Below are 72,089 nucleotides of genomic sequence, written 5' to 3' on the forward strand. Positions count from 1 at the left end.
TCACAGACAATAAATCGTTCCCAAACATCAGCCCCTGATCAGACACAACAAGCTGGTGGAATTTCTCATTCATAGATATTAAATAAGGGGATGGCAAAAGCGAATAGGAAGAGGTTAGGAAGAAGTCACAAAAACAATTAGGGAAGCAAACAGGAACCACGAAATCAAATTATCAAGGAATATAAAAAGTAAAAGTAAATTATTCCACAGAAACAAAAAATAACAAAAGGAAAATCAGAATATCTTGAGGGCCACTAAGGGATTCACAAGATAAACTCACAGGTAACGTCAGCGAAATGCCACAAATATTGAATTATTACTTTCCCTCAGTATTTACCCGGGAGATTAACAGGGTGAATATATTAGAGGAAGAGGTCAATAAAGATATCAAGGCATTTAAGTTAGAAAGGGTGGTAGAACTCCTGGTCCAGATGGATTGCATCCGCACATATTAAATGAAACAAGGGAAGAGATAGCAGAGGCACTGTTACATATATAGGAAAAATCATTACAGAAAGGAATGGTGCCAGAGGACTGGATGACAGTTAATGTGATTCTTTTATTTTGAAACAGGAGATAGAACAAGTCCAGGGAACTAAAGACCAGTTAACTGAAGGTCAGTGGTAGGAATGATCATGGAATCTTTTACTCAATGATGCAATAGAAAAACATCTAGAAACCAAAAATATAAGAAAGAATAGTCAGCACGGATTTCAGAAAGGGAAGGTTTAATAGTTTGGCAGAAGGTTTGACAGTTTAAATTTCAGTTCAACATAACTTATCTGCTTTTCAATTCTATTCCTCTAGAATGTGCTGTGTTTGCTTTTTATGGTCTTATCAACCTGTGTTGCTACTTTTAATGATTTGTCAATCTGTACCCCAAAATGCCTTTGCTCTTCCACCCCATTTAGACTTTTATTTTCCAAGCAGGATGTGGCCTCCTTATTCCTGGATGTTATCACGAAGCACTTTCCGGTGCCGCTTGGCTCCGCCTTTGCCCAGTCCTTTGCCTCCTTTACCTCTGCCAGACATGATGATTCTTCACTCAGATCGCTGCTGAATTAACAGCGAACTTATGCTGGTTCCCTTTTTATGCAGCCTGTCCCGAACTGACTGAAACATTCACAGGATGATAGAGGGAGGGGAGGAGACAGAGTGAGATATTAAACAGAGAGGGGAGGAGAGAGTCAGAGTGACGGACAGAGCAGAGAGCTGCCTCTGATCTTCCAGCTCCACCTCCAGCTTTCTCCACCCGCCAATTTCAAACCGTTTATCGATAACTGAACCGAAACACAGCGCTCCGCACAAACCCTTATAGACTCGGGCTTCATATTCAAGGATTTCCAGAAACTCGGAGCTTTTAAATAAGCCCCATTACAATTAAGAGTCAGTAATATTCCTGCCCAAATACAGTCCCTTCTATAACATGTCTACCCGTCTCCTTCCATTTCAGTGGCAGACCCGATTCTATCTCCCCACACATCCCCCCCCCAGACGGGTTCAGCAGTTTACAAACACTGATTCCAGCTGATTTGGAGAATCTCATGTGTTGGGGTTTGAATTGTGATAGCGGCGGATCTCCGCCAGTTTTACCCTGTCACGGACTCTCGCCCTGAATCTGTGAGAAAAATGAACTGGGACTGGAGCCGAACACACGCCAGTTCGAGTGAGGCCCGGCCCGGACATATCGGAAACTGCTTCCCCAGCCCGAGATCTTTCCTCTCCCCGTTCCCAGGTCTGTGAGGCGGTGGGTGGCTCTTGGAAGAGCCTTTGTTTTGTGTTCTCTCTATTTTATTTCAATTGTAAACAATTTTACAACACCAAGTTATAGTCCAGCAATTTTATTTTAAATTCACAAGCTTTCGGAGGCTACCTCCTTCCTCAGGTGAACGATGTGGAAATGAAGTCCTCGAAATGAAGTCGCATTTATAATTCACAGAACAATGCTGGTGATAACAGACAGTTTTTTCAACTGCCCGTTGCCAAGGCAATCAGTGTGCAGACAGACAGGTGTTACCTGCCAGGTCTCAGAATATACAAATCACCAAAAAAAACAACAAACAAAAAAAAACAGAGATAGAGAGGTAGAAACATAGAAAAGACAGCAACTGACCCGTTATATTAAAAACAGATAACATTTGTTCGCTGGTGGGGTAACGTGTAGCGTGACATGAACCCAAGATCCCGGTTGAAGCCGTCCTCATGGGTGCGGAACTTGGCTATCAATTTCTGCTCGACGATTTTGCGTTGTCGTGTGTCTCGAAGGCCGCCTTGGAGTACGCTTACCCGAAGGTCGGTGGCTGAATGTCCTTTCAGACAAAATTTCAGACAGAAATTTTATTTCAGACAGTGGGGTTGGGGCGTGGGTAGTGAGTCACCAGGACCCTGGGTTTATTTTCAATGATTTCCATCTGAAATCTGAGCCCGGCCCCGGGACAGGAATCATCTGATTCCGGGGTCAACTCTTTTCTGAGAGACGTGTGTGGCTCTGAGAAGAGCCGTTGGGTTCAGATGTTCACAAGTTGCACTTGATTTTTTACTTCTTTTTGCCCGCTGCTTTCTTTGGCTTTGCTGACTTCGGCTTGGGCTTGGCCCTCGCTTTTTCTACCTTCTTCGCCTTCACCGGCTTGGGGGTCTTGGGCTTCTTAGCCGCCGCTTTCTTCTTAATTGGTGATTTCGCCGCCTTTTTCGTGGTCGATTTCTTGGCAACAGGTTTCTTGACCGCTGATTTCTTGGCGGCCGGTTTCTTGGCCGTTAATTTCTTGACCGCTGTTTTTTTGGTCGCTGGTTTCTTTCCGGGAGATTTCTTGGTCACTTGTTTCTTCACCTTCTTTCCCACTTTTGCCTGGGTTTCCGTCTTAGCGACTCTGAAGGAGCCCGAGGCGCCCGTGCCCTTGATCTGCACCAGGGAGCCTTTTTCCACATTTCTCTTGATACTTAATTTAATCTGGGAACGCTGCTTCTCCACATCCAGGCCTTTGGCAGCCAGAACCTTCTTTATCGCGGCCAGGGATATCCCCTTGCGATCCTTGCAATCCGCCACAATCTTGAGGATCTGTTCGCCCAACGGGGGACCGGTGGGTCGGGGAACCGCCTTCTTCTTATTCGGAGCATTGGTTCGAGCGGCGGCGGCGGGAGGAGGAGCCGTTTCGGCGGTTGCAGTGTCTGTCATGTCCGGGACTCTTGAGAAAATCTCTCTGACAGTCAGAGCTGGGTCAGAAATGAAACGAGAGGCGGCGGCACAGAGCAACTTAAAGGCACAGAGCGGACGGGGCGGAGACATCCTGCTGTCAGCTCCCGGCCCCTCCAGCCTCTCTGTGTTTCTCTCTCCTCTGAAACTCCCCGATTCCAATTCAAATCGGGCACTCCAGAGTCCCAGACTAGCCCCTTCCTATATCTAACACCGGAATGTTTGCTGTCGAAAAACTTTCACTGGAATTGAAAGCACCAGTTTCGATTTAAACCCGTTTCATTGCTGCACTGATCGCGCTCTCTCACCCGATCGCTGACACGATCTCCGTTTTTCGTCTGAAATCTTGAATTGAACTCAAACCTTACCTTAATTTTTCACTTCGGAGCTCGGCAGGGGAGGAGGGCGATCCTTTGAAAGGGAATTTTTTTTATTTTACTGAAAAGCGACCCGGAAATCCGGCGATGTGACCGGCCACACAAACACAGTGACATTAATCTAACCCGCCCACCCCTTTAACACACTCTCTCTGACACAATGTTCACATCTTCACATTCACAGGACAAACTGGTCGCCAGATTGACAATTCCTGGGACAGGCTTTCCTCCCCGCTCGGCCTGTGCTGCAGATTCTCGGGGGTTAGTTGTAGTTTCCCAGCTCAGTAACTGTTAAACACTCTGAGGCCGGCGCTCCTCACAGTGTCTGGTCCCCAGATTCAGGGGCAGGAGCCAATCACAGTTGTTGGTGTCATAATTCACATCTGGTTTTAAAATATTATACTGTTCGTACACAGAAATATGTTTGGTTAAGACGATAATACAAATTATCCGCTCTGGGCTCTTCCAGTCGCTCTTTGTTTCTCTCTCCTCCTAAACTGACTGACAGACAATAGTAACTGGTGTCCTATCCGTCCCATTCTCAACACCCAGAGACGGCTAGTTACAGAATAAATTCAACACTAACAGGCAGTCCAGTGTCAGGCCGTTACAGACCTTTCCTTATTGGACTGGAGACTGATAAATGCACCGTCAATCCGGCTCATACATAATAGAAGGGACAGTGACTATCTCACCAACAGCACCGGAGGTCTGTTCACAAACACTGAATCAGTCTTTACCTTCCATCAGGGTGTCGATATTAAGCTCAGTAACAGTATTTCGCTTTCATTTACAGCGCTGGAGAGAGAGAAAGACAGACCGACAGATAAACAGACAGACAGAGACACACACACAGACAATGTATCAGTCTCACACTTCCTATCAGTATGTCCGTTTCACTCTCAGTAACAGTATCCCACATTCATATGCTGTGCAAAAGAGAGAGAGAGAAACTGACCTGTAATGTCCAGTTTTCACCCAGTAACAAATTAGAAAAATATTCCATTCCAATTGCTATTCCAAGGTGGAGTGACAGAAGATGCAGTCTCATCTCTCACTAAAATTATTTCAGAGACAGACACATTATTAATCCCATTCTCAGGGACAGTGTCACACATTTAACCCTCTCTTGCATGTTTCACCCTTTGTAATCTTGCAGCTCAGGCCCATTCAGTATTTCTCTCAGTGACCGAGAGTTTCATTCCGATTGAAATAATCTGGGACTGTTGCTGTCAGATGTTAATCCCACACGGTCGCAGCAAATATACGGACTCCCACTTTCCTCCGCTGTTTCTCCAGGATTGGTTTGAGAAATCCTCCCTCCAGTTTCGGAGTCACGCGTTGCTTTATCAGTCAGGGAGCCAAGAATGAACAGAACCCATTGGCTCATTTCACAGCCGCCCATTTTATCCATGAAAGGCCTTTTACCATCAAATGATACCGAGAGAAACAGCAGGGATGGAAACATCGAGTTTAATAGTGAGAGATTGTAAAGTCAGTCTGGATTCCAGCGTTAGGCACTGGTGGAATCCAATCTGTTTCCATTCTGGTGCCTGTTCCTGCACTGCCTGTGGACCCCATTCCCTCTGACCTTTCTGAGAGTGATAATATACATACTGTGTGTGAGAAGGAGTTGGCTGCACTGTTCCTTTGTCTCGGGGGGAGGAAACTTCACATTCATTCTGGACCCTTCTCGGATTTGCTCAGACTCTGAAAAATTCCAATTGTGGAAAGTTTCCATCGATTTTTGTGTTGGTAATTAAACCAGATATCTGCGCATGCGTGACCCAGCCCCGCCCCCAGCGCTGATTGTTGGTGAGCAGAAGAGCGCATGCGCGCTCCCCTCCCCCAGCTCGGCCTGTGGGCGCCATTCCCTCAGTGAGCGGAAGAAGATGGTTTAAAACAGCCGGGAATGGAGAGATCACGGCCCCCGGGGGAAGGGAGCAAAGAGCAGCCTCGTTACAGCAGCTCATCGCTTCGGGACCGTGTCCGCAGATGGGCTCAGAGATCGGCATTGAGTCCAGGGTAAGGGCAGGGGAGTCCGGGGTCTGTTTGTAAGAGGCGGAGTGGATCAGGATCTGGTCCCGGAACATGGAGTGAGCGGGGGAAGGGAGAGTTCATTCTCGGGCTGTGTGTGTACAGGGTGTGTCCAGGGGAAGGGAGAGAGAATGGGAAGAACGTGCTATTTAAAACCATTGCTGTTTTCTCTCCCCAAACCAGTAGTGAATGGTCCTGGTTTAGTTCCTATCTCACCCTGTTTATTGTTATTGGACAGTGAAGAGTGGAAACAGAGCCGGACAGTAAGGATGTGGGGAGTTATGCAAAGAGCATCTATTGAAAGCACCAGGTGAGAAGTGTGAAGGACACATTTCAAACAGCGGCTCTTTGCTTTCTTTTGAACGGTTAGTCCCATGGGAGAGGGGATTAGAAACCCGACCTGTACAAAGGGCCCTGCCCCATAGGGTAGTCCCATTCATGGATCAGTGCAGGGGTTGCATTTTGTCTGGATGTCACTAAATTGTTCTAAAACAGCCTAACACACCTGGTATGCTGAAGCTGAGTGCTGCAGTACTGCAGTCGAGTCAGACACTGACACTGTATCACTGGTTTTCATTTGTCGAAGCACAAAATAATTATTAACAGAGCTATTAAACTGATCACTTTTGTATTTTCTACCTCACCTGTTATTGAGTAACAAGAGATAATTTTCTTTCTACAGGCAAATCCGAGAATGATCCAGAATGAATGTGAAGTTTCCTCCCCCCGAGACAAAGGAACAGTGCAGCCAACTCCTTCTCTCACACAGTAGGTATATTATCACTCTCAGAGCACAGAGACACAGACAGGTCATCAGTTCCACAGTCTCAGACAGCAGAAGTAGTCAGTTCCACACTGATCTCAAGTTCCAGAGACACATTTTCAATCCAACAGTCAAACAGAGCAGGTGAGGCAGACGCTGTTCCATTGCACCCGAACTCAGTCCCGCTGACAGGAAGATACAAAAATCCCAGTCCAAGATCACACTATCAGATTGTCAATTTCCAAGAAGTGCAGCATTCGCCATGAATTAAAAACCAGATACCCCGAGATTCCAATTGAATACTAGCCCAGAACCCTCACACCCACACGGGAGTTTAATACATGCAGTATCCATTCGAATAGTGTACCATTCGAATACAAATTGCAAGTCCAAAAATCATGTACAATATCAGATTGAGAAATGCTGTGACAGTGTAACCTGAGAAACAAATTAGATACCAGTTTATAATATACTCATAGCATGAGATTTAAAGATACAGTATCAATTCCTTTACTGCAGGCTGATCGACACATTATATACCAATTCAAAAATGTCACCATATCAGTTTGAAAGAAATATTATCATTCACAATAGTACTCACAGAGATACTGATATGATACTCGTCCAAAAAACACAAATCTTCTGATTAAAACCTCCAGCATCAAATCCTAAAGTGTATCCATGTTTACCAATTAAATACTGGGAAAAAACTGTTTAAACATTAAGATCGTAAAGCTACAGTATTGAACACCATAATGTAATCTGAGAGAATAATTATATACAGATACAGAATGAATCTCACACTCAGATACAGTACAGAGACACACAAACACAGAATGAATCCCACACTCACATACAGTACTAGAGTTTGCCAGACACAGATTGAATCCAACACTCAAGTATGGTGCTAGAGATGTCAGATACAGAATGTATCACACACTGACATACAGTACCAAGGACTGAAAGATAGCAAAACCATCCCACACTCTCATAAAGCACTAGAGACTGAGAGATACAAAATAAATCCCAAACTCAAACACAGTACCTGAGATTGGCAGATACAGAATGAAGACCACACTCACGTACAGTACCACAGTCTGACAGAGTACAGAATGAATCTCACACTCACACACAGTACTCGAGACTGACAGATACAGACTGAATCCCACACTCACACACAGTACCTGAGATTGGCAGATACAGAATGAATCTCACACACAGTACCTGAGTTTGGCAGAGACAGAATGAATCTCACACTCATACACAATACCAGAGACTGACAGATACAGAATGAATCCCACACTCACACACAGTACCTGAGATTGGCAGATGCAGAATGAATCTCACACACAGCACCAGAGACTGACAGATACAGAATGAATCCCACACTCACACACAGTGCCAGAGACTGAGAGATACAGAATGAATGCCACACTCACACGCAGTACCTGAGATTGGCAGATACAGAATTAATCTCACACTCACACACAGTACCAGAGACTGACAGATACAGTATGAATCTCACACCAACATACATTATGAGAAACTGGATATATGGAAATAATTCAACACCCACACACAGTACTAGAGAATGGAAATGCAGAATGAATCCCACAGTCAAATAGAGTACCAGAGAGTGACAGTTACAGCATGAATCCCACACTCACAGTCAGTACCAGAGACTGAGAGATACAAAATGAATCTCAGAGTCACCTACATTAGTGCAGGCTGAGTTACACATTACGTACCAGAGCAAAAATCTCACAGTCGCAGATCGAAAGATACCTCATCAATTCCATCAATGCTGTCTTAGTTACACATTACATACCAGTCCAAAAATCTCATAGTGTCAGATTTAAAGGTGCAGTATCAATTCTATTAGCGCAGACTGAGCTACATATTAGATATATTGGTAAATACTCATGGAGTATTATACTGAAATAAACAGTATCAATACCATTGGTACAGACTGAACTACACATTACATACGAGTCCAAAAACCTCATAAATGATCAGACTGGAAAATAGAGTTTCAATTCTATTAGCACTGCCTGAGCTGTACATTACATACCAGACTGGAAATCCCATAAAATATTAGACTAAAAGATGTAGTATCGATTTCATGAGTGCAGACTAAGCCACACATTATATAGCAGTCCAAGAATCTCATACCTTATCAGACTCAAAGATACAATATCAATTCCATTAGCACAGACTGAGCTACATGTTACACACCAGTCCAAAAATCTCATACAGTTTAGACTGAGATACAGAATTAATCCCATTATTGCAGAATAAACTAAACATTACATAAGGGTCCAATAATTTCACCGGGAACAGATTGAAAGGTACATTATCATTCACAATAAAGTTCATGGATTAAGATGTAATACTACTCCAAAACTCACACACATTGTTTGATTAAAGAAAATTGAAAAGTGCTTCCATATTAACAAATTAAATACTCGATGAATAACTGTATATAATTTAAAGTATTAAATCTACAGTTTCAAAAAAGATACTGTAAACTGAAATAAGAACACCGAATGAATCCAGACTTGCACATTGTCTCAGAGACTGAATTACAGAATGAATCCCACACTGAGATAAAGTAGCAGAGAATGGCAGATACAGAATGAATCCCACACACACAGATAGCACCAGAGACTGACAGATACAGAATGAATCCATCACTTATATGTAATACCCCTGAGACTGAGAGATGCAGAATATACCCCATGCTCACACTCAGTACCAGAGACTGACAGATATAGAATGAATCCTACACTCACATACAGTATCCGGAACAGAATGAATCTCACTCGCGCACAGTACCAGGGACTGACAGATACAGAATGAATCTCTCACTCAAAAAGTACCAGAGACTGACGGATACAGAATGAATGTCACAGTCACATTACTGCAGACTGAGTTACACTTTACAGACCAGTCCAAAGATCTCATAGTATCAGCTTGAAAGATAAAGTATAAATTCCATTAGTGCAGACTGAGCTACATATTAGATATATTGGTAAATACTCAGTATTATACAGATATAAATATTATAAATACCATTGGTGCAGACTGAGCTACACATTACATACGAGTCCAAAAATCACATAAATGATCAGACTGAAAGATATAGTTTAAATTCTTTTAGCACCGCCTGAGCTAAACATTATATAACAGTCCAACAATCTCATACAATGTTAGACTGAAAGGTACAGTATCGATTTCATTAGTGCAGACTGAGCCACACATTATATAGCAATCCAAGAATCTCATACCTTATCAGACTCAAAGACATAATATCAATTCCTTTAGCACAGACTGAACTACATGTTACTCACCAGTCCAAAAACTTCATACAGTATAAGACTGATAGATACAGTATCAATTCCTTTAGTGCAGGATGAGCTACATATTACATATCGTGTCCAAAAATCACATGTCGTGTTAGACTCAGATACAGAATTAATCCCATTATTGCAGACTGAGCTACTCATTACATACCAGTCCAATAATTTCACCGGGAACAGATTGAAACGTACATTATCATTCACAATACAGTTCAGAGATTAAGATATAATACTGCTCCAAAACTCTCACACATTGTTTGAATAAAGAAAATCGAAAAATGTATCCATATTAACAACGTAAATAATCGACGAAGAACTATATATAATTTAAAGCATTAAAGATACAGTTTCAAATACGATACTGTAAACTGAAATAAGAATACAGAATGAATCCAGACTTGCACATTGTCTCAGAGACTGAATTACAGAATGAATCCCACACTGAGATAAAGTAGCAGAGAATGGCAGATACAGAATGAATCCCACACACACAGACAGCACCAGAGACTGACAGATACAGAATGAATCCATCACTTATATGTAATACCCCTGAGACTGAGAGATGCAGAATATACCCCATGCTCACACTCAGTACCAGAGACTGATAGATATAGAATGAATCCTACACTCACATACAGTATCCGGAACAGAATGAATCTCACTCGCGCACAGTACCAGGGACTGACAGATACAGAATGAATCTCTCACTCAAAAAGTACCAGAGACTGACGGATACAGAATGAATGTCACAGTCACATTACTGCAGACTGAGTTACACTTTACAGACCAGTCCAAAGATCTCATAGTATCAGATTGAAAGATAAAGTATAAATTCCATTAGTGCAGACTGAGCTACATATTAGATATATTGGTAAATACTCAGTATTATACAGATATAAATATTATCAATACCATTGGTGCAGACTGAGCTACACATTACATACGAGTCCAAAAATCACATAAATGATCAGACTGAAAGATATAGTTTAAATTCTTTTAGCACCGCCTGAGCTAAACATTATATAACAGTCCAACAATCTCATACAATGTTAGACTGAAAGGTACAGTATCGATTTCATTAGTGCAGACTGAGCCACACATTATATAGCAATCCAAGAATCTCATACCTTATCAGACTCAAAGACATAATATCAATTCCTTTAGCACAGACTGAACTACATGTTACTCACCAGTCCAAAAACTTCATACAGTATAAGACTGATAGATACAGTATCAATTCCTTTAGTGCAGGATGAGCTACATATTACATATCGTGTCCAAAAATCACATGTCGTGTTAGACTCAGATACAGAATTAATCCCATTATTGCAGACTGAGCTACTCATTACATACCAGTCCAATAATTTCACCGGGAACAGATTGAAACGTACATTATCATTCACAATACAGTTCAGAGATTAAGATATAATACTGCTCCAAAACTCTCACACATTGTTTGAATAAAGAAAATCGAAAAATGTATCCATATTAACAACGTAAATAATCGACGAAGAACTATATATAATTTAAAGCATTAAAGATACAGTTTCAAATACGATACTGTAAACTGAAATAAGAATACAGAATGAATCCAGACTTGCACATTGTCTCAGAGACTGAATTACAGAATGAATCCCACACTGAGATAAAGTAGCAGAGAATGGCAGATACAGAATGAATCCCACACACACAGATAGCACCAGAGACTGACAGATACAGAATTAATCCATCACTTATTTGTAATACCCCTGAGACTGAGAGATGCAGAATATACCCCATGCTCACACTCAGTACCAGAGACTGACAGATATAGAATGAATCCTACACTCACATACAGTATCCGGAACAGAATGAATCTCACTCGCGCACAGTACCAGGGACTGACAGATACAGAATGAATCTCTCACTCAAAAAGTACCAGAGACTGACGGATACAGAATGAATGTCACAGTCACATTACTGCAGACTGAGTTACACTTTACAGACCAGTCCAAAGATCTCATAGTATCAGATTGAAAGATAAAGTATAAATTCCATTAGTGCAGACTGAGCTACATATTAGATATATTGGTAAATACTCAGTATTATACAGATATAAATATTATAAATACCATTGGTGCAGACTGAGCTACACATTACATACGAGTCCAAAAATCACATAAATGATCAGACTGAAAGATATAGTTTAAATTCTTTTAGCACCGCCTGAGCTAAACATTATATAACAGTCCAACAATCTCATACAATGTTAGACTGAAAGGTACAGTATCGATTTCATTAGTGCAGACTGAGCCACACATTATATAGCAATCCAAGAATCTCATACCTTATCAGACTCAAAGACATAATTTCAATTCCATTAGCACAGACTGAACTACATGTTACTCACCAGTCCAAAAACTTCATACAGTATAAGACTGATAGATACAGTATCAATTCCTTTAGTGCAGGATGAGCTACATATTACATATCGTGTCCAAAAATCACATGTCGTGTTAGACTCAGATACAGAATTAATCCCATTATTGCAGACTGAGTACTCATTACATACCAGTCCAATAATTTCACCGGGAACAGATTGAAACGTACATTATCATTCACAATACAGTTCAGAGATTAAGATATAATACTGCTCCAAAACTCTCACACATTGTTTGAATAAAGAAAATCGAAAAATGTATCCATATTAACAACGTAAATAATCGACGAAGAACTATATATAATTTAAAGCATTAAAGATACAGTTTCAAATACGATACTGTAAACTGAAATAAGAATACAGAATGAATCCAGACTTGCACATTGTCTCAGAGACTGAATGACAGAATGAATCCCACACTGAGATAAAGTAGCAGAGAATGGCAGATACAGAATGAATCCCACACTCACATACAGCACCAGAAAATGACAGATACAGAAATAATCCCACACTCACATAAAGTACCAGAGACTGACAGATACAGAATGAATCCATCACTTATATATAGTACCTGAGACTGAAAGATGCAGAACATACCCCATGCTCACACTCAGTACCAGAGATTGACAGATACTGAATGAATCCCAAACTCACGCACAGTACCAGAGACTGACAATGACAGAATCAACCCCACTCTCATGTACAGTGCTAGAGATGACATCTACTGGCCGTAAGCGAGTACTGTAATGAGGGAACAAATTCACATTATCTGTCGTGGTCACAGAAACAGGATAATGTGCAATGTGATGGAAGTTTCGGTCTGCAACTTTTACTCTCGTATTTTTGCACTTTTTGACGGTGAAAAATGAAGACAATTGATTCATAATAAAGTTTTTGTTTCACTCATTCGATAGTTGTGAATTTACCCCATTGTATTTCGCTTTACATTGCGAAGTATTTCTCGCTGATATCTCAGGATGATTTACATTGCTCCTCTACCCCATTTAGACTCTTATTTTCCATGCAGTATGTGGCCTCCTTATTCCCCCGAGCGAAATGCACCACCTCACACTTTTCTATATTGAAATTCAATGGCCATTTGCACGGCCGTTCTGCAAGTTTATTTTGTCCCAGTCTTCCTCAATATTGACTATACGCCCTAAATCGATTACAAGAATTTAACACAGCATTACAAGTAGTTTTTGGTCCAAAAAAAATGTACTTGCAGCTCGTCTCCATTTTTTCTAAATCCCACTCGTGCAATATAATGTGAAGAATGAGTTTATCTTCTGTCCCTCTCTCATCTGCAAACTTCAATGTACCGGGGTTTGGGGACATCTACTGGCCGAAAGCAGAACTGCAACAGTTCGGAACAAATTGCTGAAACCGGACAATGTGCAGTGTGAGCGTGTTTGTGATTGGTGGCAGGTACTAAATCTGATTTTTTAAACCTGCCCATTAACCTTTAGTGTTTGTTATTGAACAGTAAACAGAGCCGGACAGTAAGGATATGGGGAGTTATACAAAGAGCATCTATTGCAGGCATCAGGTGAGAAGTGTGAAGGTCACATTTTAAACAGCGGCTGTTTTGTTTCGGTTGAACAGTTAGTCCCATGAGAAAGGGGAGTAGAAATCTGAAATGTACAAAGGCTCCTGCCCAATCGGGTAGACCCATTCATGGATCAGTGCAGGGGTTGGGTTGTGTCTGGATGTCACTAAATTGTAAAATTGCCCAACACACCTGGTGTGCAGAAGCTGAGTGCTGCAGTACTGCAGTGGAATCAGACACTGACACTGTTTGTATCGCTGTTTTTCCTTTGTGGATATTACAATGATTATTAACAGAGAGATTCAATTGATCACTTTTGGTTTTTTCTACCTCACCTGTTCTTGAGTTACAAGAGACAGTTTTTTTTCCATCAGTCAATTCGTTGAAGGACCCAGAATCAGTGTGATGTTTACTCCACCCGAGGCACAAGGAGCAGTCAGTGCAGCCAGCTCCTTCTCACACACAGTATGTACATTAACACTCAGAGCATAGAGACACAGACAGGTCATCAGTTCCACATTCTCAGATAGCAGAAATGGTCAATACCACACTGATCCCAATCCAACAGTCAAACAGAGCAGGAGAGACAGACGGAATTTCTATTTCACAATGACTCAGTACCGCTGACTGGCAAATAAATAATTCCCAGTCCAAAATCACACCCAGTTTCAGATTGAAAGGCACTGTTTCAATTCTCACATTATTTCAGCCTTAGCTACAAATTAAATACCAGATAGAACTGACACATGGTACTGATTGATAGATACAGAGTGAATAACAATAGTGTACTCCAAGATTAAAATTAAATACCAGCCCTCAATTCACACACATTTTGAGTTTAAAGGTGCAGTATTCATGCCAATAGTGCACCCTGAGATACAAATTAGATACCAATTCAGATGTTACCCATATTTGACTCACATATATGTTCAAAAACCTCATGGTGTCAGAATGAAATGTACAGTTTTAATTCCTTTACTGCAGATTGAGGTACACGTTAGATACCAGTCCAAAATTCTCATACAGTATAAAACTGAAAGATATAGTATTGATTTGATTAGTACAGACTGACGTACACATTACATACCAGTACAAAAATCTCTCACAGTATGAGACTGAAAGATGCAGCATCATCCCATTAGTGCAGATTGAGCTACACATTATATACCCGTCCAAAAATCACATTCAGGGTCAAACTGAAAGGCACAGTATGAATTCCATTACAGCAGACTGAGCTACACATTATATACCAGTTCAAAAAACAGATTCAGGGTCATGCCGAATGATGCAGTATCAATCCCATTAGTGCAGAATGAGTTACACATTACACACCAGTCTAAATATATTCCGCAGCATCAGACTGAAAGATACAGTATCAATTCCATTATTGCAGACTGAGCTACACATTATATACAGTCCAAAATTCGCATGCAGTGTCGTACTGAAATATACAGTATGAATCCTATTAGTGTGGACTAAGCCACACATTACAAACCAGTCCAAAAATCTCTCTCAGTGTCTGACTGAAAGCTAGAGTGTCAATTCCATTCGTACAGACTGAACTACACATTACATATCAGTCCAAAAATCACTTCAAGCTCATGCTGAAATGTACAGCATCAATTTCATTAGTGTTGACTGAACCACACATTGCATACTAGAACAAAAAAAATCACAGTGTCAGATTGACAGAAAACGTATCAATTCCATCAATGCTGAATGAGCTACAAATTACAAACAACCCATAAATCTCATACAGTGTCAGACTGAGCTACACATTACCTACCAGTCCAAAAATCACATTCTTGGCCATGCTGAAAGATACAGTATCAATCCCATTTGTGCAGACTGAGCTACACCTTACACACCAGTCTAAATATATTACACAGTAGCAGACTAAAAGGTACAGCATCAATTCCATTAGTGCAGACTAAGCGACACATTACATACCGGTCCAAAAACCTCACACGGTATCGGACTGAAAGATACAGTATCATTCTTATTATAGCTGATTGAGCCCCAGTATCAATTTGATTTGTACAGACTGAGCTACACATTCCATACCAGTTCAAAAACCTCATACTTCATCTTTAATTCTGTTACTGTATCAATTCCATTATAGCTGACTGAGCTACACCTTACAGACTAATCTAAATATATTACACAGAATCAGACTGAAAGATAGAGTATCAATTCCATTTGCGCAGACTGAGCTGCACAAGAAATACCAGTCCAATAATTTCACAGTAAAAGATGAAATGTAAATTATCATTTACAAAAGTCTTCAGAGATTAAAGTGTAATCCTACACCAAAACTCACACACATTGTTTGATTAAAACAAAATCCAAAAGTGTATCCATAATTATAAATTAATGCTGGACAAAAGATTGTGCATCCATTAATGAATTAAACATACAGTTTCAAGCAATATACTGTAACATGAAATAAGAATACAGAACGAATCCAGACTTTCACTTTGTCCCAGAGACGGAGTTACACAATGAATCCCACACTCACACGCAGTATCAGAGACTGACAAGAATAGAATGAATCCTACATTCACATAAAGCACCAGAGACTGACAGATAAAGAATAAATCCCACAAACACACATACACACACACAGTACCGGAGACTGACAGACACAGAATGAATCTCACACTCACATACAGTCTGACATCTACTGGCTGTAAGGGAGAACTGTAACAGAGTGGAACAAATTCACATCATCTGTCGTTGATACAGATTCAGGACAATGTGCAATCGGAGGAAATAGTTTCTCTCTGTAACTTCTGCTCTCGTATTTTTTCATATTTTGTCAGTGAAAATGAAGACAATTGATTCATAATAAAGTTCTTGTTTTGCTCATTCGAAAGTTGCCCCATTATATTTCACTCTACATTGCGCAATATTTCTGTCTGATTTCTCAGGACACGATTTATATTAATTCAAATAAACCGAACTGAAACACAAATAAAAACTGAGCGCAAATCTGGAAGTTCCAATGACCGTCAAAAGTGAAAGGGATAAAACATAGAAAAAATTAAAACCGAAAATGCTGGAAAGACTCAGCAGGTCCGGCAGCATCTGTGGAGCAGGGAAGCTCGGGTTAACGGTTCAGGTCAATGACCCTTCTATAGATCAGAAAGGTTAATCCGACATAATTTAAATAAGGAACTGGAATCTGCAGAGGGAAAAACTTCAGGAAATCAATTAATTTCACTGAATCCGGGCAATTGTGTCCTGTATCCACTGTACAGATCAGGAGAAATAATAATACAAAGGAACAAAGTTAAATTCAACGTTATGGGGGAAATAAATGAATATTTAAAATATTTTTTAAATATAAATTAGACCCGTTTGTGTTTTGGAAACACGATCCCTCTGAACATCATCACATTTGATTCCAGTCTTGGTGTTTCTGAATTCAGCGTGCTGGGATTCAAACCTGTTGGAATTAACTGTTTGGAAGGCAGCTATACTCACCATTATAGCGCCTTATTTCACGAGGAGAGAGAAGTAGAGTGTTTCTATGGAGTTTCACACTGAATTGCGCCCTTTGGGTTTTTGGTACTTGAATCACAGACAATAAATAGTTCCCAAACATCAGCCCCTGAACAGACACAACAAGCTGGTGGAATTTCTCATTCATAGATATTAAATAAGAGGATGACAAAAGCAAATAGGAAGAGGTTAGGAAGAAGTCACAAAAACAATTACAGAAGAAAACAGGAACCACGAAATCAAATTATCAAGGTATATGAAAAGAAATAATAAATTATTCTACAGATACAAAAATAACAAAATGAAAATCAGAATAGTTTGAGTGCCACTGAGGGATGCACAAGATAAACTCACAGGTAAGTTCAGCGAAATAGCAGAAATATTGAATTATTACTTTGCTCAGTATTTACCCGGGAGATTAACAGGGTGAACATGATATTAAAGGAAGAGGTCAATAAAGATATCAAGACATTTAAGTTAGAAAGGGTGGTTAAACTGGTCCTGATGGATTGTATCCGTGCATATTAAATGTAGCAAGGGAAGAGATAGCAGAGGCACTGTTACATATATAGACAAAATCATCACAAAGTGGAATAGTGCCAAAGGACTGGATGACAGCTAATGGGATTGTTATATTTTAAAACAGGAGATAGAACAAGTGCAGGGAACTATAGACCAGTTAACGAAAGGTCGGTGGTGGGGATGATCATGGAATCCTTTACTCAATGATGCAGTAGATAAACATCTAGAAACCGAAAATATAATAAGGAATAGTCAGCACGGATTTCAGAAAGGGAAGGTTTAATAGTTTGACAGAAGGTTTGACAGTTTAAATTACAGTTGAACAGAACTTATCTCCTTTTCAATTCTGTTCCTTTAGAAATAAACCTCTGTGTTTGTTTTCTATGACATTCTCAACCTGAGTTGCTACTTTAATGATTTGTCAATCTGTACCCCTAAATCCCTTTGCTCTTCGACCCCATTTAGACTCTTGTTTTCCAAGCAGTATGTGGCCTCCTTATTCCCCCGAGCAAAATGCACCACGTCACAACTTTCTATATGGAAATTCAATGGCCATTTACACCGCCTTTCAGCAAGTTTATTAAAGTCTTCTTGAATTTTGTTACATTCTTCCTCAGAATAGGCTATACCCACTAAATAATTACAAGCATTTCACACGACATTACAACAAATGTTTGCTCCAACAAAATGTTCTCCATTCCCAGTTTCTCTGAATCCCACTCGTGCAATATAATGTGAAGAATGAGTTTATCTTCTGTCCCTCTCTCATCTGCAAACTTCAATGTCAGGGGTTTGGGGACATCTACTGGCCGGAAGCAGAACTGCAACAGTTCGGAACAAATTGCTGAAACCGGACAATGTGCAGTGTGAGCGTGTTTGTGATTGGTGGCAGATACTGAATCTGATTGGATATCTGAAGAAACCTATCAGAGAGTGAAAGGAAAAGGTGACGTTTATCACTCCCAATGTCCCAATCACAATCATTGCCTTCCACCATCCCTTATTAGCATAGGGTTGTGGGGCTGCCTATTTAATCCGAGCTCGGAGTGGATTTGTGTCATTTCTGGGTCTGAAATTGAGTTTTGAGATGCCTGAGGACAAGAAAGCAGCTCCCAAGAAGGGCGCCAAGAAAACCTTGAGTAAAGCACCAGCCAAGGGCGGCAAGAAGCGGAGAAAGTCGAGGAAGGAGAGTTACTCTACAAAGTCTACAAAGTGATGAAGCAGGTTCATCACTTTGAGAGTTACGTCTACAAAGTGATGAAGCAGGTTCACCCCGACACCGGCATCTCCTCAAAGGCCATGAGCATCATGAACTCCTTTGTGAACGATATTTTCGAGCGCATCGCGGGTGAGGCTTCCCGCCTGGCCCATTATAATAAACGCCACACCATCAGCTCCCGGGAGATCCAGACCGCTGTGCGCCTGTTGCTGCCCGGAGAACTGGCCAAACACGCCGTGTCGGAAGGGACAAAGGCGGTGACCAAGTACACCAGCTCCAAGTAAAACTCCACAATCAACTGAAAAAAAATAAACACAAAGGCTCTTTTAAGAGCCACCCACAGTCTCTCTGAAGACGCTGTGCCGACCCCTCTGTATGGAATCATTTTACTGTAGATAGTTTGATAGTAACTGTCTCTCTATAACTCTTGTGCTTTTCTAATTTCTCTTGAAATCTGGAAGATTCTCATAATCACTGCCAGGTATAATAATCTATGTGTCGCTTTCTGTTTAGTTCCAATAACCAAAAACGTGTCCCTGATCCTCTCATTCCCGTTCATATTCCGCCCCTTCCCCCGCGTCTGCCCCTTCATAGCCGTCTTAAGGCGATGGATTAGACTTCATTTCTTTCTCCTTTTCACGTTTGTTTGTTCGTTATTCGGGAATATCACTTTGAGAACCGCAATCCTTTGAAATGCAGCAACCCTGAAAGGGACGTCACACCGAGTACAGAAAAGTCGAAAGGCTCTGTCACTGTTCGACTTCTTACACCAGGAGTCTCGGCTCCGGTTTCGATCGCGCTGCAGCTCCTGTGAACAGGGATCAATCCACAATCTGTGGTTTGTTACTTTTACAAAGATTGAGCTGGAATCTGTCCCGTTACAAAATGTTACTTTACTCCCGCCAGATTGAAAGCGAACGGTGAATGGAGCCGGATTTTAAACGGATTGTAAAAGATTCTGGAAGTTGTGACGGGAAATGTGCAATAACAGAGTAAAAGGAGAGAGATTTTTTAAACTTTGTCTTAAGGCGACATTATTTACTAAATCCGCTTCTTGTGTTACAAATATTTTGGCGGGCTTTTCAAATTTCAAAAAAACGGTTCAGTTCGGTATTTTCCGCCCTTTTCTCATTGCCGGCTATTGATTGGCGAATAAAACAGCTCTCTGATTGGGCTGTTCGCTAAACCAATGAGAGTGAAAACAGATTGACCAATTACAAGTGCCCCCATTTTATACCTCCAGAAGGTATAAGAAGGGCGAGTGCGGGAAGATTTCTTCATTCTTTGTGAAAGTGTTTGTGAGATTGTGGAAATGTCTGGAAGAGGAAAAACCGGCGGGAAAGCTCGGGCCAAGGCCAAGTCTCGCTCATCCCGGGCCGGACTGCAGTTCCCTGTGGGTCGTGTTCACAGGCTCCTGCGAAAGGGGAACTATGCTGAACGTGTGGGTGCCGGAGCCCCGGTCTATCTGGCTGCTGTGCTCGAGTATCTGACGGCTGAAATCCTCGAGCTGGCCGGCAACGCGGCCCGCGATAATAAGAAGACCCGAATCATCCCCAGACACCTGCAGCTCGCCATCCGCAACGACGAGGAGCTCAACAAGCTGCTGGGACGGGTGACCATCGCTCAGGGCGGGGTGCTGCCGAATATCCAGGCCGTGCTGCTGCCGAAGAAAACCAGCAATGTGAGCTCCAAGAGCAAGTAAATCGGCCAAGATTTAATCTGATCAACCCAAAGGCTCTTTTCAGAGCCACCCACTGTATCTGTGAAAGGGCTGGTTACTGTCTGAAGAGACTGACCTATTGATCACAGTTGACCCCGGTCTACGTTGATATATTACATCACTATAGCGGTTGAAGGAATGGGAGCCAATGTAAGTCACCGAACACAAGGGTGACAGGTGAACGGGAGTTGGAGGGAGTTAGAATAGGGCAACGGAGATTTGTAGGAGTTCATGTTTACAGAGCGTGGAAGATCGGAGGCTGACCAGGAGAGCATTGGAATAGCAAAGTCTGGAGGTAACAAGGGAATGGATGAGTGTTTCAGCACCAGATCAGCTGAGGCAGGGGCGGAGACGCGCGATGTTTCAAAGGTGGAATTAGGTCTTGGTGATGGAGCGGATATGTGGTCGGATGCTCATCTCAGGGTCAGATAGGACACAAAGGTTGCGAACGGTCATATTCCGGCTCACACAGTGGCCAGGGTCAAGTCTCTGTCCATCCCGGTCCCTGAATCGATCCAGTCCCCAAACAGGACCTGGGTCTGTCCATCCCGACCACTGAATCTATCCAGTCCCCACACAGGACCTGGGTATGTCCATCCCGGTCCCTGAATCTATCCAATTTCACACTGACTCCAGCTCTAATTCAATTCATAATAGCCACACATGACCAATCTCCATCCATTCCGGTCCCTGAATCTATCCAGTCCCCAATGACCTCAGCTCTAATTAAACTCATTTTACCCACACAGGAACTGTCTCTGTCCATCCCGGTCCCTGAATATATGCAGTCCACACACAGGAACTGGGTCTGTCCATCCAATACCTGAATCTATCCAGTCCACACACAGGACCTGGGTCTGTCCATCCAATACCTGAATCTATCCAGTCCACACACAGGACCTGGGTCTGTCCATCCAATATCTGAATCTATCCAGTCCCCACACAAGACCTGGGTCTGTCCATCCTGGTCCCTGAATCCATGCAGTCCCCATACAGGACCTGGGTCTGTCCATTCCGTTCCCTGATTCTGTCCAGTTCCCAATGACTTCAGCTCCAATAAACGCATTGTACCCACACAGTAACTGTCTCTGTCCATCCCAGGACCTGAATCTACCCAGTCCCCACACAGGATCATTCTCCATTCATCCCAGTGCCTGATTCTATCCAGTCCCATACTGACCCAAGCACGGAAAGGTACAGATTGCCTTCCACACCGATTGATGTTTATTAAACTATTGGGCGCCTCCTGTCAGCTACAAATCTGAAACTAAAACTATCCCTCTTCCAACGTTTCCGTAGCGGCATTGATTGATTTTATTATGAAAGTGATTGTGTTGGAACTGCAGTGTGCCTCATTTATTGAATTTAAATGATATATTCCGCCTTTTTTTCTGGAAACCCTTGAATATCATGCCGGAGTCTGTAAGGATTGTCTCTGAATTTGTATTTCCTATTTGATGCTGGTGAAAATTTTATAAAGGACGGTAACTAATTCCTGGAGGCGGAGCTTGAAGTTGCACGTCCGCTTGTCCGTCATTCTGAGCCAGTCTCCTCCTCTCCCGCACTTCATGCTCTGTCTTTCATTCAAACACTCTTCCCCGGACTCTCCGATAATGTGCATTTCTCAACCAGGTCGGGGCGGGCTTTATAAATGCAGAAGAAAGGCGAGAGTCTTTCATTCAGCAGCGATCTGAGTGAAGAATCATCATGTCTGGCAGAGGTAAAGGAGGCAAAGGACTGGGCAAAGGCGGAGCCAAGCGGCACCGGAAAGTGCTTCGTGATAACATCCAGGGGATCACCAAACCAGCCATCCGCCGCCTGGCTCGCCGAGGCGGTGTCAAGCGGATCTCGGGTCTGATCTACGAGGAAACCCGCGGGGTGCTGAAGGTTTTCCTGGAGAATGTGATCAGGGACGCGGTCACCTACACTGAACACGCCAAGCGCAAGACGGTCACTGCCATGGATGTGGTGTACGCTCTGAAACGGCAGGGCCGCACTCTCTATGGATTCGGCGGCTGAACAACTCGACCCTTTCTAACCGGACACAAACCAAAGGCTCTTCTAAGAGCCACCCACCGCCTCACAGAGAGAGCACTGACCTGGGAACTGGTGCGGGGTTATATGGGGCTCGGGAATAGTTTTACAATTAAAGAGTTTTCTGTGACACGCAGTACGGTGAGGTGGGATCGGCGGCGAGCTGCACCGGTTACTGAGAGGGAACTTTCCCTTATTGAATGCACTGAATTGTCCAGGGAACGTTACAAGTGAGTTTACCCGGAGCTGAATTCCCCCCCCCCCCCCCCCACCTCGCTGAAATGTTCCTTCACTCCATTCGCTCTGTTTTGGTTCTATTTATCAGTCAGATGTTGTGATGTGGGACCGGGGGTTTCCATGGGAGAACAGGTTGAGCTGAGCCGCTGTGATAAGGGCCCAGCTTGTGATAAGGATTTTCCCTCTGACGGTTGTTTCTGACACTGATACTGAGAGGGTTTGTGAAATTGAACCGTTTGAGCTCAGTCATTGGGGACCTGGAATTACCACAGGCCCAACTGGCAAACCCCGTTGTCAATAGAGGCTACTTCTCATTGGTTGCTTTGCTTGAAAACTAATTTCCTTAACCAATCGGAGAGACGACAACAAGAAAACGGAGCAAATTGTTGGCCACAATTGACCGATTTTTTTAAATTTGAAAAAGGCCGCCAATTTCAGTGTATGAAATAAGTGAATTACTCGGCCATGTCGTTTTTACACAAAGACTTAAAATCTCTTTGTAATAATGTTATTCCGTATTACACGTCCCAAATTCCGAGCGCTGTTTCAAAAACACATTGTCTATAACTTGCGGAATATAATCCCAATCATAGATTGCTGATATGGACAAATTTCACTTCTACCTGTAAAAATAACAAACTGCAGGTTATCAATTGATTCCGTTGCAGGGACTGAACAGGAACCGTGTGTCCTGAAAACGGAATCATGGACGAAGCCTGAAAATGAGCCAATTCTTTTCTCCAATCGTTCATTCTGGATTGTTACACTGCGGGGAACGTGCTGCTAATATGCGGGATATTAAGATCAGTAATTAATTATTTCAGAGATTGGCTCCACAGTGAGAAAGAGGAAGGAACTAAATTCTGATTCATAGCCCTGAAAGTGGTGGTTCACGGGAAAACCGGGGGCGGTGTAAATCTGAATGAGAGCGAGAGCAAAGCAAAAGGGAATTGAACGGACCCCGGCCCCGTGTTCACTTTATTGGGCAGTAAATTCGACAGAGACAAACATTAAAATGGAGTAGTTTCACTGACTTTCTTTCAATTTATCCACCAGATTCAAAGGATGATGACCGAGTAAAGCAGCAACTCTGTATCTGTCAGTCTCTGGTCCCGTATGTGAGTCGGATTCATTCTGAATCTGTCAGTCTCTGGTACTGTATGTGAGTGTGGGATTCATTCTGTATCTATCAGTCTCTAGTACTGTTTGTGAGTGTGGGATTCATTCTGTATCTATCAGTCTCTAGTACTGTGTGTGAGTGTGGGATTCATTCTGTATCTATCAGTCTCTAGTACTGTGTGTGAGTGTGGGATTCATTCTGTATCTATCAGTCTCTGGTACTGTGTGTGAGTGTGGGATTTTTCTGTATCTGTCAGTCTCCAGTACTGTGTGTGAGTGTGGGATTCATTCTGTATCTGTCAGTCTCGGGTACTGTGTGTGAGTGTGGGATTCATTCGAGATCTGTCAGTCTCTGGAACTGTGTGCGAGTGTGGGATTCATTCTGTATCTGTCAGTCTCTGGTACTGTGTGTGAGTGTGGGAATCATCCGGTATCTGTCAGTCTCTGGTACTATGTGTGAGTGTGGGATTCATTCTGTATCTGTCAGTCTCTGGTACTGTATTTGAATGTAGGATTCATTCTGTATCTGTCAGTCTCTTGGCCTGTGTGTGAGTGTGGGATTCATTCTGGATCTGTCCGTCTCCCGTACTGTGTGTGAGTGTGGGATTCATTCTGTATCTGTCAGTCTCTGGTACTGTATTTGAATGTAGGATTCAATCTAAATCTGTCAGTCTCTTGTCCTGTGTGTGAGTGTGGGGTGCATTCTGTATTTGTAGTCTCTGGTACTGTGTGTGAATGTGGGATTCATTCTGTATCTGTCAGTCTCTGGTACTGTGTGTGAGTGTGGGATTCACTCTGTATCTGTCAGTCTCCAGTACTGTATGTGAGTTTCGGATTCCTTCTGCATGTCAGTCTCTGTATTGTATCTGAGTGTGAGATTCATTCTGTGTCTATATTTATTCTCTCAGATTACATTATGGTGTTCAATATTGTAGCTTTAATATCTTAATGTTTAAATAGTTTTTATCAATATGGATACACTTTAGGATTTGATGCTGGAGGTTTAAATCAGATAATTTGTGTGCTTTTTGGACAACTATTAAATCTGTATCTCTGAGTAATATTGTGAATGATAATGATAATGTATCTTTCAAACTGACATTTTTGAATTGGTATATAATGTGCAGATCAGTCTGCACGAAATGAATTGATACTGCATCTTTAATTTTTGTTTTGTAAGATTTTTGGACTTGTGTGTCTGTGATACTGTGTCATTAAATCTCTTAACATGAGTATATTATAAACTGGTATCTAATGTGTTTCTCAGGTTATACTGTCACAGCATTTCTCAATCTGATATTGTACATGAGTTTTGGACTTGCAATTTGTATCCGAATGATGCACTATTCGAATGAATAAGGCATGTATTGAACTCACGTGTGTGTGAGAGTTCTGGGCTCGTATTCAATTTGAATCTCGGGGTATCTGGTATTTAATTCACGGCTAATATTGCCATTTTGTGAAATTGACAATCTGAAAACGAGACTTTGGACTGGAATTTTTGTATCTACCTGTCAGCGGGACTGAGTTCGGGAGAAATGGAAGTGTCTGCCTCACCTCCTCTGTTTGGCTGTTGGATTGAAAATGTGTCTCTGGAACTTGGGATCAGTGTGGGACTGACTACTTCTGCTGTCTGAGACTGTGGAACTGATGACCTGTCTGTGTCTCTGTGCTCTGAGAGTGATAATATACATACTGTGTGTGAGAAGGCGCTGGCTGCACTGTTCCTTTGCCTCGGGTGGAGGAAACGTCACATTCACTCTGGCTCGTTCAAGGGTTTGCCTGTAGAAAGAAACGTATCGCATGTAACTCAAGAACAGGTGAGGTAGAAAATACGTAACTGTTAACCCATCAACACATCCAGTGGCACATTTGGACAGGGAAACTACTGGCAAACAGGTACAGAATGGTCTGATTCCGATCCTACACTTTCACGTGAGGCATCTACACCCGCAGTGTCAATCTAACTCGGACATCGATACAGGGAGAGGCTCGGGCACGCGTGCAAAATACAAGAGATGCAAGTTTTCATTTCCGATATAGTATCAGCTTGGCACTGTTGGAAATATTTTCATCTCTAATGAACCAGACTCGGATCAAATAAAGTTTGTCTATTTTTCCTCTCCAGTTATTGTGACAGAGGCTGTTTCACTGTAACTCGCACGAATAGAACTTAAGTGTTTTCGCTCAGCGCTATAATCAGAAGCAGTGTAAAACTTAGTGTCACATTCACTGCGGTACTCGTCACTGACACAGGAACAGACTGACAGGGACAGAATAAATCCATCACTCAGCCAATAACAGACAAATTTCATTCACTGATTCAGGAATCGCTGACACAATAATCAACACATCCGTCACCTCCTGGCGGACAAATCTGGGTATTGGAAGTCAGACCGAGTCAGTGTTCTGGGAGGATGAGACTGTAAATAACACTTACAATAATGGCCGCAACACAATAGAGTGCCTCTTGTTGCCGATGATCAAACTCACCTGTTATTTCTGTATTCCACCCTCCCAGTTTAATGAACTGATTATTTTGTGCCTCATTTCCGATACAATCTGTAAATTTCAACCTATTGGAGGTTGGCGACATCTACTGTCCAGAAGCGAGTATTGAACAGATTATTTGTATTCAACAATATATCGTTAGTTTCTAACTAAGCGATTTATTATTAAATTAAGCTCTGACTCGCTTCAGCCCTTTCATAGATACAGTGGGAGCCTTTGGGTTATCAGATTAAATCTTGACCGATTTACTTGCTCTTGGTGCTCACACTGCTGGTTTTCTTCGGCAGCAGCACGGCCTGGAAATTCGGCAGCACCCCGCCCTGAGCGATGGTCACCCGTCCCAGCAGCTTGTTGAGCTCCTCGTCGTTGCGGATGGCCAGCTGCAGGTGTCTGGGGATGATGCGGGTCTTCTTGTTGTCTCGGGCCGCGTTGCCGGCCAGCTCGAGGATTTCAGCCGTCAGATACTCGAGCACAGCAGCCAGACAGACCGGGGCTCCGGCACCCACACGTTCAGCATAGTTCCCCTTTCGCAGGTGCCTGTGAACACGGCCCACAGGGAACTGCAGTCCGGCCCGGGATGAGCGAGACTTGGCCTTGGCCCGAGCTTTACCGCCGGTTTTTCCTTGGCCCGAGCTTTACCGCCGGTTTTTCCTCTTCCAGACATTTCCACAATCTCACAAACATTTTCTCAAAGAATGAAGAATGACGGCTGTATTAACCCTTTTTATTGACTGAAAGATCATCTGATTGGTTGAGCATTATTACACCTCATTTGCCTATTTCAATAACCAATCAGATAGCTGGAAATTAGATGAGGGCGGGATTTAACGGCCTCAACGGACAGATCAGGAATTTTATGAATTTCAAAAAACCCGCCAGTGTCGTAAAGGACCGGATTTAGATCAATGTCGCCCTGAGCACAAGATTTTAAACCCGTTCATTTTATCTTGTCTTATTCAGCGCTACCCGTCACCAATCACTGGCGCTGTTTTAAAATCTGCTTTAATTTATGGCTCATTCTGTTATCGCTTTCAAACTGTACCGGACGGGACTGAAGCCCCATTCATAGCATTCCGTGAAGTGACACGTTTCAATTCAGTCTTTATGAAAGTGACACGTTGTAGTTTGTTCCTTTCTCACAGAGCCGGGGTGCGTTTGCTTTTAATATGGGGATTTTCACCTCAGACATTAAACATTTCTGAGATTGAATTCATAGAGATAATGGAATTGCTCCCGGGGTCATTCAGGGTGTGTTCGTGTCTGGAATAGTAACGCTTTAAGAACAAAACGAATGGGAAGGTGCGGATCAGAAACTCGCGTTCAGTTTATGGGTCAGAAATTTCAACGGTGCAGTTACAGTATCAGTTTTGGATTGGAATAATATCGCGGTATTAAAAAGATACTAAGCAATTATATAGGAAATGCAGCTCTTTCAGAGAGGTTGTGGGTGGCTCTTAAAAGAGCCGTTGTGGTTTTTTTTCAGTACATTGTGGAGTTTTACTTGGAGCTGGTGTACTTGGTCACCGCCTTTGTCCCTTCCGACACAGCGTGCTTGGCCAGTTCCCCGGGCAGCAGCAGGCGCACGGCGGTCTGGATCTCCCGGGAGCTGATGGTCGCCCGCTTGTTGTAATGGGCCAGGCGGGAAGCCTCACCCGCGATGCGCTCGAAAATATCGTTCACAAAGGAGTTCATGATGCCCATGGCCTTGGAGGAGATGCCGGTGTCGGGGTGAACCTGCTTCATCACTTTGTAGATGTAGATGGAGTGACTCTCCTTCCTCGACTTTCTCCGCTTCTTGCCGCCCTTGGCTGGTGCTTTACACAAGGTTTTCTTGGCGCCCTTCTTGGGAACTGCTTTCTTGTCCTCATGATGTGGAGATGCCGGTGATGGACTGGGGTTGACAATTGTAAACAATTTTACAACACCAAGTTATAGTCCAGCAATTTTATTTTAAATTCACAAGCTTTCGGAGGCTACCTCCTTCCTCAGGTGAACGATGTCCTCAGGCATTTTCAAACTCAATTTGAGACCCAGAAATGACCCAAATATGCTCCGAGCTCGGATTGAATAGGCAGCCGCACAGCCCTATGGTAATGAGGGATGGGGGAAGGCAATGATTGTGATACTGAGAGTGATGTCACAATAATTATTCACTGTAACACTCTGATTGGATACCTGAAGAAACCAATCAGATTTAGAACCTGCCACCAATCACAAACACGCTCACACTGCACATTGTTCGGTTTCAGCAATTTGTTCCGAACTGTTGCAGTTCTGCTTCCGGCCAGTAGATGTCCCCAAACCCCGGGTCATTGAAGTTTGCAGATGAGAGAGGGACAGAAGATAAACTCATTCTTCACAATATCTTGCACGAGTGTGATTTAGAAAAACTGGGAATGGAGACGAGATGCAAATACATTTTGTTAGACCAAACATTGGTTTTAATGCTGTGTTAAATTCTTGTAATTGATTTTGGGATTATAGCCAATACTTCGACAAAATATACTTGCAGAACGGCCGTGTAAATGTGTATTGAATTTCAATATAGAAAGTTGTGAGCTGGTGCATTTTGTTAGGGGGAATAAGGAGGCCACATACTGCTTGGAAAATATGAGTTTAAATGGGGTAGAGGAGCAATGTAAATCGTGTCCTGAGAAATCAGAGAGAAATACTGCGCAATGTAAGTGAAAAATAACGGGGTCAATTCACAACTATCGAATGAGTGAAACAAAAACTTTATTTTGAATCAATTGTCTTCATTTTGCAATCACAAAACGTGCAAAATTACGAGAGTAGAAGTGACAGACAGAAATTTTCCTCACATTGCACATTGTCCTGTTTCTGCAACCACGACAGATTATGTGAATTTGTTTTCCGCACTTTCACAGTTCTCGCCTACGTCCAGTAGAGGTCAGTCTCTTGTACTGTGCATGAGAGCGGGATTTCATCTGTATCTGTCAATCTCTGATACTGTGTGTGTGGGATTCATTCTGCATCTGTCATTCTCTGGTACTGAGTATGAGCATGGTATTTATTCTGTATCTCTCAGTCTCTGGCACTACATATGAGTTTAGGATCGTTCTGTATCTGCCAGTCTCTTTCAATGTATATGAGAGAGGGATTAATTCTGTATCTGCCAGTCTCAGGTACTGTGCATAAGTGTGGAATTAACTCTGTTACTGTCAGTCTCTGGTGCTATCTGTGAGTGTGGGATTCATTCTGCATCTGCCATTCTCAGCTACTTTATCTCAGTGTGGCATTCATTCTGTAATTCAGTCCCTGAGACAAAGTGCAAATGTGGATTCACTCTGTATTCTTATTTCAGTTCCCAGTATTTTACTTGAAACTGTATCTTTAATACTTTAAAGTATATGCAGTTTTTCGTCAAGTATTTAATTTGTAAATATGGATATATTTTTCGATTTTCTTTAATCAAACAAAGTGTGTGGGTTTTGGAGTAGTATTACATCTTAATCTCTAAACTCATATGTGAATGATAATGTACCTTTCAATCTGTTCATGGTGAAATTATTGGACTGGTATGTAATGTGTAGCTCAGATCTGCAATAATGTCTGTGAGTACTGTCTGTGAGTGTGGGATTCATTGTGTTCCTGTCAGTTTCTGGTACTGTGTGTGAGTGAGCTTAATTTTGTATCTGTCAGTCTCTGATGCTGTATGTGGGTGTGGGATTCATTCTGTCTCTGTCAGTCTCTGGTACTGTGTGTGAGTGTGGGTTTCATTCTGTATCGATCAGTCTCTGGTATTGCATGTGAGTGTGGGATTCATTCTGTATATGTCAGTCCCTGGTACTGAATGTGAGTGTGGGATTCATTCTGTATCTGTCAGTCCCTGGTACTGAATGTGAGTGTGGGAATCATTCTGTATCTGTCAGTCCCTGGTACTGTGTGTGAGTGTGGGATTCATTCTGTATCTGTCAGTCTCTGGTACAGTCTGTGAGTGTGGGATTCATTCAATATCTGTTGGACCCTGGTATTGTGTGTGAATGAGGGTTTCATTCTGTTCCCCTCAGTGTCAGGCGATATATGTGAGGGAGTCATTCATTCTGCATCCATCAATTTCTAGTACTGTTTGTGAGTGATATGAATGTTGTCTCCGTCAGTCCGTGCTACAGTGTGCGAGTGTGGGTTTCATTCTGTTTTTCAGTCTCTGGTACTGTGGAAGTGTGTGTTTCATTCTATGTCTGTCAGTCCCTTGTACTGTGTGTGAGTGTCGGATTCATTCGGTATCTGTCAGTCACTGTTACGTTGTGTGAGTGTAGGATTCATTCTATATCTGTCAATCACTGGTATATTGTGCGAGTGTGGGTTTCATTCTATTTGTCAGCCTCTGGTACTGTGGGAGTGTGTGATTCATTCCATGTCTATCAGTCCCTTGTGCTGTGTGTGAGTGTCGGATTCATTTGGTATCCGTCAGTCAATGTTACATTGTTTGAGTGTTGGTTTCAATCTGCATCTCAGTATCTGGCCCTGTATCTGAGTGTGAGATTCATTCTTTATCTGTATGTAATTTGCATCTCCGTTTACAGTATGGTGTTCAAAACTATCTTTAATACCTCAATGTATCAATATTTTTTCCCAGTGTTTAATTGGTAGATAATGATACATTTTAAAATGTAATGTAGGTTATAATCAGAGAATGTGGGCACTTTTTGGACTTCATTTAAATCTGTATCGATGGGAAAACAATTGTGAATTAGTTTATCTTCCAAAATGATATGGTGACATTTTTGAACTTTGATATCATGTGGAGCTCAGTCTGCATGAATGGAACACAGTGTATTTCAGTCTGAATCCGTATCAGTTTTTTGTAGTGGTTTATAATGTGTAGATCAGTATGCACTAATGCAATTGATACTGTATCTTTCAATCTGACACTATGAGATTTTTGGACTGATAAGTATTGTGTAACTCAGACTGCATTAATGTGTGTGACTGTGAGATTCATTCTGTATCTGTCAGTCCCTAGTACTGTCTGTGAATGTGTGATTCATTCTGTATCTGTCAGGCTCTGGTACTTTGGAAGTATGTGATTCATTCTATATCTGTCAGTTCCTTGTACTGTGTGTGAATGTAGGATTCATTCTGTATCTGTCAGTCACTGTTACATTGTGTGAGCGCTGCTTTCCTTCAGTTTGTCAGTCTCTGGCCCTCTATCTGAGTGGGAGATTCATTCTTTATCTCTATGTAATTTGTATCTCCATTTACAGTATGGTGTTCAAATCTGTATCTTTAATACATCAATGTATGCATATTTTTCCCAGTGTTTAATTGGCTGATAATGAAATTCTGTAGAATATAGTCAGAGAATGTGTGCACTTTTGAGAATACTATTAAATCTGTATCGATGTGAACACAATTGTGCATTAGTTTATCTTCCAAATTGATAAAGTGACATTTTTGAACTTGTATATGACGTGTAGCTTAGTCTGCATGAATGGAATACTGTATATTTCAGAGTGAATATGCATCAGTTTTTTTGTCGTGGTTTATAATGTGTAGATCAGTCTGCACTAATGGAATTGATACTGTATCTTTCAATATGATACTTCTTGGACTGGTAAGTAATGTGTTACTCAGCCTGCACTAATGTGTGATTCATTTTGTATCTCCCAGTCTCTGGAACAGTGTGTGAGTGTGAGATTCATTCTGTATCTTGTCAGTAGTGTGTGTGAGTTTGTGATTTATTCCATATATGCAGTCTCTGATACTGTGAGTGTGGGATTTATTCTATGTCTTTCAGTCTCCAGTCTTGTATGTGGGTGTTGAATTCATTCCATATATGCAGCCTCTCAGACTGCATGTTGGTGTGGGATGCATTCTCTATCTGTCAGTCTCAGGTACTTTGAGTGAGTGTGTGATTCATTCTCTATCTGTCAGACTCTGGTACTGTGTGAATGTGGGTGTCATTATTGATCTGTCAGTCTCTAGTACTTTATGAGAGTGAGTAATTAACCAGATATCTATCAGTCCTTGGTACTGTATGCCAGTGTGGGATTCAATCTGTATCTGTCATCTCTGGTACCATATGTGAGTGTAGGATTTGCTCTGTGTCTGTCAGTCTCTAGTATTGTATGTGAGTTTGGGATTCCTTCTGCATCTGTCAGTCTCTGGTACTGTATCTGAGTGTGAGATTCATTCTGTATTTGTATGTAATTATTCTCTCAGATTGCATTAATGCATTCAAAATTGTAGCTTTAATATCTTCATGTTTAGGTCATATTTCTCATTATTTAACTGGTAAATATGGGTACACTTTAGGATTTGACGCTGTAGGTTTTAATCAGATAATTTGTGTGCTTTTTGAACTACTATTAAATCTGTATCTCTGTAAGTACAATTGTGAATGATAATGAACATTTCAAATTGATATGGTGACACTTTTCAAATGGTATATAATGTGTAGCTCAGTCTGCAATAATAGAATTGATACTGTATCTATAAATCTCATACTATGAGTGTATTATAAACTGATATCTAATTTGTTTCTCAGGTTACACTCTCACAGCATTTCTCAATCTGATACTGTACATGAGGTTTGGACATGTATGGAATTTGTATCACATGATACATGCAATATCCATTCGAATAGTGCATTAAACTCACATGTGTGTGTGAGTTCTGGGCAAGTATTCAATTGGAATCTCAGGGTACATTATTGGGTTTCATTCTGTCCCTTCCAATCGGGTGCCATGTGTGATTTCGATCTGTTATTTAATTCGTACCTAATGTTGCCCTATTGTGAGATTGACACAGTGCCTTTCAATCTGATAGTGTGATCTTGGACTGGGATTTTTGTATCTGCCTGTCAGCGGGACTCAGCTCGGAGCAAATGGAACAGCGTCTGCCTCACCTGCTCTGTTTGAATGTTGGATTGAAAATGTGTCTGTGGAACTTGGGATCAGTGTGGGACTGACTGCTTCGACTGTCTGAGACTGTGGAACTGATGACCTGTCTATGTCTCTGTGCGCTGTGTGTGATAATGTACTTCCTGTGAGGGAGAAGGAGTTGGCTGCACTGTTCCTTGTGCCTCGAGTGGAGGAAACATAACACTGATTCTGGGTCCTTCAAGGATTTGCCTGTCGGAAGAAATTTATCTCTTGTAACTCAAGAACCAGTGAGGCAGAAAATACAAAAGTGTTCGAATTAATACCCATGTCAAGGATTATTTTGAATATCCACAAATGAAAACCAGTGATACAAACAGTGTCAGTGTCTGATTCCACTGCAGTACTGCAGCACTCAGCTTCTGCACACCAGGTGTGTTGGGCAATTTTACAACAATTTAGTGACATCCAGACACAAGCCAACCCCTGCACTGATCCATGAATGGGACAACCCGATAGGGCAGGGACCTTTGTACAGGTCGGGTTTCTAATCCCCACTCCCATGGGACTTACCGTTCAAATGAAAGCAAACAGCCGCTGTTTAAAATGTGTCCTTCACACTTCTCACCTGGTGCCTGCAATAGTTGCTCTTTGGAAAACTCCTCACATCCTTACTGTCCGGCTCTGTTTCCACTCTTCACTGTCCAATAACAACAAACAGGGTGAGACTGGAACGAAACCAGGAACATTCACTACTGGTTTGGGGAGAGAAAGCAGCAATGATTTTAAATAGCAGGTTCTTCCCATTCTGTCTCCCTTACCCTGGACACACCCGGTACACACACAGCCCGAGAATGGCCTCTCCCTTCCCCCGCTCACTCCATGTTCCGGGACCAGTTCCTGATCCACTCCGCCTCTTACAAACAGCCCCCGGACTCGCCCTGCCCTTCCCCTGGACTCCATGCCGATCTCTGAGCCCATCTGCGGATACGGTCCCGAAGCGATGAGCTGCTGTAACGAGGCTGCTCTTTGCTCCCTTCCCCCGGGGGCCGTGATCTCTCCATTCCCGGCTGTTTTGAACCGACTTCTTCCGCTCACTGAGTGAATGGCGCCCACAGGCCGAGCTGGGGGAGGGACCGCGCATGCGCTCTTCTGTTCAGCAACAACCAGCGCTGGGGGCGGAGCTGAGTCACGCATTCGCAGATATCTGGTTTAATTCCCAATACAAAAATCGATGGAAACTTTCCCCAATTGTAATTTTTCAGAGTCTGAGCAAAGGAAGTGGGTCTGGGGGAAAGGTCAGAGGGAATGGGGTCCACAGGCAGTGCAGGAACAGGCACCAGAATGGGAAACAGATGGGATTCCACCAGTGTTTAACGCTGGAATCCAGACTGACTTTACAATCTCTAACTATTAAACGAGATGTTTCCATCCCTGCTGTTTCTCTCGGTATCTTTTGATGGTAAAGAGCCTTTCAGAGATAAAGTGGGCGGCTGATAAATGGCTTTGATTCATTCTTGCACTCTTTACTCATAAAACAGACGCGTGAGGAAGAAGCTGGGGCGGGGGGAGGATTTCTCAAACTAATCCTGGAGACAAAAGTAGGAAAGAGTGAGTCGATGTGTTTGTTGGGATCGTGTAGGATTAATTTCTGACAGCACTGGTCCAAGATTAATTTAATCAGATTGAAACTCTCGATTACTGAGAGTAATACCGAACGTCCCTGAGCTGCAAAACAGAATAAAGTACAACAGGCAAGAGGGGGTTAAATGTGGCCCATTGTTTTTGTCACTCTCTGAACTGAGTGTGGGATTAATAGTGTGTCTGCCTCTGGTACAATATCAGTGAGAGATGAGATTGCATCTTTTGTCTCTCCAATTGGATATTTCTGGATTAAACGAAACTTTACAGGTTCGTCTGCAACTGATACTGTGGCACTTTGTCTCTCCGTGTTCTCTCTCACCGTGTCTGTCTCCCTGTCTCCCTCTCTCTGTCTCTCTCTGGTGCTGTATATGAATGTGGGATGCTGCTATTGAGCTTGATATGAACACACTGATAGGAAGTGTACGACTGTCAGTGTGTGTTTGTCTCTCTGTTGTGCTGGACATGAAGGTGGGATACTGTCTGACATAAAACAGAGAGAATGTATTGTCCGGGCCGGGCCGCAGTGTAACCGGGGATGCATTCGGCTTCAGTCCCAGTTCATGGTCATTTCTTTTTCACAGATTCAGGGTGAGAGTCTCGGTGAGACGGTACCACGAGCGGAGAAACTTCGCGTCACAACTCAAACCCCAACACATGAGATTCTGGAAATCAGCTGGAATAAAGTGTTTGTAAACTGCTGAACCCGTCCGGGAGGGGATGTGTGGGGAGATAGAATCGGGGGAGACTGGGAGTGAAATGGAAGGCGGTGGGTTGACTTGTTATAGAAGGGACTGTATTTAGGCAGGAATATTACAGACTGTTAATTGCAACGGGGCTTATTTAAAAGCTCCTGGTTTCTGGAAATTCTTGAAGATGAAGTCCGAGTCTGTAAGTGTTTGTACAGAGCGCTGTGTTTCGGTTCTATTATCCATAAACGGTTTGAAATTGGCGGGTGGAGAAAGCTGGAGGTGGAGCTGGAAGATCAGAGGCCGCTCTCTGCTCTGTCTGTCACTCTTTCTCCTCCACTCCCGCCCTCTCTGTTTAATCCCTTACATGGAAGCAACGCGGGTAGTTGGACTCTAAACACGGTTGACAAGTTAACAAGACGAAAGTCGAGTAATGTTTCTGATCTCCTGGGCACCATGTAAATTAACTGTCATTTGTTTCTGTACAGAGTTACATTTCAGTGATTCCCCAGTGAGTTTGATGCGTTATTTAAATAATCCAACAAAATATAACAGAAACGGAGCGAAGCGCTGAATCCCACAGATGTAGAAAGGTTAGTCGAACAGTTCTGGAGATGCTTTACGAGCCCAGCATGGCAACTATTTTAAATAAATACAAGAAATCTGATGATGCGTGGGCTGGGGTGTGCAGGTCACCGATTAAAGTACCGGACTGTGGTCGGTGCCCCGACTCCAGTCCCAATAATACCCCATCGCGTCTGCACCGAGACAAAAGCAGCTCAAAGGAACACTGGTAGCATGATATCAGCGTCTCCTTCAGACAGTAACCAGCCCTTTCACACATAGAGTGGGTGGCTCTGAACATGAGCCTTTACATCGAGTTACATCGAAACCAAGGCACAGAAACTGGCCAGTCGGCCGAATTGGTCTGTGCCGGTGTTCATGCTCCACGTGAGCCTCCTCCTTCCTTACTTCATCTAACTCTATCACAACACCCTTCTATTCCTTTCTCCCTCATGTCCTTCTCTATCTTCCCCTTAAATGCCCCTATGTTATTTTCCTCAACGAATCCTTGGGTAGCGAGTTCCACATTCTTCCCAATCTTTGGGTAAAGCAGTTTCTCCTGAATTCCCTATTGGATTTATTAGCGATTATTTTATATTTATTACCTGAAGTTTTGGACTACCCGCAATTGGAAACATTTTCCCTGCGTCTCCCCTTTCAAACCTGATCATTATCCTGTGGACTTCTATCAGGTCAACCCTCAGCCTTCTCTTTTCTAGTGAAATGAGCCCCAGCCTGTTCAACATTTCCTGATAAGAATATCCTCTCATTTCTTGTATCACCTTTGTGAATCTTTTTTGCACCTTCTCCAATCCCTCTCCGTCCTTTCTATAACATGGAGACCAGAACTGTGCACAATACTTCAAGTGTGGTCTAACCAAGGTCCCATACAATTTTAACATAACTTCTTTGTTTTCAAATCTATCCCTCTCGAAATGAATCTTAGTGTTTGATTTGTCTTTTATGACCTTATTGAGCTGCGTCGCCACTTCTTGTAATTTTTATATCTGTACCCCTAGATCCCTTTGCTCCTCTATCCCGCTTAGACTCCTATTATCCAAGCAGTGTGTGACCTCCTTATTCTTCATTCTGCAAGTTTATTAATGTCCTCTTGCAATTTGCTACATTCTTCCTTTGTATTAAATACATCCCCCAATTTGGAGTCGTCCACACATTTTGAATTGTACTTCCGATTCCCGTATCCAAATTGTTAATGTAAATTGTGAAGAACAGTGCTCCCAGCAACTGGAACATCACTTCCCACCTTTTGCCAGTCTGAGTAGCGACCCTTAACCTCTATTCTCGGTTTTCTGCTTTGTCGCCAGCTGACTATCCATTCCACCACCTGTCCCCTGACTCCACGTGCTCTGAGCTAAGTCATGAGTGTACAATGCGGTAACTTATCGAAGGCCTTCGGAAAATCCAAATATATTCAATCTACTGCTTTAAACTTTTATTCACTTTCTGTTCCTTCTTCAAAGACTTCAATAAGGTTGGTCCTGTCCTTTGGGTTATCAGATTAAATCTTGGCCGCTTTACTTGCTCTTGGAGCTGACAATGCTGGTTTTCTTCGGCAGCAGCACCGCCTGGATATCTGGCGACACCCTGAGCGATGGTCACCCGTCCCAGCAGCTTGTTGAGCTCCTCGTCGTTGCGAATGGCCAGCTGCAGCTGTCTGGGGATGATGCGGGTCTTCTTGTTGTCCCGGGCTACGTTGGCGGCCAGCTCGAGGATTTCAGCCGTCAGATACTCGAGCACAGCAGCCAGATAGAACGGGGCTCCGGCACCCACATTCAGCGTATTTCCCCTTTCGCAGGAGCATGTGAACACGGCCCACAGGGAACTAAAGTACCGGCCCTGGATGTGCGAGGCTTGGCCTTGGCCCGAGCTTTAACGCCGGTTTTTCCTCTTCCAGACATTTCCACAATCTCACAAATACTTCATGCAGAATAAAGAAATCTCCCGCTCTCGCCCTTCTTATACCTTCTGGAGGAGTACAGTGGGGGCATTTGTAATGGGTCTCTCTCAGAGTGTTTACACTGCCCGCTCACCCTCACTGACATTCTATCTTTCAACTGCTGTAATATTGTCCTTCTGCAATATTGCTGCTCCCCCTCCTTTCTCTACTTCTCTGTCCTTTCTAAAGATCTTATAGACTTGAATATTGAGCAGCCAGTCGTGCCCAGCTGGTAGTCCGGTCTCCGTAATCATTTAATGTAATTATTTAACCTCACGAAATGGGTGATGCGGCCGAGAAAAGGTGAAAGATTACTGGCTGTTGTGAAATTTCAATTGATTGGGGGGTTTGCGACATCTGATGGGCGGAGACGTGAACTGCAACAGAGCGAGAAATGATCAGTCAGAAACCGGTTCAAATGAAGAAAAAAATCCAACATCTTGCAGTGTCTGTTCTTGGTCTGTTGTTTATCAACTATTTTATGATGCTGGGTGGTCAGCGATGGTGGTATAGTGGTGAGCATAGCTGCCTTCCAAGCTGTTGACTCGGGTTTGATTCCCAGCTATCGTAATTAAGTGTTCTCATTAGTTTATTTCCTTCAGAAGCTCTTAAGTTTGCAATTGAATTTGATGCAGTTCAGTTGGGTATTGTTTCCAAAACATAAACGGGAGTAATTATCGTAAAATGATTTCAGCCTTCATTTATTTCCCTACAGAAGGAATAGAGGAAAAACATGCTGGAAATAACTAGCTGTAAAGGATCGAATGAGAGTTAGGAAGGCAAGTGATATGGTAGCATTTATTGTAAGGGTTTTCGTATATAAGATTAAGGAAGTCTTGCTGCAATTGCAGTATGAGACAATATTGTGTAAAATTGGCCTGTATTCTGTGGAGTTTAGAAGAATGAGAGGTGATCTCATTGAAATGTATAACATTCTTTGAGGGCTTGACAGGGTAGATGCTGAGAGGCTGATTCCCCTGGCTGGAGAGTCAAGAACTGGAGCTCATAGTCTCAAGATAAGGGGTCGGCCATTTAGGACCGATATGAGGAAAAATTTCTTAACTCAAAGGGTTGTGGATCTTTGGAAGTCTCTACCCCAGAGGGCTGTGGATGCTCAGTTGTTGAGCATATTCAATGCTGAGATCGATAGATTTTTGGAATCGAGGGGAATCAAGGGATATGGGGATCGGGAGGGAAAGTGGAGTTGAGGTCGAAGATCATCCCTGATCTGTTTGAATGGCAGAGAGGGCTCGTGGGGCCATATGGCCTACACCTGCTCCTATTTCATACGTTCTTATGTAGAGAGCCTTATATCCAAGTGTGCTGATGACACTAAGTTAGGTGGCACAATTAATATTGTAGATGGGAGCAGAAAGTTTCAAAGGGACATTGATAGATTCAGTGAGTGGGCAAAACTGTGGCAGATGAAGTTCAACGTGGGTAATTGTGAGGTCATCCACTTTGGACCATAAAAAAGATAGATCAGAGTATTTACTAAATGCGGAAAAGCTAGGAACTGTGGGGGAGGAGAGAGATTTGGGGACCAAATACAGAATTCACTAAAAATGCAAAAAAAAGTTAAAATGGTAATGGAATTTTGAATTTTATCTCAAGGGATCCGGAATAAAAAGGACTGGAAGTTATGTCACAGTTATACAGAGCTCTGGTTAGACCTCATTTAGAGCACGGTGTTCAGTTCTGGGCACCGCACCTCTGGCAGGATAAGAACAGATGAAATATGAGCAGCAGTAGGCCTTACGGCCTTACGAGCCTGCTCCGCCATTCAATCGATCATGGCTGATTTTGTACCTCCACACCACTTTACTGCCCGTTCCCCATATCCCTTGATTTCCTTGTCCTAAAATCTATCAATCTCAATCTTGAATACACTAAACGACTGAACATCCACAACCTCTGGGGTAGAGAGAACAGCATCGATGAAGATAAAGGGAATGAAGTGAAATGTGCCATACAGTTACATCTCGCTGCTCTGTCTGACCATTTTGATCACTACATCCCTGCAGAAGGATTTGAAAATTTGATGGAAAAGCGTTGGATGAAAGATCCTTTTGCTTTCGAAAATCCTGAATAAATAATCAAGCTAAACTTGATGCTTGAGCAAGAAAACGAGCGGATGCGACTCACCTGTGAGCACACTGAAAGCACGCCACAAGTCATTCAGTTTGTCATGTTTTTCGATCAGTGTTTTCAAAGAATGTCCTCTGTTAAGTAAGATTAGTGTTCTGTTGTTGCTGCCGTTCAAAAAAAACTACATCTGCGAACTGGGATTTTCGACTCTGACAAGGTTAAAAACAAAAGAAAGAAACCGACTCAACAGCGCACCTGATATGCGTGGAGCGCTTTCATCTTGTGATCCAGATTGGAACGAGATCATGTACAACAGGCGGAACCATCCGCCACATTAAATAAGTGAAACTCAACCTGACCGTTTCTTATTGTACTTAAACTGTATTTAAATTGATTTTCAAGGAACGTGGATGTCTAATTTTAGTTATTACTTGAAGTGAAGTGAAGAGAAGAGCGAGCATGTATTGACCTTTATTGCGATTTGATGAAAACTCCAGTCAGAAGATATTATTGTTTTGGGTCCCTGGGGGAAGTGTTTTTCTTCCACTGGGTCACGAGGAAAAAAGTTTGAAAAACACTGTTCCTCATTGTACGGTCAGTGTCTGTTCAGCAAACCGGCTCTGAATTCCTCAGTCTGCATTTCGAGAAACGGTTCTGTGCGCGACACGGGCAATAAAAACGCTGACCGACGCACTGCGACTAATGTCGACCGGAGGCCCCACAATCCCCCGGGCCCCAGAAACCCCTCTATCTCTCCAAGATGCTGATTTTCCGCTCAGACTGCGCATGCTCCCGAGGCCCGCCGTGTATTCTGGGAACGCATCGCTCATTTCCTTTGTTCCCGAGTTGGACTCGGTGGAAACGGGAGAAGAAACCGGGAAGCGGCGGGTAGGACGGGGGAGGCGCTGGATGATGGGTGTAATGGAGTCCCGGGACCCCCGCCCGCCCGATCCCCCGGGTCCCCCGGCTCTGATTCGTGGTCTGAGCCGCACTCGGTGTTGCTGAGACTCCGCTCAGTGCAAATGCAGGTTGTTGTTGATCTGCTCCCGTTGGCCTCAGCTTTGCCGGTCAGAATCAGCCAGGGACGGTGACTGTGCTGCTCCCCATGGTTGAAATGCCGGCAGCTCGCTGTACAGGCTCACAGGTGCAGAATTACCACTTGGCCGGGTTTTGGAGGGCAAGCAGTGGCTGGGGTCGAAACCCAACTTCACGCAGAACCTTCAGGAGAGAAAAGGAGGAAAAATAGATCCTGCCATGAATCTGGATTTCAAACAGCGAAGACGTGTCACGGAGGGAGAGTGTGTGGGACGGGGGAATTCACAGCTTAATAGGGGCAAGGAGGGAGAGTGTGTGGGACGGGGGATTTACATCCCAGTCGGGGCAAGGGGGGAGAGTGTGGGACAGGGGTTTTACAGCTTAATGATGGCAAGGAGGGAGAGTGTGTGGGACGGGGGATTGACAGCTTAATAGGAGCAAGGAGGGAGAGTGTGGGACGGGGGATTTACAGCTTAATCGGGGCAAGGAGGGAGAGTGTGTGGGACGGGCCATTCACAGCTTAGGATGGGCAAGGGAGAAAAGAATGTTCCAGAGAAACTAGAACTGTGTGTTCTGAATTTCTATCCTGTATTTATGGTGATGAATTATGTAAATATGAGCACAGATGCGTAGAGGCTTGTATTCTCTTGAATATACAAGATTAAGGACTGATCTAATTGAGGTGTTTAAGATGATTCGAGGTTTTGATAGAGTAGATGGAGATAAACTATTTCCTCTGGTGGGAGAGTCCAGAACAAGGGGGAATCATCTTAAAATTAGAGCTCGGCCATTGAGGGGTGATGTCAGGATGCAATTCTTCACACAAAGGGGAATGGAAATCTGGATCTCTCTTCACTCCAAAAAGCTGTTGAGGCTGGGGGTCAATTGTAAATTTAAAAATTGAGTTTGATAGATTTTTGTTTGGCCAAAGTATTAAGGGCTATGATACTAAGTAGGGTAGATAGAGTTAAGATATAAATCAGCCATGATCTAATTGAATGGCGGAACCGGCTCGTGGGGCTGAATGGCCAACTCCTGTTCCTATGTTCCTAAATGCAGCAATCCGCAATAAGATTGTGGATGGCAAGGGCCTTGCTCACAAGTGAACGGACATCTGGAGGGAGATGCGGTGAGAGGAGGTGACTGGTCAGGGAGTGTCTGTAAATGAAGTAGAAATGGGGACGGTCAGGGAGCGTCTGTCAATGAAGGAGAAATGGTGATTGGTTAGGAAGTGTCTCGAAATGAAGTCGTAATGGGGACGTTCTGGGAGCGTCTGTCAATGAAGTAGAAATGTTGACTGGTCGTGGCGTGTCCGTAAATGAAGGATAAATGGTGACTGGTCATGGAGTGTCTGTCAATGAAGGAGAACTGGTGACAGGTCAGGGAGTGTCTATAAATGAAGGAAGAATGGGGACGGTCAGGGAGTGTCTGTAAATGAAGGAGAAATGCTGACTAGTTAGGGAGTGTCTGTAAATGAAGGAAAAATGGTGACTGGACAGGGATTGTCTCTAAATGAAGGATAAATGGTGACGGGTGAGGAAGTGTCTGCATATGAAGGAGAAACAGTGAATTATCAGGGAGTGTCTATCAATGAAAGAGAAATTGGGTCAGGTCAGTGAATGTCTGTAAATGAAGAATAAATGGTGATCAGTCAGGGAGTGTCTGCAAATGAAGGAAAAATTGCCTGATTATGGAGTGTCTGTAAATGAAGGAAAAATAGTGTCTGGTTAGGGAGTGTCTATAAATGAAATCGAAATGGTGACAGGTCAGGGCGTGTCTATAAATGAAGGAGGAATGCTGACGGGTCAGGGAGTGTATATAAATGCAGGTGAAATGGCACCTGGTAAGGGAGTATCTATAAATGGGAGAGGACTTGGTGACAGGTCAGGGAGTGTCTATAAATGAAGGAGAAATGGTGACGGGATAGGGAGTATCTATAAATGTCGGAGAAATGGTGACAGTTCAGGCAGAGTCTGTAAATGACGGAGAAATTGTGACAGTTCAGGCAGAGTCTGTAAATGATGGAGAAATGGTGACTTGTCAGGCAGCGTTTGTTAATGAAGGAGAAATAGTAACTGGTCAAGGAGTGTCTGTCAATGAAGGAGGAACGGTGATTGGTCCGGGAGTGTCTATGAATGCAGGAGAAATGTTGTCAGGTCAGGTAATGTCTACAAATGAAGAAGAAATAGTGATGGGCCAGGGAGCGTCTATTAATGAAGGAAAATGCTGACTGGTGAGAAAGAGTTTGTAAATGAAGGAGAAATGGCGAACGTTCAGGGAGCGTCTATAAATGAAGGAGAAATGGTGTTTGATCAGGGAGTGTCTGTAAATGAAAGTGAAATGCTGACTGGTCAGTGAGTGTCTGCAAATAAAGGAGAAATTGTGATAGGTCAGGGATAGTCTTTAAATGAAGGAGAAATGGTGACTGGTCAGGGTGATTCCGTCGCAAAATTTTGGAGATATTACATATGGACTGCTTACAGGCAGCTGTAGGGAGGGACATAGTGTCGAAATGAGGGGCAGACCATATATACACACAGCAAGAGTGAGCATCTTCAGGAGAGGAGAGGGGAACCAGTGAGTGTAGAACTGAATCCAACCAGAGTCAGCACCTTCAGCGGAGGAGAGGAAGGGGGACCAGTGAGTTTAGAACTGAATCCAGCCAGAGTCAGCACCTTCAGGGGAAGAGAGGGTTGGGAGCAGTGAGTGTAGAACTGAAACCAGTCCGAGTCGGGATCTTCAAGACAGAAAAATTAAATAGAAGGAAAATTGTTGCAAGTGATGCGATGGGTTTGCGTTTCAGCAGACGGAGGAGGGTGAGTGTGCGGGACGGGCATTTACAGTCTGTGGGAATGAGCGGGTAGAATGTTCCATAGAAACTAGAATTGCCTGTTCTGAATTTCTATCCCGTCTTCACAGTGAGGACTTTTGTTATCTCCTTTTACAGGGCATTAGAAGGGGAGGATTTGCAGACGACAAACTCAAACCAAACATCACGTCAAGATCTGACAGTCACTCGATTCACCAGCCCCTGAAGATTATCGGCCTTAAAATATAGGAGAAATGTTGATCTGTTCCATCTGTGGGAAAAGATTTCAAACATCACTGTGACTGGAATAGCAGCGAGACACACACACCCGAGTGAGAGTGTTCCAGTGCACTGACTGTGGAAAGAAATTTAACCAGTTACACAGCCTGAAAAAACATCGTACCATTCACAGTGGGGAGAAACAAGACAAATGTTCTCTGTGCAGACGAGACTTGAACTGATCGTCCAACCTGGAGAGACACGAGGACGCCCGCACCATGGAGAAACCGTGGAAATGTGGGGACTGTGGGAGGGGATTCAGTTACTCGTCCCGGCTGGAAACTCATCGACACAGACACACTGGGGAGAGGCCGTTCACCTGCTCCGTGTGTGGGAAGGGATTCACTCAGTCATCCCACCTCATTGAACATCAACTTGTTCACACTGATAAGAGACTTTTTAAATGTTCTGCCTGTGAGAAGAGCTTTAAACGAAAAAGTGATCTGCTGACACACCAACGTACTCACACTGGGGAGAGGCCGTTCACCTGCTCCGTGTGTGGGAAGGGATTCATTCAGTCATCCAACCTGCTGACACACCAGCGAATTCACACTGGGGAGAGGCCGTTCACCTGCTCCGTGTGTGGGAGCGGATTCACTCAATCTTCCCACCTCATTGAACATCAACTTGTTCACACTGATAAGTGTCTTTTTAAATGTTCTGTCTGTGAGAAGAGATTTAAAAGAAAAAGTGATCTGCTGACACACCAACGTACTCACACTGGGGAGAGGCCGTTCATCTGCTCCGTGTGTGGGAAGGGATTTACTCGGTCATCCAGCCTACTGACACACCAGCGAGTCCACACTGGGGAGATGCCGTTCACCTGCTCTGTGTGTGGGAAGCGATTCACTCGATCATCCCACCTCCTGAGACATCAGCAAGTTCACATCGGGGAGAGGCCATTCACCTGCTCCCTGTGCGGGAAGGGATTCGCTCAGTCATCCACCCTGCTGACACACCAACGAGTTCACACTGGGGAGAGGCCATTCACCTGCTCTGTGTGTGGGAAGGAATTCACATGTTCATCCGGCCTCATTGAACACCAACTTGTTCACACTGATAAGAGACCCTTTAAATGTTCTAACTGTGAGAAGAGCTTTAAAAGAACATGGGATCTGATGAGACATGAACGTATTCACATTGAGGAAATTCCGATCACCTGTTCCGTGTGTGGGATGGGATTCACTCAGTCATCCCACCTGCTGAGTCACCAGCGAGTTCACATTCGACTGCAGGAGTTGGATTCTGCTGTTATTGCTGTATCCAGGACGAAACCACGTTCATTCTGACAGTTGGAGTTTGTTTCTGATGTTAATGACCCCCTTTAACTGGGCTGCAGTTTAGTATTCTGTACAAGTGTCAAATAAATCAGCTTTCTTTTAAACACAGTGTTTTTGACCTTCATATCTCGATGATAAAAGAAACAGTTGGAGGACTTATGACGACGTGAGTGGAATACATCTTCGCACTGAGCTCCTCCACCTTTTTAAAAGATGGATCTTCAAGATATCCAAGTCTGACAGGACATAAAATTGTATTATATCACAGGGTCAAGTTCAATCAGCCTGAGCAGGTTTCCACTCTCCTTCTGTGAAAAAGTGCTTCCTGATTTCAATCCTAGACGCCCGAGCTCTAAATTTAAGGTTGTGTCCTCTTGTTCTGGATTGCCCCACCAGAGAAAATAATTTCTGTTTCTACCACTTCGAATCCCTTTATCATTTTAAATCCCTGGATCAGATCACCCCTCAAACTTCTAAACTCAAAGGAATGCAAAACCAAGTTTATGCAACCGGTCCTCATAATTGAACACTTCAATGCCCAGTATCATTCTGGTGAATCTGCACTGTCCCCCATCCAAGATCAATATATCCTTGGTGAGGATCAGTACACCAGATGGGCTCTGACCAAGGCTATGTAGAACTGAAGCATCACTTCCTTCCCTTTGTATTCCAACACTAGCATTTAGTGATTTGTGTACATGGACACCCAAATCCCTTTGCTCCTTCACCATTCGCAGTCTCTCACTTTAAGAAAATACTCCAATGTTTCCTTTTTGCATCCAAAGTGAATGATCTCACACTTCCCCACATTGAACTCCATCTGCCACAGTATGTCCATTCACTTAAACTTTCCCTTTGTCACTTCCTGCTCCCATCTACACAACTTACTGTGCCTCATAACTTAGTGTCATCTGGAAACTTGGATCTACAACTCTCTATTCCTTCATCCAAGTTATTGATAAATATGGTGAAAAGCTGAGGCCCCAGTACAGATCCATGGGGACACAACTAGTCATATCCCGCCAATCAAAGAAAATTCCCTTTCTCCTTACTCTTTTCTCCGACCTCCCAACCAAGGTCACTTTCAATTTTGTGCCTTTTATTTATTCCATTAATCTCTTGTGCTGAACCTTTTCAAATGCATTCTGTAAGTCCATATAGAAAACCTTCATAGACAATCCCCTGTCCACCTTGTTAGTTTCCTCAACAAATCCAACGAAATTAGTCAGATATGACCTGCCGTTCACAAATCCAAGTTGACTCTAAAATGACAGGTCTGTATTGTCCTGGTTTCTCCCTCCTTCCTTTCTTAAATAAACGGAGTGACATTTTCAACATTCATATCCAAAGGCACAATTCCTGAGTCTGGAGAGCTTTGGGAAATTATGATGAATGCATCTGCAATTTCCCCACCTGTTTCCTTTAAAACTCTGGGGTGGAAACCGTCACATCCTGGAGATTTCATTCTTAGTTTGCAGTTATTTATTTATCTGACTGTGTATAACAGGACTGAGTGTCCCAGCACTGAGTGTGTGTATAACAGGACTGAATGTCCCAGCACTGATTGTGTCTACAACAGGACTGAATGTCCCAGCACTGACTGTGTCCATAACAGGACAGAGTGTCCCAGCACTGACTGTGTGTATAACAGGACTGAATGTCCCAGCACTGAATGTGTCTACAACAGGACTGAATGTCCCAGCACTGACTGTGTCTATAACAGGACTGAGTGTCCCAGCACTGACTGTGTGTTATACAGGACTGAGAGTCCGAGCACTGAGGGTGGCGAGACATGCGGTTGTCGGTGGAGATTAAATCGGTTGCAGTGGATTACAGAGATAGGGAGAGGGTGAGGGCCATGGAGGGATTTGAACAGGAGGATTGTAGGGCTGGAAGAGGGTGCAGAGATAGGGAGGGGGTGAGGGCCATAGAGGGATTTGAACACGAGGATGAGAATTTTAAAATCGAGGCATTGCCACACCGGGAGCCAATGTAATAGAACACGAACAGAGCAAGACACACACAGAGGCCTCACAACAGAGCATGGACGGTCTGAAAGACCACCTCCCTCCAGGGGTCACGATACCTCCATCGCGGGTTCGTGGTCACACCATCCCGGGGTCGCGGTCCCTCCGTCCCTGTGGTAGCGGTCCCTCCGTCCCTGGGGTCGCGGTACCTCCGTCCCTGGGGTCGCGGTCCCTCCATCCCGCGTTCACGGCCCCTCCCTCCCGGGGTCGCGTTCCCTCCGTCCGCGGGGTAACAGTCCCTCCATCCCTGGGATCGCAGTTCCTCCATCCCGGGGTCGACGCCCCGCTGTCCCAGGATCGCGGTCCCACCATCCCGGGGTCGCGGTCCCTCCATCCCCGGGTCTCAGTCCCACCGTTCGAGGGTCTCGGTCCCTCCATCCCGGGGTCTCTGTCCCACCGTTCCAGGGTCTCGGTCCCTCGATCCCGGGGTCTCGGTCCCACCATCCCGGGGTCGCGGTCCCTCCATCCCGGGGTCTCGGTCCCACCGTTCCAGGGTCTCGGTCCCTCCGTCCCGGGGTCTCAGTTCCACCGTTCCAGGGTCTCGGTCCCTCCATCCCGGGGTCTCGGTCCCTCCATCACGGTGTCTCGGTCCCACCGTCCCGGGGTCTCGGTCCCTCCGTCCCGTGGGTTGCGACCCCATTAACGCCGATCGGGCCTGAAGTCGGAGGAGCTGTTGCCCGGGCCGGCCTCACGGCGCCATTCCAAGGCCCCGGGGCCCAGGCCACTTCCAGATGCGGACCCTCCCTCTGTCGGTCTCGACCCCGCCCACAGCAGCGGCCCTCCGACCGCCGACCCGAGGCCGCCATCATCATCCTCCCGGGACGCGCCTGTTGCTGAAGGAACGCGGCACAGGGACCGCGCGGCGTCCCTCGGGCCGGAGATGCATGTACGCATCGCGATGTCAGCGCGCAAAGGTGAGAGACGGTGCCGCGTGTCAGGTGATAGGAGGAGTCAGCCCAGGACGGAGGCGGGCGGAGGTGAGGGCTGTCAATCAAAGGGCCCGGAGTCAGCACTCACTGCGCACAGGGTTTGGAGAATTTGTTCAAAAAATAAAAATAGAAATGTACAAAAAAGTGGATAAATTGCAAATTCAATAAGCTGAATTAAAAACAGAAATGTCCAAAGTCACATAAGGCTAATGGTCTGGGTCCTCCTGCCTCTCTCAGTCTTCTCAACCTGGGGCACAGGATGAGCAGAATGCTTGAATCTATATTTTTTAATGCAGAGTGCGCTGGATGTATGGAATGGAACAGCAAGGGAGGCAGTGGGGCCTGATTGTATCAGCAAATTCCACAGAGTTGGGAAAGTACCTGATAGCGCTACCTTGGGATATGACAGCCTAGAAATTGGGATCTTTCATTCATTTTTTACACTTGTGCACTTATTTTTATTGATTGGTGTACCTGGACACCCAAACCCCTCTGCTCCTCCACAGTCCCCAGTTTCTCACCCTGAAGAAAACACTCCCTATTTCTCACCTGATGCCTGCAATAAATGATATTTGCATAACTTCCAACATCTTTACGATTCGGGTCTGTTTCCACTCTTCAGTGTCCAATAAGAAGAGAAATAGTGAGACTGGAACTTTATTTAATATTTCAAAATATACTTTATTTCATAAAATTCATGAATACACACAGTTCAATGTAAATATTACAATTACAATTCAAAACAAATACAATACACATCATACGATTCCATTATTACAAGTCAAAACACAGTAAATATCTTCTAACACATGCTGTACAATACAAGGTGGGATAGCCTTACACGGTTGCCTTTCCCCATAAAGCCTTTGTGTAGGCCGCACCTCGCTTCAGTGTGCACCTCAGCATGAAATACTGGACCTTGGATTGTGCCAGTGGCCAACACTTGGCCGCGGACAGTTCCCTCGGCAGGAAGACCAGCAAGTTTCGGGTTACCGAATTGATGGTCTTCCAGCAGCTGTTGATATCTGTCTCGGTGTGCATCTTGGACAACTGCCCATAGAGGACAGCGACCTGTGTTACCGAGCTGTTGGGGATGAACTCCTCTTCGACACCATGGTATAGGGGTCCAGTCTCCGTGGAGGGGGTTATCAGCTTTTAGCCGAATACACGGATCCATTCGCCCACATTCATGTTAGTGTTTGGCAAACACTGTCTGATGTCTTTCACACACCTGTCGAACCTTGGGGTCAGAGACGTAGGGGGTAATTTCACCTTCACATCTTGGGAGGTAAACTGACGGAGCAAGAATTAAAATCGGGCCGGTTCTGTAAGGGGCGGGTGATCGGCTCTACCAGTTCAGTCCCCAGCGATGCTGAAAATTTCCCTCCACGTGTTATGAACCGATGCAATTTGAGAAAATGGACCAGCTTGTGGGCTTCGAAGATTCATTCTAGGGCGTAGGTCAGGAAAGGTGTGGCCGATTTTAAGTATCCTCGCCTGGCGGAAATAGGGTGGTCGAGGCTTGTAAATGGTGTCAGGTCATTACCGCCCCTTTAACACTGGCGTTCCTGCCTCCACCATCGTGGGTCATGTCCTGAGAAGAGCGGCCGGAGCAATACCCACCTGTTTCCGGTCAGGCCACTTGTAATATGTAAATCAGAGTATTATGACGTACAGGGGAAACCATTTAATGCTGGCTAAAAATGGGTGGAGGAGCCGCCCTTTCGATGGGCATTGAGTGGTCCAGAACACTGAGAAGTTTCTTTTTGACTCATATTTTGTGGGGCACGGAGGAGCAGGAGAGCTTTCCCTTGGCCTGCTGCGGCCGTGTGAAATCTCCAGGCCCCTGATCGTCTCAGAAATGTATCAGGAGGTTTCCTTATAGATCTCTGTAACCAGGCCTAGCCTCATGTCCCATTAAACTCCCTGCAGTGGGCAAACATTGCTGCACAGCAGCTCAGAGAGGAAACGATCTCCGGAACTCCCCACTGGAGTTTGAAATTACATTAATATTTTACCAGTTAGTAACGGTCCGGGTGTTGGTCCATTATTATTCTGTTCTGGTCAAAACAAATGTCCCAATGAACAGGACGCTGTCTGACCCTGACAGCTCACCCTCAGTCCATCCCACAAGACAGTGTGTGTGATGGGAAATAATCATCAACCGAAATGGAGCATTTGATTTTATTCATTACAGGATTAAACATTTAATATTGAAATCATATTATTTCCCGACTAATAACAGCAAACCATTTCATGTTCGAATCACATCTTGTATTATTTCTCAAAAAGCATTTGTTGGATAAAATATAATTCCTGTCTGTTATTTCCAAATTTATTTGAAGTATTGGATTGATATCAGTTACTTTAGTGAACTCATTGGTGTCAATGGATAGTAAAATCAGGCGTAGTGAACAATGGGGGCCCGATCCGCTATCGCCGACTTACTCCACCGCCAAAGCGGAAAATCCACTCTCATTCAGCAGTTTACATAAATCTTATTCCAGCTGATTTGTAGAATCTCATGTGTTGGGGTTTGAATTGTGAAGCGGATTTTCTCCGCCAGTTTTACCGTCTCACAGAGACTCTCACCCTGAATCTGTGAAAAGGTTATGACCATGAACTGGGACTGGAGCCGAACACATCCCCAGTTACGGTGTGGCCTGGACACCCCATTGTCTCTGTTTTATATCAGACAGTATTCCACCTTCAAAAACAGCACTCGAGAGAGAAAGCAAGACACACACTGTCAGTCTTACACTTCCTATCAGTATGTTCATATCACGCTCAATAGCAGTATCCAACCTTCAGATACAGCACCAGAGAGTGAGAGAGAAAGGGAGACAGATACTGTGACAGAGCGAGCGGAGAGGCACAGTGCAACAGTATCAGTTCCAGACTGACTTGTAAAGTTGCGTTTCATCCAGAAATTCCCGTTGTAGAGACAGAAGATGTAGTCTTATCTCTCACTGATATACAAGAGACGGACACACTATTAATCCCACACACAGGGACAGTGCAGAGAGTGACCAAAACAATGTGGGCCGAATTTAACCCTCTCTTGCCTGTTGTACTACATTCGGTTTTGCAGATCAGGGCCGTTCGCTATTACTCTCAGTGACCGAGAGTTTCAATCTGATTATATTAATATGGGACTGTTGCTGTCAGATATTAATCCTACACGCTCCCAGCAAATACACGGACTCCGACTTTCATCCCATTTTTCTCCAGGATTGGTTTGAGAAATCCTGCATCCAGTTTCGGAGTCACACGTTAATTAATGGTTAATGGGGCCAAGAATGAACAGAATCCATTGGCTCATTTCACACCCGCCCATTTTATCGATGAAAGGCCCTTTACCATCAAAAGATACCGAGAGAAACAGCAGGGATGGAAACATCGAGTTTAATAGTAAGAGATTGTAAAGTCAGTCTGGATTCCAGCGTTAGTCACTGGTGGAATCCCATCTGTTTCCCATTCTGGTGCCTGTTCCTGCACTGCCTGTGGACCCCATTCCCTCTGACCTTTCCCCCAGACCCACTTCCTTTGCTCAGACTCTGAAAAATTCCAATTGGGGAAAGTTTCCATCGATTTTTGTATTGAGAATTAAACCAGATATCTGCGCATGCGCGACTCAGCCCCGCCCCCAGCGCTGATTGTTGGTGAGTAGAAGAGCGCATGCGCGATCCCCTCCCCCAGCTCGGCCTGTGGGCACCATTCCCTCAGTGAGCGGAAGAAGATGGTTTGAAACAGCCGGGAATGGAGAGATCACGGCCCCCGGGGGAAGGGAGCAAAGAGCAGCCTCGTTACAGCAGCTCATCGCTGCGGGACCGTGTCCGCAGATGGGCTCAGAGATCGGCATTGAGTCCGGGGGAAGGTCAGGGGGAGTCCGGGGTCTGTTTGTAAGAGGCGGAGTGGATCAGGAACTGGTCCCGGAACATGGAGTGAGCGGGGGAAGGGAGAGGTCATTCTCGGGCTGTGTGTGTACAGGGTGTGTCCAGGGGAAGGGAGAGAGAATGGGAAGAACCTGCTATTTAAAATCATTGCTGCTTTCTCTCCCCAAACCAGGAGTGAATGGTCCTGGTTTAGTTCCAGTCTCACCCTGTTTATTGTTATTGGACAGTGAAGAGTGGAAACAGAGCCGGACAGTAAGGATGTGGGGAGTTAGACAAAGAGCAACTATTGCAGGCCTCAGGTGAGAAGTGTGAAGGGCACATTTTAAACAGCGGCTGTTTGATTTCGGTTGAACGGTTAGTCCCAGGGGAGAGGGGATTAGAAACCTGACGTGTGCAAAGGTCCCCGCCCCATCGGGTCGTCCCATTCATGGATCAGTGCGGGGGTTGGGTTGTGTCTGGATGTCAATAAATCGTTGTAAAATTGCCCAACACACCTGGTGTGCAGAAGCTGAGTGCTGCAGTACTGCAGTGGAGTCAGACACTGACACTGTTTGTATCACTGGTTCTCATTTGTGGATATTCAAAATAATCATTGATATGGATATTAATTCGAACACTTTTGTATTTTCTACCTCACTGGTTCTTGAGTTACAAGAGATAATTTTCTTACTGCAGGCAAATCCTTGATGGATCCAGAATCAGTGTTATGTTTCCTCCACTTGAGGCACAAGGAACAGTGCAGCCAACTCCTTCTCCCACACAGTGAGTACATTATCACACACAGCGCACAGAGACAAGGAGAGGTCATCAGTTCCACAGTCTCAGACAGCAGAAGTCGTCAGTCCCACACTGATCCCAAGATCCAGAGACACATTTTCAATCCAACAGTCAAACAGAGCAGGTGAGGCAGACACTGTTCCATTTCCCCCGAGCTGAGTCCCGCTGACAGGGAGATACAAAAATCCCAGTCCAAGATCACACTATCAGATGGAAAGGCACTGTGTCAATCTCACAATAGGGCAACATTAGCTACGAATTAAATACCAGATCGAAATCACACATGGTACCCGATTTAAAGGTGCAGAATGAATCCCAATAATGTACCCTGAGATTCCAATTGATTACTCGCCCAGAACTCTCACACACATGTGAGTTTATACACTATGCGAATGGATATTGCATGTATCATGTGATACAAATTGCATACGAGTACAAAACTCATGTACAGTATCAGATTAAAAATGCTGTGAGAGTGTAATCTGAGAAACAAATTAGATATCAGTTTATAATGGACTCATATTGTGAGATGTAAAGATACAGTATCAATTCTATTAGTACAGACTGAGCTATACATTATATGCCATTTGAAAAGTGTCACCATATCAATTTGAAAGATACATTATCTTTCACAATAGTACTCACAGAGATACAGATTTAATAGTAGTTCAAAAAGCACACAAATTATCTGATTAAAACCTACAGCGTCAAATCCTAAAGTGTACCCATATTTATCAGTTAAATAATGAGAAATATGACCTAAACATGAAGATATTAAAGCTACAATTTTGAACGCAATAATGCAATCTGAGAGAATAATTACATACAAATACAGAATGAATCTCACACTCAGATACAGTACCAGAGACTGACAGATGCAGAAGGAATCCCAAACTCACATACAATACTAGAGACTGACAGACACAGAGCGAATCCTACACTCACATATGGTACCAGAGATGACAGATACAGATTGAATCCCACACTGGCATACAGTACCAAGGACTGATAGATATCTGGTTAATTACTCACTCTCATAAAGGACTAGAGACTGACAGATAAATAATGACACCCACATTCACACAGTACCAGAGTCTGACAGATAGAGAATGAATCACACACTCACATAAAGTACCAGAGACTGACAGATAGAGAATGCATCCCAAACCAACATGCAGTCTGAGAGGCTGCATATACAGAAAGAATTCAACACCCACATACAAGACTGGAGACTGAAAGACACAGAATAAATCCCACACTCACAGTATCAGAGACTGCATATATAGAATAAATCACAAACTCACACACACTACTGACAAGATACAGAATGAATCCCACACTGACAAACTGTTCCAGATACTGAGAGATACAAAATGAATCACACATTAGTGCAGGCTGAGTAACATTATTTACCAGTCCAAGAAGTATCAGATTGAAAGATACAGTATCAATTCCATTAGTGCAGACTGATCTACACATTATATACCACTAAAAAAACTGATGCAGATTCAGACTGAAATATACAGTATTCCATTCATGCAGACTGAGCTACACATCATATACAAGTTCAAAAATGTCACCATATCAGTTTGGAAGATGAACGAATTCACAATTGTGTTCCCATCGATACCGATTTAATAGTAGTCCAAAAAGTGCCCACATTCTCTGACTATATTCTAAAGCATTTCATTATCAACCAATTAAACACTGGGAAAAATATGCATTAATTGAGGTATTAAAGATAAAGTTTTGAACACCATACTGTAAACGGAGATACAAATTACATACAGATAAGGAATGAATCTCACACTCAGATAGAGGGCCAGAGAGTGACACACAGAATGAAACCAGCACTCACACAATGTAACAGAGACTGACAGATACCGAATGAATCCTACATTCACACACAGTAAAAGGGACTGACAGATATAGAATGAATCACACACACCCACAGTACCAGAGCCTGACAGATACAGAATGAATCCCACACGCACAGACAGTACTAGGGACTGACAGATACAGAATGAATCCCACACTCACAGACAGTACTAGGGACTGACAGATATAGAATGAATCCCACACTCACAGACAGTACTAGGGACTGACAGATACAGAATGAATCTCACAGTCACACACATTAATGCAGTCTGAGTTACACATTACACATCAGTCCAAAAATCTCATAGTGTCAGATTGAAAGATACAATATCAATTCCATTAGTGCAGACTGATCTGCATATTATAAAGCACTACAAAAAACTGATAAAGATTCAGACTGAAATATACAGTATACCTTTCAAGCAGACTGAGCTACACATCATATACAAGTTCAAAAATGTCACCATATCATTTTGGAAGATAAACTAATTCACAATTTTTTTCCCATCGATACAGATTTAATAGAAGTCCAAAAAGTGCCCACATTCTCTGATTATAACCGAAAACATTATATTTTAAAATGTATCATTATCTACCAATTAAACACTGGGAAAAATTATTGATACATTGAGGTATTAATGAGAGAGTTTTGAACACCATACGGTAAACAGAGACACAAATTACATACAGATAAAGAATGAATCTCACACTCAGATAGAGGGCCAGAGACTGACATGCAAATTGAAAACAGCACTCAAACAATGTAACAGTGACTGACAGATACAGAATGAATCCTACACTCACACACATTACAAGGGACTGGCAGATACAGAATGAATCCTACACTCACACTCATTACAAGGGACTGACAGATACAGAATGAATCCCACACTCACACACATTACAAGGGACTGACAGACATAGAATGAATCACACACTCCCACGGTACCAGAGACTGACAGATACAGAATGAATCCTAAACTCACACACTGTAGCACAGACTAACAGAGACAAAATTTATATCACTCACAAACAGTACCTCAAATTGATAGATGCAGAATGAAAGTCTCCCTCACATATAGCACCTGACACTGACGGAAACAGACTGAAACGCTCATTCACACAAAATACCAGGGACTAACAGATATTGAATGAATCCCATACTCACACACAGTACCAGAGACTGACAGATACACAGTTAATTCCACACTTATACACAGTACCTGAGACTGGCAGATACAGAATTAATCCCACTCTCATATACAGTGCCACAGACTTGCAGATACAGAATGATCCCAAACTCATATGTAGTGCCAGAGATTGAGAGATACAAAACGAATCACACACTCACACACAGTACCAGAGACTGACAGATACAGAATGAATCCCACACTCACAGACTGTATTGGAGACTGACGGATACAGAATGAATATCACACTCACATACAGTACCAGAGAATGACAGACATAGAATTAATGCCACACTCACATGGAGTCTGACATCTACTGGCCATAAGTGAGAACTGTAACTGAGTGGAACAAATTCACATTCTCTGTCGTTGTTCCAGATTCAGGACAATGTGCAATGTGAGGAAATAGTTTCTCTCTGTAACTTCGACTCCCGTACTTTTTCTAATTTTGTCAGTTAAAAATTAGACAATTGATTTCGAATAAAGTTTTTGTTTTCCTCATTCGAAAGTTGCCCCATTATATTTCACTCTACATTGCGCAATATTTCTGTCTGAATTCTCAGGAGACGATTTATATTAATTCAAATAAACCGAACTGAAACACAAATAAAAACTGAGTGCAAATCTGCAAGTTTCAACGGCGACCGTCAAAAGTGAAAGGGAAAAAATATAGAAAAAAATCAAACCGAAAATGCTGGAAAGGCTCAGCAGGTCCGGCAGCATCTGTGGAGAAGGGAAGCTCGGGTTAACGGTTCAGGACTATGACCCTTCTATAGATCAGAAAGGTTAATCCGACATAATTTAAATAAGGAACGGGAATCAGCAGAGGGAAAAACTTCAGAAAATCAATTAATTTCACTCAATCCGAGCAATTGTGTCCCGTATCCAATGTACAGATCAGGGCAAATAATAATACAAAGGAACAGAGTTAAATTCAACGATATGGGGGAAATAAATGAATTTTAAAAATATTTTTTTATATAAATTAGACTCGTTTGTGTTTTGAAAACACTATCCCTCTGAACATCATCAAATTCGGTTCCAGTCTTGGTGTTTCTGAATTCAGCGTGCTGGGATTCAAACCTGTTGGAATTAATTGTTTGGAAGGGAGCGATACTCACCATCATAGCACCTTAGTTCACTGGGAGGGAGAAATAGAGCGTTTCTGTGGAGTTTCGGACTGAATTGCTCCCTTTGGGTTACTGGCACTTTAATCAAAGACAATAAACAGTTCCCAAACATCAGCCCCTGAACAGACACAACAAGCTGGTGGAATTTCTCATTCATAGATATTAAATAAGAGGATGACAAAAGCGAATAGGAAGAGGTTAGGAAGAAGTCACAAAAACAATTAGGGAAGCAAACAGGAATCACGAAATCAAATTATCAAGGAATATAAAAAGAAATCGTAAATTATTGTACAGAGCCAGAAATAACAGAAGGAAAATCAGAATATCTTGAGGGCCACTAAGGGATTGACAAGATAAACTCACAGGTAACGTCAGCGAAATGGCAGAAATATTGAATTATTACTTTCCCTCAGTATTTACCCGGGAGATTAACAGGGTCAATATGATATAGAGGAAGAGGTCAATAAAGATATCAAGGCATTTAAGTTAAAAAGGGTGGATAAACTCCTGATCCTGATGGATTGCATCTGCACTTATTAAATGAAGCAAAGGAAGAGATAGCAGAGGCATTGTTACATATATAGAAAAAATCATTACAGAAAGGAATAGTGCCTGAGGACTGGATGACAGTTGATGTGATTCTTATATTTTGAAACAGGAAATAGAACAAGTCATGGGAACTGTGGACCAGTTAACTAAAGGTCGGTGGTAGGAATGATCATGGAATCTTTTACTCAATGAAGCAACAGAAAAGCATCCAGAAACCGAAAATATAATAAAGAATAGTCAGCACGGATTTCAGAAAGGGAAGATTTAATAGTTTGACAGAAGGTTTGACAGTTAAAATTACAGTTCAACATAACTTATCTGCTTTTCAAATATATTCCTCTAGAAATAAACCTCTGTGTTTGCATTTCATGGCCTTATCAACCTGTGTTGCTACTTTTAAAGATTTGTCAATCTGTACCCCTAAATCCCATTGCTCTTCTACCCCATTTAGACTCTTATTTTCAAAGCAGTGTTTGGCCTCCTTATTCCCCCGAGCAAAATGCACCACCTCACACCTTTCTATATGGAAATTCAATGGCCATTTACACCGCCTTTCAGCAAGCTTATTAAAGTCTTCTTGTATTTTGTCGTAGTCTTCCTCAGTATAGGCTATACCCCCAACATTAATTACAAGCATTTAATACAGCATTACAACTCATGTTTTGTCGAACAAACTGTTTTCCATTCCCAGTTTTTCGAAATCCCACTCGTGCAATATAATGTGAAGAATGAGTTTATCTTCTGTCCCTCTCTCATCTGCAAACTTCAATGACCCGGGGTTTGGGGACATCTACTGGCCGGAAGCAGAACTGCAACAGTTCGGAACAAATTGATGAAACCGGACAATGTGCAGTGTGAGCGTGTTTGTGATTGGTGGCAGGTATTAAATCTGATTGGATATTTGAAGAAACCAATCAGAGAGTTACAGTTAATTATTGTGACCTCACTACGAATGACCCAATCACAAACATTGCCTTCCTCCTTCCCTCATTACCATAGGGCTGTGGGGCTGCCTATTTAATCCGAGCTCGGAGCGGATTTGGGTCATTTCTGAGTCTGAAATTGAGTTTTGAGATGCCTGAGGACAAGAAAGCAGCTCCCAAGAAGGGCGCCAAGAAAACCTTGAGTAAAGCACCAGCCAAGGGCGGCAAGAAGCGGAGAAAGTCGAGGAAGGAGAGTTACTCCATCTACGTCTACAAAGTGATGAAGCAGGTTCACCCCGACACCGGCATCTCCTCAAAGGCCATGAGCATCATGAACTCCTTTGTGAACGATATTTTCGAGCGCATCGCGGGTGAGGCTTCCCGCCTGGCCCATTATAATAAATGGCGCACCATCAGCTCCCGGGAGATCCAGACCGCCGTGCGCCTGCTGCTGCCCGGGGAACTGGCCAAGCACGCCGTGTCGGAAGGGACAAAGGCGGTGACCAAGTACACCAGCTCCAAGTAAAACTCCTCAATATACTGAAAAGAAAATAAACACAAAGGCTCTTTTCAGAGCCACCCACAGTCTCTCTGAAAAACTGTACCAGCACCTCTATGGAATCATTTTACTGTCGATAGTTTGATACTCACTGTCTCTCTAACTTGTGCTTTTGTAATTTCACTTGAAATCTGGTAGATTCTCATAATCACTGCCCGGTATAATCTCTGTCGTTGTTTTATTTAGTTTCAATAACCAAAAACGTGTCCCTGATCCTCTCGTTCCCGGTCATATTCCGCCCCTTCCGCCGCATCTGCCCCTTCAGAGCCGTTTTAAGGTAATTTCTTTCTCCTTTTCACGTTTTTTTGTTCATTATTCGGGAATATCACTTTCAGAACCGCAATCCTCTTTAAAGCAACAACCCTGAAAGGGACTTCACACCGACTACAGAATAGTCTAAAGGCTCTGTCACTGTTCGACTTCTTACACCAGGAGTCTCGGCTCCGGTTTCGATCGCGCTGCAGCTCCTGTGAACAGGGATCAATCCACAATCTGTGGTTTGTTACTTTTACAAAGATTGAGCTGGGATCTGTCCCGTTACAAAATGGGACTTTATTCCCGCCGGATTGAAAGCGAACGGTGAATGAAGCGACTTCTAACCGGAATGTAAAAGATTCTGGAAGTTGTGACTGGAAATGTGGAATAACAGAGTAAAAGGAGAGAGATTTTTAAATCTTTGTCTTAAGGCGACATTATTTACTTAATCCGCTTCTTGTGTTACAAATATATTGGCGGGCTTTTCAAATTTCAATAAAACGGTTCAGTTCGGTATTTTCCGCCTTTTTCTCATTGCCGGCTATTGATTGGTGAATAAAACAGCTCTCTCATTTGGCTGTTCGTTGAACCAATGAGATTGAGAACAGATGAACCAATCACAAGTGCCCCCACTGCACTCATCCAGAAGGTATAAGAAGGGCGAGTGCGGGAAGATTTCTTCATTCTTTGTGAAAGTGTTTGTGAGATTGTGGAAATGTCTGGAAGAGGAAAAACCGGCGGTAAAGCACGGGCCAAGGCCAAGTCTCGCTCATCCCGGGCCGGACTGCAGTTCCCTGTGGGCCGTGTTCACAGGCTCCTGCGAAAGGGGAACTACGCTGAACGTGTGGGTGCCGGAGCCCCGGTCTATCTGGCTGCTGTGCTCGAGTATCTGACGGCTGAAATCCTCGAGCTGGCCGGCAACGCGGCCCGGGACAATAAGAAGACCCGTATCATCCCCAGACACCTGCAGCTGGCCATCCGCAACGACGAGGAGCTCAACAAGCTTCTGGGACGGGTGACCATCGCTCAGGGCGGGGTGCTGCCTAATATCCAGGCCGTGCTGCTGCCGAAGAAAACCAGCACTGTGAGCACCAAGAGCAAATAAAGCAGCTAAGATTTAATCTGATAACCCAAAGGCTCTTTTCAGAGCCACCCACTGTATCTATGAAAGGGCTGGTTACTGTCTGAAGAGACTGACCTATTGATTACAGTTATCCCCGGTCTACGTTAATATATTACATCGCTACAGCGGTTAAACTTATGGGAGGTAATGTAAGTTACCGAGCACATGGGTGATAGGTGAACGGGTCTTGGTAGGAGTTAGGATAGGGGAACGGAGTTTTGGAGGAGTTGAAGTTTGCAGAGGGCGTCAGATAGGAGGCTGACCAGGAGAGCATTGGAAGAGCCAAGTCTGGAGGTAACAAGGGCGTGGATGAGGGTTTCAGCACCAGATCAGCTGAGGCAGGGGTGTAGACGCGCGATGTTTCGGAGGTGGAAGTTGGCGGTCTTGGTGGTGGAGCGGAAATGGGGTCAGATGCTTATCTCAGGGTAAATTGGACGCTGAGGTTGCGAAGTTTTATGATTCCGCTTCACACAGTGGCCAAGGACAAGTCTCTGTCCATCTCAGTCCTTGAATCCAGTCCCCACACAGGAACTGTCTCTGTCCATCCCAGTGCCTGAATCTATCCAGTCCCCACACAGGACCAGTCTGCATCCATCCCAGTACCTGAATCTATCCAGTCCTCACACAGGACCAGTCTCCATCCATCCAGGTCCCTGAATCTATCCAGTCCCCACACAGGACCAGTCTCCATCCATCCCAGTACCTGAATCTATCCAGTCCCCACACAGGACCAGTCTCCATCCATCCAGGTCCCTGAATCTATCCAGTCCCCACACAGGACCAGTCTCCATCCATCCAGGTCCCTGAATCTATCCAGTCCCCACACAGGACCAGTCTCCATCCATCCCAGTACCTGAATCTATCCAGTCCCCACACAGGACCAGTCTCCATCCATCCCAGTACCTGAATCTATCCAGTCCCCACACAGGATCATTCTCCATCCATCCCAGTGCCTGATTCTATCCAGTCCCCACACAGGACCAGTCTCCATCCATCCCAGTGCCTGATTCTATCCAGTCCCATACTGACCCAAGCACGGAAAGGTATAGAGTGCCTTCCACACCGATTTATGTTTATTGAACTATTGGGCGCCTCCTGTCAGCTACAAATCTGAAAACTAAAACTCCCTCTTCCAACGGTCCCGGAGCGGCACTGATTGATTCTGTTATGATAGTGATTGTATTGGAACTGTAGTGTGCCTCAATTATTGAATTTAAATTGTATTTTCCGCCTTTTTTTCGAGCAATCCTTGAATATCGAGCCGGAGTCTGTAATGATTGTGTCCGAATTTATGTTCCGCATTTGATACTGGTGAAAATTTTAAAAAGGACCGTCACTAATTCCTGGAGGCGGAGCTAAAAGTTGCACGTCCGCTTGTCCGTCATTCTGAGCCAGTCTCCTCCCCTCCCGCACTTCATGCTCTGTCTTTCATTCAGACACTCCTCCCCGCCCTCTCCGATAATGTGCCTTTCTCAACCAGGTCGGGGCGGGCTTTATAAATACAGAAGAAAGGCGAGGGTTTTTCATTCAGCAGCGATCTGAGTGAAGAATCATCATGTCTGGCAGAGGTAAAGGAGGCAAAGGACTGGGCAAAGGCGGAGCCAAGCGGCACCGGAAAGTGCTTCGTGATAACATCCAGGGGATCACCAAACCAGCCATCCGCCGCCTGGCTCGCCGTGGCGGTGTCAAGCGGATCTCGGGTCTGATCTACGAGGAAACCCGCGGGGTGCTGAAGGTTTTCCTGGAGAATGTGATCAGGGACGCCGTCACCTACACTGAACACGCCAAGCGCAAGACGGTCACTGCCATGGATGTGGTGTACGCTCTGAAACGGCAGGGCCGCACTCTCTATGGATTCGGTGGCTGAACGACTCGACCATTTCCAACCGGACACAAAACAAAGGCTCTTCTAAGAGCCACCCACGGCCTCACAGAGAGAGCAATGACTTGGGAACTGGTGCGTAGTTAAATGGGGCTACGGATTCGTTTTTTTATTATAAGGAGTTTTCTGGAACACACAGTAACGTAACGTGGTATCGGCGGCGAGCTGCACCGGTTACTGAGGAAAATTTCCCTCATTGAGTGCACTGAATTGTCCAGGGAACGTTACAAGTGAGTTTACCCCGAGCCGAATTCCCCACTCAGTGAATTGTTCCTTCACTCCATTCGCTCTGTTTTGGTTCTATTTATCAGTCAGATGTTGTGATGTGGGACCGGGGGTTTCCATGGGAGAACAGGTTGAGCTGAGCCGCTGTGATAAGGGCCCAGCTTGTGATATGGATTTTCCCTCTGACGGTTGTTTCTGACACTGAGACTGAGAGGGTTTGTGAAATTGAACCGTTTGAGCTCAGTCATTGGGGACCTGGAATTACCACAGGCCCAACTGTCGAAACCAGCTGTAAACAGACTCCTTCTCATTGGTTGCTTTGCTTGAAAACTAATTTCCTTAACCAATCGGAGAGACGAAATTAAGAAACGGAGCAAATGAGTGGCCTCAATTGACCGATTTTTTTAAATTTTGAAAAAGTCCGCCAATTTCAGTGTATGAAAGAAGTGAAGTTACTCGGCCATGTCGTTTTTACACAAAGACTTAAAATCTCTTTGTAATAATGTTATTCCGTATTACACGTCCCAAATTCCTGGCCCTGTTTCAAAAATATATTGTCTCTAACTTGCGGAATTAAACCCCAAATTTCACTTCTACCTGTAAAAATAACAAATCTCAGGTTATCGATTGATTCCGTTGCAGGGACTGAACAGGAACCGTGTGTCCTGAAAACGGAATCATTGACGAAGCCTTAAAATGAGCCGATTCTTTTCCCCAAGGCGTTCATTCCGGATTGTTACACTGCAGGGAACGTGTTGCTTATATGCGGGATATTAAGATCGGTAATTAATTATTTCAGAGACTCGCTCCACAGTGAGAAAGAGGAAGTAACTAAATTCTGATTCTCAGCCCTGAAAGTGGTGGTTAACGGGAAATCCGGGGGCGGTGTAAATCTGAATGAGAGCGAGAGCAAAGCAAAAGGGAATTGAACGAATCCCGGACCCGTGTTCACTTTATTGGGCAGTAAATTCTACAGAGACAAACATTAAAATTGGGCAGTTTCACTGACTTTCTTTCAATTTCCCCACCAGATTCAAAGGATGATGATCGGAATGAATAAATTGACGACATAAGTGCTGTGGGCGGCTCTTAAAATAGCCGTTGTTTTTTTTCAGTACGTTGTGGAGTTTTACTTGGAGCTGGTGTATTTGGTCACCGCCTTTGTCCCTTCCGACACGGCGTGTTTGGCCAGTTCCCCGGGCAGCAGCAGGCGCACGGCGGTCTGGATCTCCCGGGAGCTGATAGTGTGGCGTTTATTATAATGGGCCAGGCGGGAAGCCTCACCCGCGATGCGCTCGAAAATATCGTTCACAAAGGAGTTCATGATGCTCATGGCCTTGGAGGAGATGCCGGTGTCGGGGTGAACCTGCTTCATCACTTTGTAGATGCAGATGGAGTAACTCTCCTTCCTCGACTTTCTTCGCTTCTTGCTGCCTTTGATGGCGATTTATTCACCGTTTTTTATTGCCCTTCTTAGGAAGTGTTTTCTTCACCGACATTTTCAAATTCAATTTCAGACACAGCATCAACCAAAATCCGCTCCGAGTTCAGATTATACGGGCAGCCCTTTCATTCTGCCAATTCATTCTGCATCTGTTAGTTTCGAGTACTGTGTGTGAGTGTGGGATTCATTCTGTATCTGGTACTGTGTGTGAGTGTGGGATTCATTCTGTATCTGGTACTGTATGTGAATGTGGGATTCATTCTGTATCTGGTACTGTGTGTGAGTGTGAGAGTCATTCTGTATCTGGTGCTGTGTGTGAGTGTGGGATTCATTCTGTATCTGGTATTGTATGAGAATGTGGGATTGATTCTGTATCTAGTACTGTATGTGAATGTGGGATTCATTCTCTATCTGGTACTGTGTGTGAGTGTGGGATTCATTCTGTATCTGGTACTGTGTGTGAGTGTGGGATTCATTCTGTATCTAGTAATGTGTGTGAGTGAGGGATTCATTCTGTATCTAGTAATGTGTGTGAGTGAGGGATTCATTCTGTATCTAGTAATGTGTGTGAGTGAGGGATTCATTCTGTATCTGGTACAGTGTGTGAATGTGGGATTAATTCTGTATCTGGTACTGTATGTGAATGAGGGATTAATTCTGTATCTGGTACTGTATGTGAATGAGGGATTAATTCTGTATCTGGTAATGTGTGTGAGTGAGGGATTCATTCTGTATCTGGTACTGTGTGTGAAAGTGGGATTAATTCTGTATCTGGTACTGTGTGTGAATGTGGGATTCATTCTGTATCTGGTACTGTGTGTGAATGTGGGATTCATTCTGTATCAGGTACTGTGTGTGAGTGTGAGAGTCATTCTGTATCTGGTACTGTGTGTGAGTGTGGGAGTCATTCTGTATCTGATACTGTGTGTGAATGTGGGAGACATTCTGTATCTGGTATTGTATTTGAGAGTGGGATTCATTCTGTATCTGGTACTGTATGAGAATGTGGGATTGATTCTGTATCTAGTACTGTATGTGAATGTGGGATTCATTCTCTATCTGGTACTGTGTGTGAGTGTGGGATTCATTCTGTATCTGGTACTGTGTGTGAGTGTGGGATTCATTCAGTATCTGGAACTGTGTATGAATGTGGGATTAATTCTGTATCTGGTACTGTGTGAGTGTGGGATTAATTCTGTATCTGGTACTGTGTGTGAATGAGGGATTCATTCTGTATCTAGTAATGTGTGTGAGTGAGGGATTCATTCTGTATCTAGTAATGTGTGTGAGTGAGGGATTCATTCTGTACCTAGTAATGTGTGTGAGTGAGGGATTCATTCTGTATCTGGTACAGTGTGTGAATGTGGGATTCATTCTGTATCTGGTACTGTATGTGAATGAGGGATTAATTCTGTATCTGGTACTGTATGTGAATGAGGGATTAATTCTGTATCTGGTAATGTGTGTGAGTGAGGGATTCATTCTGTATCTGGTACTGTGTGTGAAAGTGGGATTAATTCTGTATCTGGTACTGTGTGTGAATGTGGGATTCATTCTGTATCTGGTACTGTGTGTGAATGTGGGATTCATTCTGTATCAGGTACTGTGTGTGAGTGTGAGAGTCATTCTGTATCTGGTACTGTGTGTGAGTGTGGGAGTCATTCTGTATCTGATACTGTGTGTGAATGTGGGAGACATTCTGTATCTGGTATTGTATTTGAGAGTGGGATTCATTCTGTATCTGGTACTGTATGAGAATGTGGGATTGATTCTGTATCTAGTACTGTATGTGAATGTGGGATTCATTCTCTATCTGGTACTGTGTGTGAGTGTGGGATTCATTCTGTATCTGGTACTGTGTGTGAGTGTGGGATTCATTCAGTATCTGGAACTGTGTATGAATGTGGGATTAATTCTGTATCTGGTACTGTGTGAGTGTGGGATTAATTCTGTATCTGGTACTGAGTGTGAATGAGGGATTCATTCTGTATCTAGTAATGTGTGTGAGTGAGGGATTCATTCTGTATCTAGTAATGTGTGTGAGTGAGGGATTCATTCTGTATCTGGTACAGTGTGTGAATGTGGGATTCATTCTGTATCTGGTACTGTATGTGAATGTGGGATTCATTCTGTATCTGGTACTGTATGTGAATGTGGGATTCATTCTGTATCAGGTACTGTATGTGAATGTGGGATTCATTCTGTATCTGGGACTGTGTGTGAATGTGTAATTCATTCTGTATCTGGTACTGTGTGTGAATGTGGGATTCATTCTGTATCTGGTACTGTGTGTGAATGTGGGATTCATTCTGTATCTTGTACTGTATGTTAATATGGGATTCATTCTGTATCTGGTACTGTATGTGAATTTGGGATTCATTCTGTATCTGGTACTGTATGTGAATTTGGGATTCATTCTGTATCTGGGACTGTATGTGAATGTGTGATTCATTCTGTATCTGGTACTATATGTGAATGTGGGATTCATTCTGTATCTGGTACTGTGTGTGAATGTGGGATTCATTCTGTATCTGGTACTGTGTGTGAATGTGTGATTCATTCTGTATCTGGTACTGTATGTGAATGTGGGATTCATTCTGTATCTTGTACTGTGTGTGAATGTGGGATTCATTCTGTATCTTGTACTTTATGTGAACATGGGATTCATTCTGTATCTGGTACTGTATGTGAATGTGGGATTCATTCTGTACCTGGTACTGTGTGTGAATGTGGGATTCATTCTGTATCTGGTACTGTATGTGCATATGGGATTCATTCTGTATCTGGTACTGTGTGTGAATGTGGGATTCATTCTGTATCTGGTACTGTATGTGAATTTGGGATTCATTCTGTATCTGGTACTGTATGTGAATTTGGGATTCATTCTGTATCTGGGACTGTGTGTGAATGTGTAATTCATTCTGTATCTGGTACTGTGTGTGAATGTGGGATTCATTCTGTATCTGGTACTGTGTGTGAATGTGGGATTCATTCTGTATCTTGTACTGTATGTGAATATGGGATTCATTCTGTATCTGGTACTGTATGTGAATTTGGGATTCATTCTGTATCTGGTACTGTATGTGAATGTGGGATTCATTCTGTATCTGGTACTGTATGTGAATGTGGGATTCATTCTGTATCTGGTACTGTGTGTGAATGTGGGATTCATTCTGTATCTTGTACTTTATGTGAATATGGGATTCATTCTGTATCTGGTACTGTGTGTGAATGTGTAATTCATTCTGTATCTGGTACTGTGTGTGAATGTGGGATTCATTCTGTATCTGGTACTGTATGTGAATATGGGATTCATTCTGTATCTGGTACTGTGTGTGAATGTGGGATTCATTCTGTATCTGGTACTGTATGTGAATTTGGGATTCATTCTGTATCTGGTACTGTATGTGAATTTGGGATTCATTCTGTATCTGGGACTGTATGTGAATGTGTGATTCATTCTGTATCTGGTACTGTATGTGAATGTGGGATTCATTCTGTATCTGGTACTGTGTGTGAATGTGGGATTCATTCTGTATCTGGTACTGTGTGTGAATGTGTGATTCATTCTGTATCTGGTACTGTATGTGAATGTGGGATTCATTCTGTATCTGGTACTGTGTGTGAATGTGGGATTAATTCTGTATCTTTTACTTTATGTGAATATGGGATTCATTCTGTATCTGGTACTGTATGTGAATTTGGGATTCATTCTGTATCTGGTACTGTGTGTGAATGTGGGATTCATTCTGTATCTGGTACTGTATGTGAATATGGGATTCATTCTGTATCTGGTACTGTGTGTGAATTAGGGATTCATTCTGTATCTGGTACTGTATGTGAATGTGGGATTCATTCTGTATCTGGTGCTCTATATGAATGTGGGATTCATTCTGTATCTGGTGCTCTATATGAATGTGGGATTCATTCTGTATCTGGTACTGTGTGTGAGTGTGGGAGACATGCTGTATTTCTCAGTCTCTGGTACTGTAAGTGTTTGCGGAATTGAATCTGTAACTATAAGTCTGTGGCACTGTGTGTGAGTGTGAGATTAATCATTTATCTGTCGTCTTTTGTACATTTTGTGTGTGTGGGATTCTTTATATATATTCAGTCTCTGGTTATGCGTGAGTGTGCGATTCAGTCTGTATCTGTCAGCCTCTGATACTCTATTTGAGTGTAGAATTCATTCCGCATCTGTCAGTCTCTGGTACTGTCTGTGTGTGTGGGATTCATTCTGTATCTTTCAGTCTGTGTGAACTGTGTGTGCGTGTCGGAATCATTCTGTATCTTTCAGTCTCTGGTACTGTGTGTGAGTGTGGGATTCATTCTGTATCTGTCAGTCTCTGGTGCTGTGTGTGAGTGTCGGAATCATTCTGTATCTTTCAGTCTCTGGTACTGTGTGTGAGTGTGGGATTCATTCTGTACCTGTCATTCCATGGTACTCTGTGTGAGTGTGGGATTCATTCTGTATCTGTCAGCCTCTGGTACTGTGTGTGATGGATTCATTCTGTATCTGCCAATCTCTGGTACTGTTTGAGTATCTGGGATTCATTCTGTATCTATCAGTTTCTGGAACAGTCCAAAAGTAAGGATTAATTCCATATCTGTCTTTTAATTGGAGATCAGTTTACAGTTTGGTGTTTGAAACTCTATCTTGTGTATATCTAAATCTATAAATAGTTTTCCCCATAGTAGTTAATTTTGAAAATACCGTGCACATTCGAATTTCTTGTTGCAGGTTTTAATGAGACAAGCTGTGTGCCCTTTGGACCAATATTAAACCTGTATCACAATGAACACTAACGCAATTGATCCTGGATCTCAGTCTCAAACTTTGAGATTTTTGGATTGCTATATAATGTGCAGCTCAGTCTGCACTAATGGAATTGATATTGTATCTTTCAGGGTGTCACTGTATGAGACTTTAGCACTTCTATGTAATGTGTTGCTCTGGGTCTAATCGAATTGTAACTTTCAGGTTCATAAAATGGGTGAGTTTTGAACTGGTAACTGATTTTGTTTCTCAGGTTATATTATCTTTCAGCATCTCTCACTCTGATACTATATGTGAGTTTTGGACTTGTATGTAATTTGTATCTCAGGTTACAGAATTTGGATGGATACTGCATCTTTTAATATCACAATGTGTGTGAGTTCTACTCATTATTTGAGATGAATCTTGGTTTACATTATTGGGGCTATTGCTGTATCTTTCAATCGGGCACCGTGTGACAGTTCTATCTGTGATTTAATTTCTAGCTTCGGCTGCACTATTGTGAAATTGACACATTACCTTTCAATCTGATGGTGGGTGTGATATTGGGCTGGGATTTGTGGATCTAACTGGCAGTTGTACTGAGTTGGGGTGAAATGGAAACAACGTCTGCCTCTCCTCCTCTGACTGTTTATTTGAAAGTGTGTCTGTGGTACTTGGGATCAGTGTGGGACTGACTACTTCTACTGTCTGAGACTGAGGAACTGATGACTTGTCTGTGTCTCTGTGCTCTGTGTGTGATAATGTACCGACTGTGTGTGAGAAGCTGGCTGCACTCTTCCTTGTGCCTCGGGTGGAGGAAAATCACATTCCTTCAAAAATTTGCCTGTAGAAAGAAAAAGTATCTCTTGTAACTCAAGAACAGGTGAGGTAGAAAATACAAAAGTGATCAGTTTAATGGTCTGTTAATGATCATTTTGAATATCCACAAATGAAAACCAGCGATACAAACAGTGTCAGTGTCTGACTCCACTGCAATACTGCAGCATGCAGCTCCTGCACACCATAGAAACATGGAAAATAGGAGCAAGAGTAGGCCATTCGGCCCTTCGGGCCTGCTCCACCATTCAAAATGATCATGGCTGATCGTCTAACTCAATATCCTGTTCCTGCTTTTACCCCATATCCCTTAATACCTTTTTCATTAAAAAATATATCGATTTTCTTATTGAATACATCTGAAGACGAGGCCTCCACTGCCTCCTCTGGTCGCGAATTCCACAGGTTCACCACCATCTGAGTGAAGATATTTCTCATCTCGGTTCTGAAGGTGCCAGGTATGTTGGGCTGTTTTAAAACAATTTCGTCACATCCAGACACAACAAAACACATCCCCTGCACTGATCCATGAATGGGACTACCGGATGGGACAGGGACCTTTGCACAGGCCTGGTTTCTAATCCCCTCTCCAATGGGATCGACCGTTCAACCGAAACCAAACAGCCGCTGTTTAAAATGTGTCCTTCACACTTCTCACCTGATGCCTGCAATAGACGCTCTTTGTATAACTCCCCACATCCTTACTGTCCGGCTCTGTTTCCACTCTTCACTGTCCAATCACAATAAACAGGGTGAGACTGGAACTAAACCAGGAACATTCACTACTGGTTTGGGGAGTGAAAGCAGCAATGATTTTAAATAGCAGGTTCTTCCCATTCTGTCTCCCTTACCCTGGACACACGCTGTACACACACAGCCCGAGAATGACCTCTCCCTTCCCCCGCTCACTCCATGTTCCGGGACCAGTTCCTGATCCACTCCGCCTCTTACAAACAGACCCCGGACTCCCCCTGACCTTCCCCCGGATTCAATGCCGATCTCTGCGCCCATCTGCGGACACGGTCCCGAAGCGATGAGCTGCTGTAACGAGGCTGCTCTTTGCTCCCTTCCCCCGGGGGCCGTGATCTCTCCATTCTCGGCTGTTTTAAACCATCTTCTTCCGCTCACTGAGGGAATGGCGCCCACAGGCCGAGCTGGGGGAGGGGAGCGCGCATGCGCTCTTCTGCTCGCCAACAATCAGCGCTGGGGGCGGGGCTGAGTCACGCATGCGCAGAAATCTGGTTGAATTCCCAATAAAAATCGATGGAAACTTTCCCCAGTTGGAATTTTTCAGAGTCTGATCAAAGGAAGTGGGGCTGGGGGAAAGGTCAGAGGGAATGGGGTCCACAGGCAGTGCAGGAACAGGCACCAGAATGGGAAACAAATGGGATTCCACCAGTGCCTAACGCTGGAATCCAGACTGACTTTACAATCTCGAACTATTAAACGAGATGTTTCCATCCCTGCTGTTTCTCTCGGAATCTTTTGATGGTAAAGAGCCTTTCAGAGATAAAGTGGCGGGCTGTGAAATGAGCCTATGTATTCTGTTCATTCTTGAACTTTTTACTGATAAAACTGACGCTTGAGGAAGAAACTGGAGGGAGGATTTCTCAAACCATTCCTGGAGAAAGCAGGAGGAAAGAGTGAGTCGGTGCATTTTCTGGGACGGTGTAGGATTAATATCTGACAGCAACCGTCCCAGATTAATTTAATCAGAGTAAAACTCTCGATTACTGATTGGAATACCGAACGACCTTGAGCTGCAAAACCGAATATAGTGCAACAGGCAGAAGAAGATTAAATGTGGCCCATTGTTTTTGATACTCTCTGCACTGTCACTGAGGGTGGGATTAATAATGTGTCTGCCTCTGGTATAATATCAGTGAGAGATGAGATTTCATCGTCTGTCTCTCCAATGGGATCTTTCTGGAAAAAAACGGAACTTTACAGGTCAGTCTG

At 43.6% G+C, this 72,089-nt stretch overlaps 5 protein-coding genes across 6 annotated transcripts; 3 read left to right on the top strand and 2 right to left on the bottom strand.

Annotated features, from left to right (window-relative positions):
- Nucleotides 1-744: 744 nt before the first annotated feature.
- LOC137318047 (histone H1-like) lies at nucleotides 745-3,209 on the bottom strand. The gene has a single exon (XM_067981036.1). It carries the CDS (start codon nucleotides 3,170-3,172, stop codon nucleotides 2,537-2,539), a length of 636 nt encoding a protein of 211 aa, XP_067837137.1. The 5' UTR covers nucleotides 3,173-3,209; the 3' UTR covers nucleotides 745-2,536.
- Nucleotides 3,210-20,251: 17,042 nt separating this feature from the next.
- LOC137318027 (histone H2A-like) lies at nucleotides 20,252-20,641 on the top strand. Its single transcript, XM_067981012.1, has one exon. The coding sequence runs from the start codon at nucleotides 20,252-20,254 to the stop codon at nucleotides 20,639-20,641; it is 390 nt and encodes a 129-aa protein (XP_067837113.1).
- A 6,197-nt stretch (nucleotides 20,642-26,838) lies between these two features.
- LOC137317949 (histone H2A-like) lies at nucleotides 26,839-29,128 on the bottom strand (the record flags this gene model as incomplete). Its single annotated transcript, XM_067980945.1, has 2 exons — nucleotides 29,052-29,128; nucleotides 26,839-27,193 (listed from the first exon to the last, which is right to left on the bottom strand). Coding segments are annotated over exons 1-2 (432 nt in total), but the record flags the coding sequence as incomplete, so codon positions are not given.
- Nucleotides 29,129-41,145: 12,017 nt separating this feature from the next.
- Nucleotides 41,146-45,851, top strand: LOC137317999 (zinc finger protein 623-like). Of its 2 annotated transcripts, none has more exons than XM_067980985.1 (2): nucleotides 41,146-41,232; nucleotides 44,327-45,851. In XM_067980985.1, the coding sequence occupies exon 2, from the start codon at nucleotides 44,686-44,688 to the stop codon at nucleotides 45,754-45,756; it is 1,071 nt and encodes a 356-aa protein (XP_067837086.1). In that variant the 5' UTR covers nucleotides 41,146-41,232; nucleotides 44,327-44,685; the 3' UTR covers nucleotides 45,757-45,851. The 2 variants fall into 2 exon arrangements, with proteins under 2 accessions (XP_067837086.1, XP_067837087.1); XM_067980986.1 differs by lacking the exon at nucleotides 41,146-41,232 and adding an exon at nucleotides 42,457-44,195.
- A 14,724-nt stretch (nucleotides 45,852-60,575) lies between these two features.
- LOC137318000 (histone H2A type 1-C-like) lies at nucleotides 60,576-60,950 on the top strand (the record flags this gene model as incomplete). Its single annotated transcript, XM_067980987.1, has 1 exon — nucleotides 60,576-60,950. A coding segment is annotated over exon 1 (375 nt), but the record flags the coding sequence as incomplete, so codon positions are not given.
- Nucleotides 60,951-72,089: the final 11,139 nt, after the last annotated feature.

This window comes from Heptranchias perlo, unplaced genomic scaffold, assembly GCF_035084215.1.
Source record: "Heptranchias perlo isolate sHepPer1 unplaced genomic scaffold, sHepPer1.hap1 HAP1_SCAFFOLD_64, whole genome shotgun sequence".
Taxonomy (NCBI): domain Eukaryota; kingdom Metazoa; phylum Chordata; class Chondrichthyes; order Hexanchiformes; family Hexanchidae; genus Heptranchias; species Heptranchias perlo.

What these genes read in the sequence shown, in the direction of transcription:
- LOC137318027 (XM_067981012.1), top strand. Translation starts at nt 20,252, where the DNA reads ATGTCTGGAAGAGGAAAAACCGGCGGGAAAGCTCGGGCCAAGGCCAAG.
- LOC137318047 (XM_067981036.1), bottom strand. Translation starts at nt 3,172, where the DNA reads ATGACAGACACTGCAACCGCCGAAACGGCTCCTCCTCCCGCCGCCGCC.
- LOC137317999 (XM_067980985.1), top strand. Translation starts at nt 44,686, where the DNA reads ATGGAGAAACCGTGGAAATGTGGGGACTGTGGGAGGGGATTCAGTTAC.